At 41.6% G+C, this 72,089-nt stretch overlaps 1 long non-coding RNA gene across 1 annotated transcript; it reads left to right on the top strand.

Annotated features, from left to right (window-relative positions):
• The first annotated feature begins 14,139 nt into the window (after positions 1-14,139).
• On the top strand, positions 14,140-41,687 carry LOC145393782 (uncharacterized). Its single transcript, XR_013896257.1, has 3 exons — positions 14,140-14,217; positions 40,332-40,469; positions 41,518-41,687. It is a non-coding gene; the product is annotated as an uncharacterized LOC145393782 (long non-coding RNA).
• The last annotated feature ends 30,402 nt before the right edge of the window (positions 41,688-72,089 follow it).

The following is a 72,089-nucleotide window of genomic DNA, read 5'->3' as shown; positions in this document are numbered from 1 at the left end:
TTCTCCACTAGTAATCTACCATTTTTATCTTTCACTCCCCTAACATCACTGCCACCCTGTCTTGCTTTCTTCACCTCTTTCCACAACATTTTCTTTCAGTCCCTCCAATTTACACTAAGATTCCTTCCAAATTCCTCATCCACTCTCTTCTTACTCTCTCTTACTAATCTTTTCACCTTTCTCTTCCTTTCTACATATAACTTTCTCTCCCGCCTCTCAACTTCTTCGACGCCCCTATTCCTCAACCATTCATTGTATGCTTTCTTCTTTTGTGCCACAGCCTGTCTCACCTCTTCATTCCACCATGCTGTTCCTTGCACCCCCTTTTGTCTTCTCTTCCTCCCACACACCACATTACATGCTGCACATACTTATTCTGTGAGTATCTTGCACACACCTTCCACGTCCCCCGTCTGCTCCAATTCATATTTACCCACTTGTTCCTCTACTTCTCTTTTATATTCTGCCCTTTTCTCATCCTCTTGTAACCTTTCCACTCTCCTTGCAACTACTCCTTCCTCTCGTCCTTCTCTTCTTCTATTTCTCCATCTTACTTGGATCTTGATTCTGGCCACCACCAAGTAGTGGTCAGAAAGTCCACTCCCCCAACCTCTATAAGCTCTTGCATCAATTACACATCTTTGCATCCTTTCATCCAAACACACATAATCAATCATTGCCTTCCTTTCATTCAATTCACCACCCACCCTTCTCATCACTCGCCATGTATACCTGTGGATCATTCTGTGCCTGAAGAAGGTAATGGCTATCACGAACCCCCTCTCGGCACAAATGTCCACTAATGCACTGCCATTCTCATCTATTTCAGCAGGCACACCCCACTCACCAATTATTCCATCCACCTTCACATTCTCTACTTTACCATTCATATCACCAATCAAAAACACTCTTTCATTCCTTCCAAACTTTTCCATGCACACTTCCACATTTGTCCAGAACTCTTCTCTCACTCTGCTTGCACGATATTGCGTTGGCTCATACACACACACAATCGTCCACGTTTGTATTCCAACTTTCAATCTTACCCACACAATCCTTGAGCCAACTGATCCATACTGTCTTATGCTCTTCTTCCATCTTTTACTCACAACAATACACACTCCTTCTTTTGCCCTCTCATACTCATACTCACCTATTCCTACACACACACACACACACACACACACACACACACACACACACACACACACACACACATATATATATATATATATATATATATATATATATATATATATATATATGGTGGTGAATTGTAAGAATTATGGTAAACAGACAGGTTGAGAAAAACCTAATTGGAGAGTGTGGAACAGCAGTAGGTAGATAAAGGCCAAAGTACAGAGATGTGTTGATCGTATGGCTGACACTTCTCCATATGACTGTTACCAGGTATTTTGTATTTATAAAATTTAATGATAGGGAAAAGGTTCCTTTAGGCAACAGTACTCTAATGCATATGTATATATTTATCGACGATATGTATAACAAATATATTTTTATACTGTATCAATAAACAATTTTAATATGGGGCCACTGACCATCCACACACTTGATGTAGTGCTGCTTTCGAGTGTCTGCCCTTTCCTCTCCTCCATCCTTCTTTCCTCCCATCCTCTTCTGTCTTTCTTTCCTTCAGTCTTTCCTCGTTTTTCTGCTTATGGGTGACTTTACACTCCCTCTTCTGTCTTTCGTTCATTCATGTCTTTCCACTCACTTGTTGCTGCCTGTGGGTGACTCTACACTGAGTGACAAGCCAAATGGTTTCCTATACACCAGGACACCATTTACTACGCTGGGTGGTAACCATATAACTAAATTTTTGCGCTGGTTTAGTGGGTAATTATGGCGCTCCAATCGGATTGAGCAGGTGAAGGTTTATATCCGATGATGGTTGGGGTTTATTGCTCATGTAATGCCACTCAGGGATGAATGAGGCTGGTCACTCTCATCTTAAATGTCAGGACCAACTGCCTACCCCCGGGCTCCTACACTCCTCATGGGGCAATGTAAGATTGGATGATGGATTGACTAAAAAAAAAAAAAATAGGGATCAATAGATAAGCACAGTACAGTAATAATACGTCTAGATGAACGCATATTACCAAACTTGCACCACTGTCTATTAAGCCTTATCCCCATAAAATGTACCAAACAAATAGTGGATAATGAACCATAACATGAAGAGCGGTGGCTTTTCCCGAAGCGTCAAAGGTATGAGAAATGAAACTATATGTGCGATGTGTAAATATTTTATTCACGTGCAGTTACGACCGTAGGAACATCTACGAGGAAACCAGAACTGGACACGTCACCGTCAATGTCTGGGGGTGGGTGTGCATCCACAGTTTGGGTGACGTCACGAGGATTGAAGGGAGTTTCATTGCTAAAAAATACATTGAAATTTTGCAGACTTTTTCCTCCCCTCAGTTCAGGAGCGGAACTATCCGTTTCCTACCGGCCTTATAATTTTTGTTCAGGACCGCTGTCCCATCCACACGGCGAGATGAGTCTCGGAATGGTTTGGAGGTCGAGAGGACGTGCAGCTGCTTGACTGGTCCAGTAAGGAAGCAGACATGAACCCATCGAATATGTATGGGGGAATATGGTTAACTGTTGGGAGCCTGAGAGTGAACGGACACCAGATTAACTACTGGCCCACATCCCTGCCTAGTGGGAACAGTTCAGAAGCCAGCAACAGCTCATACGGAACCATGTCGCCTCTAAGCAAACAGACTGCGAGACGTGATCGAGAAAGAGGGTGGGTTACTTCCTGATAATGATACAAATCTTATGTTTTTTGTTTTTTTGTTTTTTTTGTTATCGTCTGTTTATAATGATATTATTCCATGCAGTATAACAATCTAGCAGTAACTTTAATAACTTACTATAACTTACCTGACAATATAACTGGTACGACACTGTCTTATATACTTTGCTCACTGACATGATTTTTACTACGGTGCGCTTATACAGGAATTAGTGACGTTTATGAGCATTCTTAACGTAATTTTCCTGTTACAATAACAGTATTTTTTTTCATCCATCCATCCATCCATCATCCAATCCTACATTGCCCCATGAGGAGCGTAGGAGCCCGGGGCTAGGCAGTTGGTCCCGACATTTAAGATGAGAGTGACCAACCTCACTCATCCCTGAGTGGCATTACATGAGCAATAAACCCCAAACACCCCTTGGATATAAACCTTCACCGGCTCAATCCGACTGGAGCACAATAATTACCCATTAAACCACCAGGTGCCAAAATTTGGTTATATGGTTACCACCCAGCGTAGTAAATAGTTTCCTGGTGTACAGGAAACCATTTGGTTTGTCGCTCAGTGTAGAGTCACCCACAGGCAGAAGGAAGACGAAAGAATGAAGGAAAGAAAGACAGAGGAGGGAGTGTAAAGTTACCCGTAGGCAGAAGGACAAGGAAAGAATGAAGGAAAGGAAGACAGAAGAGGATGGAAGGAAAGAAGGATGGAGGAGAGGAAAGGGCAGACACCTGACAGCAGCACTACATCGAGTGAGTGGATGGTGAGCGCCCCCACCTACCACGAGTGGAACAGTGGTAGTGTGCGTTTCGTACACGGGTGAGCCAGGGTTCGCGCTCCGTCAGGGTAATAAACTTTAGGAGTGTTCACCCGGCCACGTATTGCAATGGCGGACACAAGGGGTGCTGTGGTTGAACCAGTGCCGCGTACTATAAAGTATGCTTTCACCCAGTCGGCTTGCGCGGGCCTATTACACTTGGTTCACAGACTACACACACATCCAAAGCCACTCCAACACTACAATTACACTTACAAGCACTTCTCACCCTACATACAATCTCTACCAGACAGCCTAAGCCACTTGGTAGAGATACATTGGCTGTATCGTCCCGACTTCGGTCGGGATAGGCCGGTCCCTGCAGTTTTGTTTTGTTTTGTTTTGTTTTCATTAAAATATGATCTTTCTTGATTGGCACAATCCCAATTCTCTAGATATTTTGCCAACTACTAGATATCTTACCACCTGTTGACATGCCTAAGATGCTGTTTTCCAGTCGTGATAAAGATTTAAAAAAAATACTCAGGAACAAGTTGGTCATTGTGTAATCAATAACAAATACCGGTAAACTACTAACAACTGTACTTGCTTTCTGTTCGATGTAGTTTTAAGTGAACATCCACCATGACATCACTTATAATACAATATATAACATATTACTTAACTCAAAGCTACAGTATAACGTAACATACTGATCAAAGGAAATCCGATGGTCTAAGTTTAAGAAACGCTGCACCTACAACGTATTTAAATAGATGTTATAATACTGTAACATTTCTTCCTGATATATTGTTATTCAAGTATTTTGCCATGCACTGATTTGTTTTTAATATTTCAGTGTTTGTCTTTATATAGTGTTTCAGGTTTCACCTCCAAAACATAATCATAATAATATAATAATGTAACATGCTACAAACTTATAAATAGAACCTAAATAAATACTGAGGTGTGTGTCATCAAGTGTTAAAGGCAAACATTATATATCAGTCTTTGACGTCCTTAGCCACGTATGCACACACCCATATTACCATTATGACACACATTTCATACTCACTATACTCCCCCCACCCCCACCACGCGTGTTGTCCCACACCCACACGCACACGCATATACTGTATTTGGCATTCTGTGTACTGAATGAAATCTTCCTTTGAATTCTGTTGTTTCAAATGTAAATAAGTATATAGAGCTAACATTAATAGCATGTTCATTAACACTACACACTGTCAGGCTGGCAATACTGAAACAAAGGACCAAGACTGTGACTGGTGTGTGAGAGCTGGAAAGCTCCCACAATATGCTTCATAAATGTATTTGAGAGTTCCATATAGGCTGTTTGTATTTTTCATAAGAAATGTCTGTTCATCAGTATGTTTACTTGAATTATTGACATAAATGGATGGAAAGGAACCTCTGCAGTGACACTACAACTCACCACCGTAACTATGAGCATTGGAGGTGTCAGCAGCTACTTCCCGTCTAACTGGTATCCGCCACTGAACACACGATTACCTTTAGCATTAACGAAAAAATCACTGTGGGTATGGCTACCCCATGAATATTACTGAAACATAAACTGCGCAAATAAGTATTGGTTAACGTAATCCGTAATGTGAGGTGGTTATGTACTGCACTTGTATTTTGACACAGTATTAAATTTTAGGTAAACAGACTAATGCAATGTCATTACTCATTACCACACACTGATAACATGTGTGTGTGTGTGTGTGTGTGTGTGTGTGTGTGTGTGTGTCTAATGATAGCCAGCTGAGGAGTTTTAGAGAGAGAGAGAGAGAAAGAGAGAGAGAGAGAGAGAGGGAGAGAGAGAGAGAGAGAGAGAGAGTCGAGGTGATGGAACAGGCTGCATGTTTTCCGTTAACGAGGGAGGGGTATCCTAGTGTGTAACTGAGTCTATATAAATGTAATAAAAATATATAGGTTTTTTATTGTTTAGGATACAGGATATCATTAACATCTTATTAACTATACTGTAATGACTAAGAATATATAACTGTTGGCCGCTCACTCCCATACTCCCCCATTCCCACTACATCGCGCCATTTCCGGGTGAACTTGCCCTCTGTTTCTGAACCACAACTCGACCTGTATCGTGGTTCACGCTACAAGGCAAGAGAATTATTTTATATAACTCAGACAATAAATAGTATAGTGCACAGCCCAAAATCCCATAATGATTATTAGCCTATATCATAGCATAATACAATGGCCTCATAATATAATTCGGAGGATGAAGCTTAGCCATTCGAAAAATTGTCGGGCACACACACACACACACACACACACACACACACACAAGGGCGCATGCTGTTGCCACGTTAGGTAAATCCCACAGCCAGGTGGTCCAGTCGGAAATCTTGCTGAGTGTACACATGAAAGCACTAATCTCTCCCCCCTAGTAGCCAGAGTCCCTGCCAGTGAGCGACCAGGCGATCGAACACCCCACATCCACCGCCTCTCCCCCAACCTGTGTAAAAGTTGCAGGATAAATGTGGATCAGCCAGAGCTGATGTTACAGTGTGTCATGATCGTTTTATATACAATCAGAACCAGTAGGGGTAAGTATATAAAGGCATTTAATGTGTAATACTGTGCTGTTATCCACAACATACAAGAAAGGCACGAAAATGAAAGAAGACCTACCATGTATTGTGTTATTGTCTATATACCTACGTACTATATTATAATGTTACAAATAAGTATAGCTTAGCATCTGATGAAATATGTGATATCGTTTCTCATACATTCTCGCTCCCACCTCCACCACCCTTCTCTCTGGGTTGCTGTTTCCACCAAATGCCTCTCGTACCCTCTCATCCTCCACTCCCACCCATTTTTAACCCGCCGCATGCCGGCTATTTTTAGCCCTATGAGTCACCCCAGTGCCGGTCATTTTTCAACCTTTTTTTTTTTTGGCTAAAATGATAGATTTTGATATGGAAACATGAATTTTGCCATTAAAATGCTCACTGAGGCTCTGAAACGGGTTTTATTGAGTCCTGCATACTCGTGTACAGGTATAGCCGCTCTCTTATGCTCACCATGTACGTGAGAGAAAGCCGTTTTCTATGTATGGTATACTCTGGTATTTATGCTGGGAAGGTATAGAATTGTTCAGTACACTTTTCTGATTACTTATTACTTCAGCATCTATCACAATTTGTGTGTCTTTCTCACTGTGTATGCATTATCTTACACTTACTTGAAGATATGTACAACCTGACTTCCTTACTACAGTCCTGGCACTTACAAGAAGTTTACAACTTGACTTCACTATATAGTCCTTACACTTACAAGACAATATTTACAACTTACAACTTATACTTACATGAAAATATTTACAAAATGCCTTCACTATGTACAGCACTGTGTGAGGCACACAGGCAGATTGAGGCAAAGCTAGCGTGTGGGGGAGAGCGAGTTAGTGTATGGCCTTGACAGCCTGGGAGATGGTAGAGGAACAGTTACCTTACATTCCTGCCAATTTCTACCCGCGAATCTTGAAAATTGCGGTCACAGTGAAGTTTTTTATTTTAAACCATTTTAAAATGGCACTGGCACTGGCCGCGGAATGATATCAGACCGTTTAAAAACGGCACTGGCATGCGGCAGGTTAACCAACATAAACAAAGATATTGATGACTGATCCGTCAGGTATTAATTATATTATGTTATCATACACTTCTGCATTAATCACCAACAAATAACATACAATGCTTCGTATACCTGCCAACCATTTCATCCTGTTGTAAGGTGTTACATTACATACACACTGCAAATTGGACCTTGTGTTACAAGGACATATGGTTGTTTATCGTTATAACAGGTTGTATGGTTTTGGACGTCCATTAATTCATATGAGCGTGGTAATTTAAACCTTACATTATATGGTAAACATGTAAGGTTTATGCTCCTGTCATTATTGGATGAACGAAACGAATCAGGGATTGGATCTGACGAACCACAAACTCTGCTTTAACGAAAATATACCGACCTCTTGACACAACAGTGACACAATGTTATTATGTATACGATTGACCCACATTCAACCGCATACATAATGACACTGTGCCACTGTTGTGTCAAAAGGTCGGATTTTTTTTTCATTAAAGCAGAGTTTGTGGTTCGTCAGAGCCGATCCCTGATTCGTTTCGTTCATCCAATAATGACAGGAACATAAACCTTACGTGTTTATAATGTAAGGTTTAAATTGCCATGTTCATATGAATTAACGGACGTCCAAAACCACACAACCTGTTTTAACGATAAACAACTGTATGTCCTTGTAACACAAGGCCCAATTTGCAGTGTGTATGTCATGTAACACCTTACAACAGGATGAAATGGTTGGCAGGTATATGGAGCATTGTATATTATTTGTTGGTGATTAATACAGTAGTGAATGATAATATAATATGATTAATACCTGACCAAGTAGTAAGGGATGCCTTCTATAGCGAATTGAGGAGAGTGGTGGCTGAACAGGGAGCCGTAGACAGAGGTGTTAATGAACAGTAGAGAGCCCTCAAGAACAATTTCTTGAGAGTTACTGATGTAACATGCAGTTGGACAAGAGGACCACCGAGACATAAAGTAACTTGGTGGTGGGATGAGGGTGTAGAAGCTGCAGTTAAGGAGAAAAGAAGGCTTTTCTGGGAATGGAAGAAGGGTGGTAGCAAAGAGGGATATTTGGCTGCCAAGCGTAGGGCTAGAAGAGAAGTATACAGGGCAAAGTCTGAGTCACAGAGACTATTACTTGATAACCTAAATCATGGGGAAAGGAAAAATATGGTATTTAGGGTGGCAGGTTACGTGAAGAGGGATAATTGGGATATTATAGGTGAGCAGTGTGTGAAGAATGATGAAGGAAGGGTAGTGGTGAACAGTGAGGATATTAAAGATGTATGGAGAGAGCATTATAACCGGTTGTTGAATGAGGAGTTTGACTGGGACAGGGAAGGTTTGGATCCAGCAGATCCAGTGTCTGGCCCTTGGCCTTTGACTGATACTGCTTCTGTGAGTGAGGCAATAGGCAGGATGAGGGTGGGGAAGGCAGCAGGTGTGTCTGGGTTGACTGCCGAAATGTTGAAGGCCTCAGACGATATAGGGGTGAGTTTAGTCACTGACCTGATAAATAGGATTATGAGTGTGTTGTCGCAGATGATTGGCTGAAGAGTGTAATTGTAAATGTGTATAAAGGGAAGGGTGATGCCTTGGAAAGAGGAAATCATAGAGGTATAAATCTTTTGGATCAGGTAATGAAGGTAATGGAGAGAGTTTTAGAAGGTATGATTAGAGAAAGAGAGAATTTTGATGAGATGCAGTTTGGGTTTATGCCAGGTAGGGGGACCACTGATGCTATATTCATTGTCCGACAGCTTCAGGAAAAATATATTGGTAGAAGGGATCTTTATTTTGTTTTTGTTGATTTGGAAAAGGCCTTTGACAGAGTCCCTAGAGAGGTGGTGATGTGGGCAATGAGAAAACTTGGCTAGGAGGAGTGGCTGGTTAGGGTGGTTATGGCTATGCATGTGGGTGCTCACACCCAGGTAAGAGTGAATGGAGATTTGAGTGATGAGTTTTCCGTGAATGTTGGTGTGCATCAGGGGTCAGTCTTGAGTCCCATGTTGTTTATCATGGTACTTGAAGCCCTTTCACGTGACTTTAGAAAAGGACTCCCGTGGGAGTTGTTGTATGCTGATGATTTGGTGTTGATTGCAGAGAACAAAAGGGAGGTGGAGGAAAGGTTTAGGAAGTGGAGAGATGGTATGGGGCACAAGGGTTTCAGGGTAAATGCAGATAAAACAAAAGTGATGATATCTACGGTTGGTGGCGGTACTGTCAAAGACGAGGGAGAGTGGCCATGTGCAGTTTGCCACAAGGGCGTGGGAAGTAATTCCATCTTGTGCGGTGTGTGTGATAAATGGGTGCATAAGAGATGTAGTGGTATCAGAGGTAGACTGCGAGATAATGCTGATTTTATGTGTACGGCGTGTCAGGGTGAACAGGTGGAGATTGTCAGACGTGAAAGGATTGAACTTGCTGGTGAATCGCTTGAGTGTGTGGAAGAGTTTTGTTATTTGGGAGACATGCTGTGTGCTGGAGGTGGGGCTGGAAGTGGCTAGGGTGAGAAGTGGTTGGAAGAAGTTCAGGGAGCTCTTGCCTCTCCCGACATTGAGAGGACTCTCCCTACGTGCTAAGGGGTCTTTGTATGCAGTATGTGTTAGGAGTGTAATGCTGTATGGTAGTGAGACCTGGGCAGTGAAGGAGGAAGGTATTCGCCAGCTCAGACATACAGAAATGACAATGATTAGGTGGATGTGCAGTGTGTCCCTGCTTCAAATGCCTGGAGGGGCTGGATTTACGATGGAGGAGTTGAGAGGTAGGATGGGAGGTCAATTTTTACACGTTGCCTTCATCCGATTTTCGACTTTTCGTTAACATTTTCTAGTAGAACTGGTCATTCTAAGAATCTTTTCTTCTATGACATTTCTCTCGCAAATTGATAATAAACGAGTTACACGCGATTTACTTCCACCAATCACAATCACAGATGAGCGCGCGCTCTGTCTGCTCACCCGCTCACATTTGAAAGTTTGTCCCGGAAGACCAAACTTTACACGTACTCCTCATTTTTACACGTTGCCCTCATCCGATTTTTTCATCCAACCTTAGTGTTTCCTGTTGTTTTTGGTGTGATTCGATCGATTTTGACCTTCGTTTCTATCACAAGTCGCTAGTTTTTGTTGAACGCCACTAGCGACTTCCGGTGGAAAGGACCGGTCCAGATTAACAAAAATCACACCCAAAACAACAGAAAACACTCAGGTTGGACGCCTATTACCACGTGAAACGTATTTTTTTGCGGTTCTTCCCCCTCCCCCCAAGAATACTGGGGGACGTGGGAAACCGGGGTATTGGGTGGGGGAAAAACGCAAAAGCGAGTGATTTCCTACTGGAACTGTTATCAAAATCAAACGAAAAACACTAAAATCCTTCGGAAGAAAATAATTTTAAGCTTCTTAGGGAGTTCGTGTTTCCTAACTGGGGGGCTTTGCCCCCCAGACCCCCCAACCCTGGCCGTGCTTCCTAACTGGGGGGCTTCCCAGACCCCCCATGACATTAACCAAACCTCATCTAACCTAACCTAACCGGGTGTAAATAAGAAATAATTCATTTACCTAGCAGTTTACAGTTCCTTGTCTGCATCTGAAGAGTCGTCTGTAGCTGTAACGGCAACTGGTGACTGGCGACAGTGCAACACGACTGATCCTCACGTAAAATGAAACTTTTGCCTTGATTTGGGTACTTTGTTCCTGTTGAAGGTAAAACACCATGTGATCGCACAAAGCCAACAGTTTTATCTTCTTGCTGGTAGAACTGTGAAATAGCAGTGAAGTAATAAATTTTGCAGGCTTCCCAGTCTATGGTTGGAGACGAACTGAATTTCAAATCTTGCGAGCCTTAGCATGGGGCACTTGAAATTCTACTTTGTGATTGGCTGATTCATGTGCTACGCATGAGCTTTATCCACCCACACACATAACAAGCACCAACAAACACACACAATTGTCCGACCACGGCGGGGAAACTCTCTCCCATAGAAAATAATCAGTGTAATAAATTGCTCATCAACTGTTGATTTAAGACGGAAGTGTCATAGAAGAAAAAATGCTTAGAATTGCGTAAAGTATAAGGTGAGTTAACCACTTTTGTTGTCAGTGAGTAGGGTGTAAGTACGAAATAGTACCACCTATCTGTGATTGTGATTGGCGAAAGTCGTGCGTAACTCGTTCATTATCAATTTGCGAGAGAAATGCCATAGAAGAAAAGATTCTTAGAATGACCAATTCTACTAGAAAATGTTAACGAAAAGTCGAAAATCGGAGGAGGGCAACGTGTAAAATTTGACCGGATGGGACTGGAGTGTATTGGTGTTGTGATGAGGAGAGGTAGATTGAGATGGTTTGGACATATGGAGAGGATGGGGGATTATAATTGGGTGGGGAAGGTGAGAAGTGTTAATAATGGGGGTGGGGTTATGAGGGGTAGACCGAGAAAGACATGGGACGAGGTCATTAAGTGTGACCTCAGGGTTAAGGGACTGAACAGGGAGGCTGCAATGGATCGTGCAGCGTGGAGAGCTGCCATTTGGTGACCAAGGCCGACACATGCAAGCATGTTGGAGCCTTTAAAAACGAAAACTAAAACGAAAACGGATCAATCATCTTTATCATTGTTTATGTTGGTTAAAAATGGGTAGGAGTGGGGGATGAGAGGGTAAGAGAGGCGTTTGGTGGAGACAGCAACAGAAGGGTGGTGGAGGTGGGAGCGAGAATGTATGAGAAACGATATCAAATCTTTCATTAGATGCTAAGCTATACTTATTTGTAACATTATAATATAGTATGTAAGTATATAGTTAATAACACATAATACATCGCTGGACTTCTTTCATTTTCGTGCCTTTCTCATATGTTGTGGATAACAGCACAGTATTACACATTAAATGCCTTTATATAATTACCCCTACTGGTTCTGACTGTATATAAAACGATCATGACACACTGTAACATCACCAGCTCTGGCCGATCCACATCTGTCCAACAACGCTTACACTGGCTGGGGGAGGGGCGGTGGATGTGGGGTGTTCCATCGCCTGGTCGCTCACTGGCAGCGACTCCGGCTACTAAGAGGGAGAGATTAGTGCTTTTGGGTGTACGTATATTTATTTATTTATATTTATATTTATATTTAGAGAGAGAGAGAGAGAGAGAGTTCATGATATGGAAATATTTGTACACACAGTCCAGAACGTAATCACAGCTAATTCTGGTCACAATTATAGCAGCTGCTGTTCGCGTTCTCTTGGACAGGAAAATAGTTCACTCTAACGGTTTCTTTCATTGTTGTGTAAACCTCACGCTTTATGTGGTTTTGATAATAACAGCTGGCATATACTGTACATGCATCAGGAGTGACTGAAGAGTTTTCAAGTCGTTCGTCACCTGTTTCAGAAAGTAAAGACGGGAGTCTTTTTTTTTTTTTTTTTTTTTTTTTTTCGTGTGTACATCAATTTCGCCATAAAACACCAAAGTCAGCGTAATCATTAGATTCGCGAAACGTCTTTCACGTTAACATGGCCTAGAACTGACACTTCTTCATCATAAATGTTGAGCTGTCAAAAACGTTACCCTAGTCAGGAAGAAATGCCATGGAAATAATGCAGAGACTAAGCATTGTTTTATTCTGTCACTGTGCTGCGTGTAATAAGGTGTAAAGGGATGAAAATCTGCGCAAAGTGTTGGTGAAAAGACTACAGTAGTCATAGGAACCAAGAGATTTGTACCTTTCATCAGCTAAGTGCATCCTGCATTCAAAAATTTGATGAGAAAAATTAAGTACCACCTCAAACTGACCTACTGCTAAAAATGATCAGTTGTTGCTGCTCCAGGGTTTCGATTGTAGGATGGTGATATGGTGTGAATGGAGTGTGACTGACTAGGAGAGTATGAAATCGAGGTCGGTAGGATAAGGAGAGTAAGATCGAGACTGAGATGGAGAGATAAGATGAGAGAGAGTGCATGGGGCCCATATTCTCGTCGGGTAAGAAGGCTCCTTGAATCCTCCAAAGCGATTTATTTTGCTTATTACACCTTATCACCCTAGGTTATTCTTATATCGCCGTACTCTGCATAAATGACGTGCAGATTTATACTGACCAGTCGTATTAAAAAATGAACTGGTAAGGAATAGGTGTTACTGAGCCTCCATATCCGATGAGAATACTGGCCTTGGAAAGAGGGGTGGTCACTGAATAAGTACAAAAATGCCAGGAGGTTCTTTTCTAGAAATCAGCCCTCATAGGATATGTTCTTACACCATAGACAATTAAGTTGACTGATAGTCTTATTTTTCAGGTATTCGGAATATATCGTAGGCCTACTCTTAGGTGACTTATAAGAGAAAAACATGGTAGTCAGATTTTCCACGTTATTAGTTCCCAAACATTCTAATTGTGTAGTTTAGATTAAGTGAGGGTAGCCAAACTGGCTATAAATTGATGGCCAGATTATTTAAGAAACCATAAACCTTCCCATGAAGCCACGGCCGGGTACTGGACATGACATTATTATGCACATGGCAGGTGGTAACAAGTTTACACAGAAAAAACTACATCCTCGTACTGGAGAGGTTAAGAACACTGATGAATCCATATAAGGCCCACTCCTGGATCAGACCTTTTCTATGAAAGGAAAATCAACGTTAAAATTAACCTTCCCAATGCTAGCGAACCACTAATCGATAAAGGAACGCGATATATGTCATATATTCTGCTGTATAATTCCTTCATTTCTAGATTACGAGAACAAAGATGTGGTGGGGAAAACACGGACGACTGAGCTCTGGGTCGGTGGTGGTGGAGATGGTGGGCAGTGTTTTGGGTCAGGGGCTGTTTGATGGCCACTCATCCAGTCGGTCTAACTACATCCTGGTGGGGTCTTGGCTCATGTTTGGTTTGGTGATGGGCACGGCATATCGTGGGAGCCTCATCGCTTCTCTCAATATTCCCAGGCTGCCACCAAGACCTGAAACTGCTGAGGAACTGATCAAAGCAGTGGAAAGGTGAGGTGTGTGTAGGACTGTGGTGTTGGGTGAGGGCATGCAGGTAGTGCTGGGGAGTGATAGAGTAAATCCCACAGAAACAGTTTGGGTTGTGTAGTGTGCTGCAAAATTATATCTTTTAATTCATCTTTGTATTAGTCTATCTATCTGTCTATATCTATATCTATATCTATCTATCTATATATATATATATATATATATATATATATATATATATATATTCCGCCCCTCTCGTCTCCCCAGTTAGGATTAATCCAGAGGTCTTGATGTAGTTTCAACAGAAGTTTATTCAGTGAAGACAAACACAGATCCAACCCTTTCAATGCCAGCCTCTCAACTACCCACTGTGAGACCAGTGCGGGGAGCCGGCTTGGAGAGCGTTATGCAGATGTTGGCATTCTTCAAACTTTGCTGATACGAGCACTAGTTGTCACGTAGGCACCCTTACTTAATACATATACTGTTAACTTTTACAAATATACACTGTTAGTTCTAGTTTGCAAGATCAAGAGATGATCAGCGTAAGGTTACAGTACAAAGATATGGTTACATAGTATGGGGTTACATAGTATGGTTACATAGTACGGTTATAACAATCCCTCGTAAAATCAAAATAGTGTCTCCTGACACAATTAGCCATTATCATACAAAGGATTTATTTAGGAAGAATATGTGAGAGGAGTGGGTTAACTAGGTGTGTAAGTACTTGGAATAATAATCATTATAAGGTATAATATTCCTATATAAGTATCTGGATTAAAACAGAAATACAGTTTTTACAATACATGGCCAGATGAGTGAAGTGGGAAATCAAATACTGTAATACATAAATAGAAGAGTAATATGTATATAGTGGACATAGTATTTCCAGTAATTTACATATTAGCATTGTTCATCACTCAATAGTCGAAGTTCATTTCTACAGATATAATATTATAATGATAAATGGAATAGTGATCTCTCAGCAGTGGAGCACACAAGGATTATCGGGATATGTTCACACTTCTTTTTGTTTTCGCTTTTCCCAGTTTTGAGTATTGTTCCTCATGTCATTTCCACGCTATTTACTGTTCATTTTGTTTTCAGTGTTATTATTTTGACAATTTTCTGTGCCCTTGTTCATTTTTTTTAATCTATCATCTTTTTTCCATATATCACTTTATTTCATTAACATTTCGGGGTCGTCATTGTACCTTTCAACTTGTCATTTTACTTTCCACATTTGTCATATGATTCTGTTGGCACTTTAAGCAGTCAAATGAGGCGATACTATGGCCAGCTTCAAGTCCTGTGGTGGTTGTAGCCTACTATACTTGTTGCGATGTGGATTTCATGTAGTCTGCGTTCCATTTTCCGAAAACAACAGTGCACTGCACAAATGGTAAGAATGAATCCAATAAAAGTGGTAGCCACTTGGGGAAGCACAAACACTGGATGTACCCATGAACGAATGATGGCCAAGGAAAACTGATCCATAAAATCACTGGTTGAGAAAGTCCAACATATGCAAGTTTGCAGAGGTGATGGATTGATTGTCAAAAGCAAGGCTGAAAGTCATGTTGATGGGTTGAAAGATTTCACAAATGTGACTGCGTATGGCCTGATGATAACGAGTGGCAATAGTAATCACAGATTCTGATTTAAGTGTACAATAGTCAGGCACCTCATAGAGACCGCTAGTAGGCATTGAACGAGCAGAAGTTCCAGGACACATGATACTAACAGAGATTGGGAAAGAGAAGAAATACTGGATGTAGTTTATAAGAGCATGATGCACTGGGAGTTGCGGAGCCGGAATAAAGGGGCAGGCAGAGTGTACAGGATGGTTGTGAACCAGGGCAGACTCGTGGGGTGCGGCACTACTAGAAAAAATAGCAAGAAGGTAGGCAGCAGAAAGACGAGAAGCAGGTTTAAGGAAAGAACACTTGTCGAGATCACTGGAGGATGTGAAAGCAATGGAGATTCGATCATGGGATGGGTGGAAATACACCGAGAAAATAGAGGCCTGCAATAAGCAATTATTGAACAAGAGAGGCAAAGGAATAATTTACAAGTGATCGAATCTGATGGTAGAACGAAGTGGAATATGAACGAGAATGTCCTTAGCAAAAAAGGTGGCCTTAAGTACTGGACAACAGAATTCTAGAAAGGAGAGTGAAAGCACTGGAGACAAGTCAAAAGTAGAGTGAACCCATTCCAATACAGAACGATGATCAGAGAAAGGTACTACGTCTGCAGTGACACGACCACCAATAGCATCAACTAGAGTACGAAATAAGGTAGTGACTTGCGAGTGATGTGAGTCTAGGGAGAGTTGCAGGTTGTCCATGTGTAGTTTGACATATAGGATTTCTGAGACAATGATACTTTTTGAAATTTGCTTCTTTTGAATTCCTGTGAAGTTGTATAAAGTGTATGTAACATCATTTAAGTGGGCTGTGATCTTTTGTAGTATAGTGTGTTGGACCTTTATTACTCGATTTTGAGACTCAAGGGCACCGGCTAACTGAGCAAGGTCAGATTTGAAAGCAGAGAGGTCATGAGTTGTTGCAACTCCAAATAAGCCACTTAAAATTTTTCCCCCAAGATCAAAGAGACCATGCTTCACACATGAACGATCTACAGGTGCCTAATAGGAGAATATGTCTTCAAGTGAGTGAACTGTGTTAGAATATACTCAAGTTTCCAACAAAATGGTAAATTAACTAAGGCACAGTCACGCAATTCGCGTTCCATGTGGATTGATCTACAGATGATCAGTCATGCAAATCGCATTCCTAAGCACACAAAAAAATCACCGAAAATTCAGTTTCTGGACGATTTGTGTCATTTTTTGAGACATTGTAGCGAGCGCAGCGCTTTCCTATGGTAAGGCATTGGCAACATTGAGCTGCCTCACGGGGCCTAGCACGTAGTGATAAACCTCAGTCTCTTCCAAGCAGTCAGGCGGTAAGGTTGCCTCGTGTGTTCTGTCCCATTAAACTCCTACTAATTCTCCCCCTCCTGCCTGAGCCAAAGCCCCTGTGGACTCAGTGTGATAATCCACTATTTATGAGCATATTTGTATGTGATATTTTTGGTGGAACATTGATATATATCACGAAAAGGAATTCTGGTTGTTATCAATCATTAGGCTCAGAGGCGATATGCGTGTTCACTGTTGCGGGGTTTCGCCTTTCGCCCTCCCCAAGGCCCTAGTGCGTGATTACAAATACGTAGATAATGTAGCCAATGCCTAAACTGTATTTTGTGTGAAAGCTGTTGTGGCTGCCTTGGTGAAATTATGGAACTAGTTAGCGTTATGGATGCCATAAACCATAGTGTGGAATGAGGCAGGCATCACGTACAGTTTTTAGAGTCGCGAAGGGAGAATTAGAGGTGTTTAGGGATTGAATTATAGTGATTCTGATAGTGAAAATGCATATGGAATTGTGTGAAATATATGTCAAACATGCTGTGGGTGTTCATGAAGGAGTGTGGTGTGTGCCAATACAATAGAGTTGCATCGTACTCTGCAGGCGAAGGATGCTGCATCACAGTCACTTTGAACCGCAGTGAGGAAGGGAATAATTGCAGAGGTTAGGGTGGAATCATTGTGGTATTCATGTATTTGTGTATAATGTTGTGTGAAGTGTCAGTCAAATATACCACGTATCCTCGTGATGGCATAAACTATGGTGCATACCGTAGGTTAGCAATACCTTAGCGGCAGGGGTCCTCAGGAATAGGGACGCCTAGGAACAACAGACGTCATTGAACAGGTGCTGTGCCTTGGTCTGACATTTAGTGATAAATTATACTTTGTGTAATATACGTGAACTGTGCCGCGAGTGTTCGTTTAGGTGCGTAGCGTAGGTGAGCGATACTTTAGTGGCAGGTGTGCTGTGAAAGGAGACGATGCCAAGGAATGAGCGACATCATTGAACAGGTACTGTACCATGAGCTGACATTTAGTGATAAATTATACTTTATGCAAATACGTGAACTGTGCCGCGAGTGTTCGTTTAGGTGCGTAGTGTAGGTGAGCGGTACTTTAGTGGCAGGTGTGCTGTGAAAGGTAACTATGACAAGGAACGAGAGACGTCATTGAACAGGTCCTGTACCATGGACTGTCATTTAGTGATAAATTATACTTTATGTAAAATATACGTGAACTGTGCTCCAAGTGTTCGTTTAGGTGCGTATCGTAGGTGAGCGGTACTTTAGAGGCAGGTGTGCTGTGAAAGGTAATGATGCCAAGGAACAAGGGACGTCAGTGGACAGGTACTGTACCTTGCAACACAGGGCAACCACTGACGTCAGTGAACAGGTACTGTACCTTTCTAAAACAATTGTTGAAATTTATGATTCTTTTCAAAAAGGTTTGTGATATGTGCCACGAGTGTTCGTACAAAATATTGTATCATGTGTTGGGAAAATGTCTGTATATATATATATATATATATATATATATATATATATATATATATAGATTAGCGATTATATAATGTGTGTAGTGATAATTTATATATATATATATATATATATATATATATATATGTGTGTGTGTGTGTGTGTGTGTGTGTGTGTGTGAGGGAGTATATCATGTGTCGTGAAACTTTGGGGAAGGAAGGCCGAAAAAAAAAAATTAAAGTTCTGTATATATATATATATATATATATATATGTGTGTGTGTGTGTGTGTGTGTGTGTGTGTGTGTGAGGGAGTATATCATATGTGTCGTGAAACTTTGGGGAAGGAAGGCCGAAAAAAAAAATAAAAGTTCTATCTATCTATATATATATATATATATATATATATATATCTATCTATCTATCTATATACCTAGGCTGCTTCCCCCAAGGAAAGGGAGGTAGCCGAGACAGGACGACTCACTCTCCATTTACTCATCCATTCAAACACATTCATTTGCATCTTAGCCCCAAAGGGGAGAACGGACAGATCATCACCGCACCACACCGCACAAGGGTCAACTGGGCAATGCAATCAGTGACATCCGCAGCAGGGCCCGACAGCAGAACTGGTTATATATATATATATATATATAATGCTAGGTGAAATTAGGCGCAACTTCTCGTTCCTATTTCACCTAACGTGGAGCGGGGTCCTCTTTCGAGACCGGAGCTTACTGCAATAAAGAGAGGCAGGACACAAAAACTCTAGGCAACAACCTTTACACATATATTACCACAATCAGACACAGGACAAATCAGCAGATATTACAGCACAATATATAGCAATATAAAAACCTTATCTAGGATATGTGTATCTCGCAGGATACTTGCTTCTCTGATAGTAATGACAACACAATCAATCGTAGTGTATCAGGAATGCAGTAATTATAGGCGCGCGCGGGGGCGCGGGAGGGAGGTTGAGGCTCACTAGGAGGAGATAGGGGAGGTGCGGGGAGTGACTTGTGACGGCTAGGGGAAAGTTATGGTAATACTGGAGGGCGGCAGATATTAGCCGTGAAGTTTATATGGTTTCCAATAGCCAAAAGACTTTGGCAATTGATTTTATTCTTGATTTACACTCACTCGGGATATTGGAGTGAGAGAGGGTGGTAAACAAGATTTATGGGTAGCGTGGGGGAGGGAGAGAATACCATTAATACTTCCTTTCACAATATTCCTTCACAGTAATGGGGGTATGCCCTTATAGGGGAATCTCTCGGCGGCACAGGCTTATTAATTGTATAACAGGGATGTCACTCTTAAGTATAGTCAATCAGATCTTGTTCCACGCTCTCGTCCTTTATCTTCTCACTGTGATCTGATTTACCCCGATATTCACTATATGATATCACTGCACAATACTTACATTAGGGGAAATCACACTTAACCTAAATCACTCGTGCTACAATATCACACGTATTCATCAGGGGGATAGGCAGGAACATGTCATCGGCGATCCTGCCGGGCTAGGGGCACCGCCAATGCGAGGCGTGCCGAGAGGGCTCGGGATAACTCGTAAGGGCGTCCTCTCGCGTCCTGGGCTTCCTGTGACTTCAGGGCTTGGCTCAGGCGTGTGGCCCTCGGGACTGGGGCCGAATAGCTCCAGGAACCTCTGTGATAAGTCCCGGCGTCGTGGGGGCATAGAGAGATCATGCCTGGGTGTCCTGGGGAGAACCGGGAGAGACTGTGGGCTGCGGTCTCCAGCGTCTAGGGGCGCCGACAGGGGAGGGCTGCAGCAGCAACTTCTGCTGGGGTCCGTCAGGTGCGTCTGCTCCAGAGCCTGGCGTAGGGAACAGAGACCAGGGGAGGCTGTGAGGCCTGTCTGGGTCACTCTGGGACAGGAAGCCTTGGCTCTAGTCTCCTGCTGTAGGGACGTCTCTCTCTTTACCTCTCATTGCACACCCTCGGAGCGACAATAGATCGTCACACGAGGAAAGGAGTGACCATAGGTCGTCTCTACCAAGACACTCTCGGAGTGACCATAGATCGTCTCATGAGGATTGGAGCAACCATGGATCGACTCTACCGGAGCACTTTTGGAGCGACCATAGATCGTCTCACGAGGATGGGAGCGACCATAGATCATCTCTACCGGAGCACTTTTGGAGCAACCATAGATCGTCTCACACGGATGGGTGTGACCATAGATCGTCTCTACCGGAGCACTTTCGGAGCGACCATAGATCGTCTCACGAGGATGGGAGCGACCATAGATCGTCTCTACCGGAGCACTTTCGGAGCGACCATAGATCATCTCACGAGGATGGGAGCGACCATAGATCGTCTCTACCGGAGCACATTCGGAGCAACCATAGATCGTCTCATGAGGATGGGAGCGACCATAGGTCGTCTCATGAGGATGGGAGTGACCATAGGTCGTCTCACGAGGATGGGAGCGACCATAGATCATCTCTACCGGAGCACTTTCGGAGTGACCATAGATTGTCTCACGAGGATGGGAGTGACCATAGATCGTCTCTACCAGAGGGGCGCCGTCTGGAGTGTCTTTTCTAACTCCACCCCCAGATAGCTCAACAATTCCACTCAACGAAGGTAGTGTCCTCCTACGGTGGCGACGGCGTGGTGGCTGCATGACACAGGGGCGCATGGCCCTGGCTGACATATGTCGCTGTTGCCGGAAGTGGTGGTGACTGGTGGCGGCTACCCCGTTGGGTCCGTGTGGGGGTGTCGGTGCATTTTCGGGCATACTAAGCTGTGTTTGGCTTGCCCTGTCGTTGGGGGTACTATGGTATTTCTCGGGGGCACTGTTCTTTAAGCCACGCATTTTAATATATATATATATATATATATATATATATATATATATATTTATATATATATATATATATATATATATATATATATATTTATATATATATATATATATATATATATATATATATATATATACGGTTTATAAATATTATATATATATATATATATATATACCGGTTTTTATAAATATTATATATATATATATATATATATATATACCGGTTTATAAATATTATATATATATATATATATATATATATATATATATATGTATATTATATATATATATATATATATATATATATATATATATATATATATATATATATATATATATATATATATATATATATATATATATATATATATATATATATATATATATATATATATATATATATATATATATATATATATATATATATATATATATATATATATATATATATATATATATATATATATATATATATATATATATATATATATATATAAATATATATATATATATATATATATATATATATATATATATATATATATATATATATATATATATATATATATATATATATATATATATATATATATATATCGAACCAATGTCGCTTACTATAAAGTATGCTTGCACCCAATCGGCTTGCGCGGGCCGATTACATGTGGTTCACAGACTACACACACGTCCAAAGCCACTCCAACACAACAATTACACTTACAAGCACTTCCCACCCTACATACACTCTCTGCCAGACAGCCTAATCCACTTGGTAGAGATACATTGGCTGTATCGTCGTGACTTCGGTCGGGATAGGCCGGTCCTGGAGTGGATACTCAAACGGCTGATGATGATGATGATGATGATATCAATCAATCAATCAGTCATTTCCTGTGGCACCCTCGGGGATGCATAGGGCCTCGATGAACTCACACCACCACATCCTATCTTGTGCTAACTCCTCAAGATCTCCCCAACACTCATCTCCAGCTTCCCGTCTCATTGTCCTCACCCACGTCTCTTTTGGCCTTCCTCTACCTCTCCTACCAAGTGCCACCGACCCTGGTGTACCTCGTACTATTCCCTGTCTCCTATACACATGTCCTAGCCACTTCCATCGTGAGAATCTAACATATTCATCGATCGGCTGCACTCCCGTTATTTCTCTAATTCTACTATTTGGTATCCTTTCCCACCACTTAACTCCTAATATTCTTCTAAGTGCTTTATTTTCAAACACCAAGAATTTATTTTCCATAGTCACTGTGCTGTACCAAGACTCGTGTCCATAAATTAAGATACTCCTAACCATTACCTTATAAAGTTTGATTTTTGTATGCACAGAGAAATTGTTATTATTCCAAATATTTTTAAGCATTCCCATTGCCTGATTAGCCTTCTTTAACCTTTCCTCGAATTCAAAGTTCAAAGAACCATCCTTGGCTAAATAAGTACCTAAATATTTAAACCTATCAACTTGCTTTACAACCATACCTCCAATTACACATTCCTGCTCATTTTCCATATTCATATTGATTATTTCAGTTTTTCCACAATTAATAACCAAACCCACCTTGCGACCTTCACTCACCAAACAGTCCGACACTCTCTGCATCTCTTCTGGCCCATCACAAATCAAAACTATATCATCTGCATAATCTAAATCCAAAAGTTTCCTGTTCTCTCCCCAAAGTATACCTGCACCTGTTTCTGTTCCAACGCGTTTCATAATGTAATCAATGACCAATATAAATAGTAAAGGCGATAGAACACCACCTTGAATTACTCCGGACTTGACTTCAAACGAATCACTCAGACAACCATCAACCATCACTTTACAAAATGTGTCCTCATGCATGTTCATAATGACCCTCACAAACTCCTCTGGTATTCCATAATGTCTCATGATCTTCCCCATAGTCTCTCTCGAAACACTATCAAAAGCCTTTTCAAAATCAACAAAACAAAGACTTAAAGGCACTCTCATTTCATTAACTTGCTGCATCAAATGCCTGACTATAAAGATCTGATCATTGCAACCACGTCCCTTTCTAAAACCAGCCTGTTCATCCCTCAGAATACCCTCAACCACTGGCTCCAACCTATTTAACAACACTCTACTGAAAACTTTCAAAGCTATCGGTGACAAAGAGATTCCCCTCCAATTACCACGTTCACTCAGGTCTCCCTTCTTCGGAACTTTAACAATTACACCATTCTTCCAAACGGATGGTAGTAACCCCGTCACCCATATCTTATTGAATATCTTGGTCAAGATCATTATTAATCTATCCCCCTCCACTTTAAACATTTCCGGAAATAAACCATCCTCCCCTGGTGCCTTATTATTCTTTAACTGTTTTACTGCTTTCTCCACTTCTGCAAGCCTCAACTCTCCTGTTTCTATATTTAAATCTTCCTGAGCAGACGGTATATCCTCTTCTGGTGGTATTGGTCTATTAAGAACTGTCTCAAAATGCTCTTTCCACCTATTTCTAATATCTCCATCTTTGGTCAATAAATTTCCTTCCCTGTCTCTAACTCGTATTTCCTTGCGTTTACCTGCATTACCACTCAGTTCTCTAATCGATTCATATGCTATTCTTTGACTCTGTCCATCATTTTTGTTTATTAAGATTTCAGTCTCTGCAACCTTTTCATCCACACATCTTCTTTTATCTCTCCTAGCTAACCTTCTTACTTCTGAATTCAAACTCCAGTACGCAGCTCTTGCTAATTCAATCTCTTGTTCATCAACGCATTGCATCCCACTCCTCAATTTAGCCTCACCTCTCTTTTTCATCATATCCCACGTTTCCTCTGATATCCATTTCTTTCTCCTGAAGCTATGTCTCCTTCCAATCGTACATTCAGCAGTCTCATGCAAAACTTTGTTCACATCCTCCCACATCTCATCTACACTTCTCTCCCCCTCTTCCAACGTTTCCAACACCAAAAACCTATTTCTGCATTCCAATCTGAATTCCTCCTTTTCTTCTCCTTCCCTTCTAAGCTTAACAATATCGTATCTACCAACACCAGATTTTTCCTTCTTCTGATTTTTAAGTTTAAACCTTATTTTTGCAATGCTGAGTTGATGGTCACTACCAATATCCGCTCCCCGTTTAACATGAACATCTAGCAGAGAACTTCTATGCCTCCTACTGATAGCGATGTGATCAATCTGATTTTTATATTTTCCACACGGCGACACCCAAGTTGTCTTGTGTATATTGCAATGCTGAAAGAGTGTGCCCCCGATGACTAAGTCATTTGCTAGACAGAAGCTTCCAAACCTCACTCCGTTTTCACTCATCCTACTACCAACTTCCATCTTACCCATATATGCCTCAAATCCCTCATTTGAACAGCCCATTACTGCATTAAAGTCTCCAACGCAGATCAAAACATCATGTCTAGGTACCCTTCCTACTCCTTCTTGCAACTTTTCATAAAATGTGTCTTTCCTTTCATCGAGTGCATCATTAGTAGGTGCATAACACACAAACAGACTGATGTTGCCATGATTTGATTTAAACCGTGCGTATAACAATCGCTCATCTATAGGATCCCACTCACATAAAGCCTTATTTGCCTTACAACCCAGCAACAATCCTACTCCCTGATAATGCATTCCGTCCTGTCGACCAGATATCAATAAACGTATACCATCCTCCAAATCCAACTTATCGACTCCAGTTAATCTAGTTTCTGTCAGAGCACAAATATCAAGTCCGTAATTTTGAAAAACCTTCACTAACTCATCGATTTTACCGTCATGATTTAGCGTTCTCACATTCCAGTTACCAATTTTAATTGTATTTTTTGCATTGACAAAGGAATTAGATTGTAATTGAGGCAACCGTGAGATTCTTAGCACCCCCTGCCCATTTAAGGGCTGCACGGGACTGGGGGCCATTATTGTTCTTTCAGAGTCCATCAAGGTTTCTTTGGCTAACTTCCTGAACACCTCGCCATTGTGTTGCAGTCGCAGTAGGCAGCTAACTTGCCTGATTGCCCACACCCGAAAGACCCAGCTATGCTGTAGCCAGTCACATGCCGGCATGCTTCCCAGCTATTTCACTCTCAAGGAGTTCCTCTGCCTGAGAAAGCAACCACCCCCCTGCTCCCGAGGGCTTTTGATCTGTGTAGGTAGAGGGCGATCACTCCCTCACTAGCCATATACAGTGTATATATATATATATATATATATATATATATATAATACACACACCCCTGGGAGTAGTTTTTTTTTTCAAGAATACTGCCCCAGTATCCCTGCTTGTCGTAAAAGGCGACTAAAAGGGTTGGCGGAGGGTTAGTGCCCCTCCCCGGAAAACAACTAACTAAAAAAACAAACAATAAGCCTCGGACAAGGACTGACCAAACGATGACGACCAAGGAACGGACAAAGAACATGGTTATCGGAACGTGGAATGTAAGGGGAGCGAATGATGAGGTGAAAGAGAGAGAGATTGTCTAGGTGGTTGATGGTGCGAAAGTGGATGTATGTGGAATAACTGAAAGAAAATGGGGAGGAGAATGTGTGAGAGAATGGGAGTATGGATTGGGTATATGTGCAGGAGTAGGTGAGAATGAGAGGGCAAAGGATGGAGTATGTATAGTTGTGAGTAAAAGATGGAAGAGGAGCATAAGACAGTATGGATCAGTTGGGTCAAGGATTGTGTGGGTAAAGTTGAAAGTTGGAATACAAATGTGGGCGATTGTGTGTGTGTATGCGCCAACGCAAGATCGTGCTAGAAGAGTGAGAGAAGAGTTCTGGACAAATGTAGAGGTGTGCATGGAAAAGTTTGCAAGGAATGAGAGAGTGTTTTTGATTGGTGATATGAATGGTAAAGTTGGGAATGTGAAGGTGGATGGAATAGTTGGTGAGTGGGGTGTGCCTGCTGAGATAGATGAGAATGGGAGTGCGTTAGTGGACATTTGTGCAGGGAGGGGGTTGGTGATAGCCAATACCCTCTTCAGTCATAAAATGATCCACAGGTATACAAGGCGAGTGATGAGAAGGGTGGGTGGTGAACTGAATGAAAGGAAGGCAATGATTGATTATGTATATGTGGATGAAAGGATGCGAAGATGTGTAATGGATGCAAGAGTTTATAGAGGTTGGGGGAGTGGACTTTCTGTTTTCCTTTTTTTTGGTGGTGCTTATCAGCTAGAACAAACATCGACGAATAAGATGATATAGGTTTCATGGCAGTATATTGATGTTTGGGTGGTGAAAATAAGGAGAAAATACGTGTTATTTGCCGCGCGCTGGAAGCCGGGCCGGGCGGCTTCGAAGAAAAAATCGTGCTACGGAAAACTTACCGAAACTTATCGTGCGCAAGAGGGTTAAGAGGGCACCAGAACATATCCGGGTTGTGATTCCCCACAATGGTCGATAGGAGGGTCCGTATGTCATCCAGTTGGTGTGCGTAGTGAGGCATGGCGATGGCTACGTCGGCTAGGGGCTCAAGATCGTATTGCAGGAAGACTGCATCTTCTATTACAATTACCTCGCATCCTGAGCCGGCCAAGACCCCTGGACGTACTCCATCATTGTCCTCACCCAACCCAGACCGTGTTAGGGTCAGCAATGTCAACAGGCAGACCTCAAACATCTTACCTATAAAATAAGTTCGAATTAATGGCAGTATGAGGAAGTGAATAGGCAAGTAATAGGTTTGTGTGCGGAACACAACTTGGATCGATATTCACTGGCTAAAGGGGGGGGGGGGAGGTGTGTGTGAAGAAGATTCAGATGTCAGATGGAGGAAGAGAAGTAGATGTAGATGTTGCCTATCAGTGCACACATAAGATTGTGTGCATGCACCCACTTGGTGTCTCTAGTTGACAATTCCTGTATTTCAAACTTGTTACCCTGTTGAGTTATCATGCAGTGGGGGCCTATAAATTTGTCATCCAATTTAGAGGTGCGGGTAAATGAATGAGAAAATACCAGATCTCCAATATTGATACTGATAGGCGAGGTAGATTTATGCTGGCATTGCAACATGCCCTCCTGAGATGGAGCCATATGTGTGAAGTATTGTTATGTCCCCGCCTACACTGCCACAGGCTCCAACAGCAGTAGTTCAGTACAGGAAGGACTTCGGCCAGTGAGTTGTTCTTTCTATGGTCAGCTTTCAAGTGTACAGTACACAAGATCAGCTGAGGTGAAAACAAACACTGCCTTCTTAAAGTTCACTGTCTTTATGTTCCAAATGGTAACACCTAATGCTTTCCAACTTCACTTCACTACTCACAAGCACTGGAGCTATACACACTTTATTAATTGCAACTCCACTTAATGCTTGACAACACTTCACTGTTTTCTCAAAAACCAATGATATCCAAACTTCAATAACACGTCACTGTTTCCCACTGTTTTCACAAGTACCAAAAATATATAAGCTTCACTGACACTTCACTGGCACTGCAGTACACTCAAACTGAAACAAAACCGACTGAACTTGTTCTAGTCTCTTATCCATCCTTATAAAAGCTTGCATTGTACCAGAATGATCTACTTCTCCAGCATTCTAGGACGTGCTGGTCTTGCACATCAGCCCCTAGCAACAGCAGTTTCCAACTACGAGACATCAAAACCTGCCAGAGTTTTCCTACATTACATAACACTGTAAATTATTTTGCATACAAATTTGAATTACATAATTTAACAACCAAGCACATAAATCAAACATTATAGAGAAAAGGAGCACAAAAATTAATGCATTACTTATGAAATATCTACGCTCATAAACAGCAGGCAAACTGGCAACTGTGACTCGTACCAGAACCGGAACTAGCTACCGTAAAGATTGGGAAACATTGAGAAGCTTCTTGAGAACCTAACTGACAAATCTCGCTTCTTAACTCTACCCCCTCCCTAGTTCTTTGTCATTCCGACAAAACTACACAGTATGTACAAACACAAACGTTAATCTTAATAGAGCATCAAACTATACACAAAATAATCCTTCAACTTATCAAGTCTTCTGTGCTGCTTCCGATGACGTCCTTGCTCCTCCACACAGTCCACTCCTCCAGGAAGGTCTTAGTCCTCTTCTTGATTCGTTTCCTCTCTTTGGAAATTGTCACCATCCTCTTGCACTTCAGCTCCTTGGCCCTCCTGAACGTCCTCGGCTGCGGGTGAGTATAATTCCTCGGAGACGTCCCAGCTGTACTGTCCTGGTCCATGATACTGCCACAGATGGTTCACGTGTGCCACCATTAGGCGACTCTTCCTGCCTCCCCGAATCCAATACATTATGTCTGATAGGCGGTCCAACACAGTGTAAGGCCCACCCCATGGGCTTTGCAGCTTCAGTGACTGTCCCTTCTTTCGCTAAGGATTGTATAACCAAACTTGGTCACCATCCTTCAAGCTCACCTCACTTACCTTAGCGTCATATTTGCACTTCATCACCTGTCCTGAAAACTTGAGGGCTCCTTGCACTTGATGTTGTACCTCAGCCAGCCTTTCCTGAAGGTGCTTCACGTACCTGGAAGTGTCTGTAGGCAGCTCTTCACCAGGTCGTCTTCCCATTAACAATTCAACAGGCAACCATAACTCGTGGCCCAACATCATTTTTGCAGGAATGTAACTGGTAGACTCATGGGATGCAGAGCAATAAGCCATCAGCAATGCAGGTAACTTTTGGTCCCAATCTGTTTGTCCCTCTATGCAGTACTTGGCCAGTTCTTATCCCAGGGTCCAATTGAATTTCTCCACAATCCCATCTGACTGTGGCCTTAGTGGGGTCATCCTGGTCTTCTTGATCCCCATTAACTTGCAGCACTCACGGAACACAGCAGACTCGAAGTTTCTACCCTAGTCTGAATGTAGTTCTTGTGGCATCCCAAAATGACAGAAAAACCCATCAACCAACACCTGAGCAAGTCTCAGCCTCTTGATCGGGGATGTCATAAGCTTCTGGCCACTTTGTGAAGTGGTCCATGGCGACACATATATACCGGTTTCCTCTCTCAGTGAGTGGCAAAGGTCCAGCAATGTCCACCGCGACTTTTTCCATCGGTGCACCCACTTGGTACAGTTGAAGAGGGGCGCAAACATGTTTGTTGGGTTCCTTCTTTGGAAAAGCATACATCACAGGCCCGACACCACTCTTCAATATCCTGACACATGCCAATCCTGTTGAACCTTCATCACAGCTGACTTTGAGTTTTCTCCACTCCCAGGTGCCCACTAGTGATCTGGTTATGAGACTTATCCAAGATCCCAGACATTACCTTCCTTGGAACCACCAGTTGTCCATACTTGCTGAGGCCACCGGACATCTCCCACAGATGCCCCAGCAGTCTGTTCCTCAAATGAAGAGGGTTCCACTTTTCCAGCAGCTCCCTGTCGCAGGGCTGAATCTAGAAACCCCTTCCCAAGATGGTTGCACTGCACTCCACTGCAGCCACTCTAGCACTGGTTGTAAATCTGCATCCTCTCCTCTACTGACACCTGGCCCAGAATTTCCATTGCAGCACCCTTGAGGCTAGTAGCAAGCTGCACTGCCCTCTGCCTATCATCCCAACCAGTCTGATCCGCAAGTAACTCAAACTGTGCACGGCAAGCTTCCAAAGATAGTGTATCATCAAATTCCTGAGCTTTCTTTTTAACTGTACCCCCATTATAGCCATGCACTTCACTGGTTTGGGGCCTAAAAACTGGTGCATATAATTCAGGCCAGGACTTAAAACTTCTGCTTTCTGATTATTCAACCCTGTACTGTTACTGTACCTTTAGATGCTTGGGATCCATCAAGATTCACCATATGCTGTCCATTCCTTTCATATGCTCCCTGTACACTAACATGAAGCTCAGCAGTGCAATATTTCTCTACAGCCTCTATTCTCTCACTAATTATCTTAACATGGTCAACTGCATACTTCAGATGGTTATCTACATGCTCTCTGCACTCCATCACTATTCCCTCACTACTCTTCAGCTTATTGTCCACATGCTGTTTGCACTCCATCACTGTTTCCTCACCAGTTTTCTTAAACTGGTCATCTACATGCTGTTTACACTTCATCACATTATTGCTTGCCTCATACTTCTGCTGCTCTAGCTTCCCATCTACTTCCTCCTGAAGCTGTTGCTGTTCCTTGATTTCCCCCATGAATGCATCCAACTGTCCTTGCACTCTCAGTTGCACTTCCCTCTGTTGCTCCTATTATGCCTCTTGAAGTTGTTCATATCGTTCTTTTTCTTCTTCACGTTGTGCCTCTATTTGTTCACTCTGTGCTTGCAACTGTTTTTTAATTTCGTTCCTGAGCTCTTTCTGGTCTTCACTTTGGGCATGTAGTCCTTCATTCTGTGCTTGTAATTGTTGTTTGAGTTCTTTCTTCTCTGCCTGTACTTGTTCTTTGAGTTCTTTCCTCTCTGCCTGTAATTGTTCTTTGAGTTCATTTCTGAGCTCTTTCTGTTCTTCACTCTGTGCTTGTAGTCGGGCCTTTTGTGCTTGTATTAGCTTCACAATTGTCGCCAGGGAAATTTCCTCCTCCTGCCCAGCTCCAGACCTTGTCTGCACACCTCCTGCGTCCATGTCGAAGGTTTGACTCACTGCAGCACTTAATCCACACTCCTGACACCAGTGTTGCATCCCCACCCCACACTGCCACATGCACCAACAGCAGTAGTTCAGTACAGGAAGGACGCTGCCCAGTGAGTTGTTCTTCCTATGGTCAGCCTTCACACAAGATCTGCTGAGGGGAAAATAAACACTGCCTTCTTAAAGTTCACTGTCTTTATTTTCCTAATCGTAACACCTAATGCTTTCCAATTTCACTTCACTATTCACACAAGCACTGGAGCTATACACACATTACTAATTGCAATTACACATAATGCTTGACAACACTTCACAGTTATTACACTTAATGCTTGACAACAGTTTACTATTTTCTCAAGAACCAACGATATACAAACATCAATAACATGTCACTGTTTGCCACTGTTTTCACAAGTACCAAAAATATACAGTCTTCACTGACACTTCACTGACACTGCACTACACTCTAACTGAACCAAAACCGACTGAACTTGTTCCTGTTTGTTATCTATCCTTATATAAGCTTGCATTGTGCTAGAATGATCTACTTCTCCAACATTTTGGGACGTGCTGGTCTTGCATATCAGCACCTAACATCAACAGTTACCAATTATGAGACATCAAAACATGCCAGAGTTTTCCTACATTACGTACTACTGCAAATTATTTTGCATACAAACTTGAATTACATAATTTAACAAGCAAGCACATAAACAAAACATTATAGAGAAAAAGAACACAAAAATTAATACATTACTTTCGAAATATCTACGCTCACAAACAGCAGGCAAACTGGCAACTGTGACTCGTACAAGAACCGGGACTAACTACCGTAAACATCGGGAAATGTCGAGATGCTTCTCGAGCACCTAACTGACAAATCTTGCTTCTTAACAGAATTGATGTTTTTTTTTTTTTCTGGAAATTTGACATTTTCACTTTTACACCGTCATCCAAATTATAGAGGGAACCTGGCCTTGATGATAACATGGAATAGGGGAGGTCTTTGTGGAACTCATATAAGACAAGGGAGATTCGCCAATAGAGGCATTGATGGAACTATTTATAGAGGCAGCAACCTGAGGTATCCATTCATCCCAGGAGGCATTTTGTGATCCTAGATATTTAAACAGTCTAAAACCTTCCGATTATGGCGCTCTACAAGGCCGTTAGAAACTGGATGGTTAGGAACTACATTACATTTGTTGGTGTTGTACTGCTTACAAATTTCTACCAGGAGACTGTTGTTCAACCCTGTACCATTATCTGTAACAATAGTAGATGGTATAGTAAATGGGCAAATGACATGGTATAAAAGGATGTGCAACACTCCTTGCGGTCTTATCTGGGAGAGCCACGAGGACACAGCAGCATGAGAAGTGACCAACTTAACAAATAAATACTCTGCACCAGTTTCTGTAAGAGGTAATTCAAGGAGGTCGATAGAGATAGTTTCCCATGGGCGTGATGGAACTGGATATTGCAAGAGTGGTGCCGGTGATCCAGTTGATCCTTTGTGACGATTACAGGAAATACAAAAGCCACAGTGCACTTTAATGTCTCATCTCATAGTGGGCCAATAGTATCCGAGACGTGTTTGTCTCAAACATAGATCTTTACCGGGATGAGATGCATGAGGAGTGTACTGAACGATATGAAATACCAAGGGTATTAGGTTGTTAGGGACAAAGAGCTGGTGTACCTCCCTATCCATTCCTGTATGTAATGTTTTCCTGTGCAAGATACCATTGATTAACATCAACTCATCTATTGGCACCAGCAGAGTAGGTAAGCTTGAATTGTCTCCCGATTCTAGAAAATAAATTACCTTTTACCATAGAGGGTGACAATTTTGAATGATCTCGGAGGTTAAGGTGGTGCTAGAAGTTTCATTTGGTTGATATGATGAGCCTGCAGCCGCTAATTGCATGAAAGTGCGTCTGCAACTCTATCTGATTTCCCTGGCCAGTACTGAAAGGTTGGATTAAAGTCTTGGATGATGACTGGCCATCGAATCAGCCGACCTGTAATGTTTCTTCTCTTGAACAAATGACAAAGAGGGAGGTGGTCTGTCTGGATACGCACTGGGTAATGATATACTATAGCTCTGAAATGTTTCAGGGACCAGACCACTGCTAGGGTTTCCAAATCCGTAACACTGTAATTACGTTCTGCGGAGCTGATGGTGCGACTAGCATACGCTGTCACACGCTTCCTGGATGCCTGATCTAGTTGCATCAATACTGCACGAATTCCTGTCCAAGACGCATCTGTGCACAAAAGGAAGAGTTTGGTATAATCAGTGAAGGGCAAGACCGGGGCAGTTACAAGGGCTATTTTCCGTACTTCTAAGGCATGTGACTGATTTTTAGTCCACAAGAAAGGTGCATTTTTCTTTAGTAATTGAGACAGAGGAGCAGTGATCTGCGAATACCCGTACCATCCCAGGCATTTTTGTAATTTTATACCCACCCAATCCCGGACCAATAACGGAAAAAATTTTTATTGCATAAAACAATCCAAAAGGACATATAAATGAAGGAAAAGCAAAAAAAAAAAAAAAAAGTATTCCTTATAGGAGAAATAAGTGCAGGATGGCCGTCCATCGTAGAGTCGTCCAGGTCTTCCTCTTCTATAGAATCACTAAATGAAGAGACAGAGGGTCCATGTGACAGTGTCAACCACCTCCTCCAGCCCAATGAGGCAAAAACTGGCGTGACCTCTGCAACATTCTAATGCTGTGACGGACAATGGCACACTGATGTTACGCAGCCATGCAGAACCAAACCCAGTGCTACAAGTGCCTGGGCACAATGTTGCCAATATATTAAGTTACTCCTTAGCAAAAAATTAGCTAGATTGAAGCAGTCAGAGATGCGCTACAGCTCTCGAATTATGCTGTCGGCACCATCACATTGCTGGGATTACTCGAGACGTTTTGTACTGTCAGCACCATGCCGACGGCGGGATTGTACGGGTTAATAAATCGCCGGTAGTAACCACTCAGTCCAAGAAAACTCCTTACATCATCTGTGCTGGTAGGTTATGGGTAGTTGATGACTGCTGTAGTCTTATCTTCAGTAATATGAATACTCGCAGCATCGGCTACATGGCCAAGGAATTTAGTTTTCTTTCTTAGGAAACCATATTTAATCAGGTTAATATTTTGAGCTTGTGGAGTCACGTGGAGAGACAGGCTGACGAATGAGGATATAAAGGAGCGTTGTGGTGTGGATGTGGATGTGATAGGAAGCGTTATGAGGAACACACTGAGGTGGTTTGGCCATGTGGAGAGGATGGAGGGTGAAAGACTGACGAAGAGAGTGTATGTGAGTGAGGTGGAGGGGGGAAGAGGGAGGGGGAGGCCGAGGATGAGATGGAGGGATGGGGTGGAGAGGTATATGAGAGAGGGGGGTGTGAGTTGGGAGCAGGGGAGTGAAATGGCGGGGGACAGGGCGACTTGGAGGCGATTTGTTTGTGGCCACCCCAAACGGGATTGAGGCGTCTGGCAATAGATAGATAGATAGAATATTTTGACCAGCCATCTGAATGTGATCAAATACTTGTTGAAGCTTAGCAAAATGTTCAGGAATAGACTTGCTCACTACAGTTATATCATCCAAGTAGACAAAACGAGAGTGGCAAATCATGTGACTGAAGCCGGAGTGAATGGGTCTAATGAATACTGAAAGGGCATTCCTTGATCCAAAAGGAAGCCTCTTAAACTGAAAATGTCCAGAACGGGTGATAAATCTGTTACAGGGGGAGATGAGTTCCATTTGTACTTGCCAGTAGCCAATGAGTAGGTCAAGGGATGTAAAGGCCACGTTGTTCTCACCTAGTGACTTTAATAAATCACTTAAAACTGGGAATGGAAAATGATCGGGCACAGTGACAGAATTTACTTGATGATAGTCCACTACTGGAGTAAATTGTCCACCCTTCTTTGGAACTATGAAAAGTGAAATATTCCATGGACCGACCGAGTGCTCAATAATGTCCTGATTTAATATGTAATGTACTATCTTGTCTGTTTCTTTTCTCAAACTGTAGAGTAATCAATATGCCCGTAAGTAAATTGGCTGAGTTCCTGGCACAATTTCTATGTGATATTGCGCTAGATCTGTCCTACTCATAGGTTCCCCGGGTAAGGCTACTACATCTCGAGAAGTCTGCAAAAGATTTACTAATTGCTCCTTATGCTGTGGGAAGTCACTGGAAGACACTTGTGAAACTAGGTCAGGTGAGAGAGTTGTAAGAGATCCCTTAGAGTTGGTGGTATACACAGCAGATGGTTCACTATCATCATCATCCGTAGTAGGTATGAAGAATGGTACATCCTGGCACACCTTTATGGTCGATGGGTAAACCAGGAATTCCCAATTTTTATGCCACTTTTAAGCTTCAGTGGAGCATTTGTGACATTTAACAATTAGAGATAACACAAATTATCCTTCAGCACAGTACACAATGCCGACTTGCATGTTAAGCCATTCACAGAACAGGTCTCTGGTAATGTTATAACATCAGCTTCTTCTTTCGCACCTACAGCACATACAGAGCCTTTGGTAAACTCGTGCGGCAACAAAATTGTGCATTGTTTTGTTACCGCTCGCCTCGTCTCTGGGCGTTATTGAACTTCATTCAAATATCTGAGGTGGTAGTTAAATGAGACGTGTTTGAGTCGGCGGTTGTATCATTGTCAGAGGGGTTGTCTTTAGCCTCTACTGAATGCTCATATATAATCGTATTTATCAGGTCAGTGACAAAGCTCACTCCTATATCCTCTCATGCTTTCAACATTTCAGCAGTCAACCCAGTCACACCTGCTGCCTTCCCCACCTGCATCCTGCTTATTGCCCCACTCACAGTAGCAGTGTCAATCAAAGGCCAAGGGCCTAACACTGGATCTGCAGGCTCCAAACCTTCCCTGCACAAGTCAAACTCCTCATTCTACAACCGACTGTAATGCCCTCTCCATGCGTCTTTAATATCCACAATGTTCACCACAATCTATCCTTCATCATTCTTCACACACTGCTCACCTATGATATCCCTATTCTTCCTCATCATCTGATTTACCCTCTTAAATATCATATTTTTCTTTTCTACACGATTTAAGTTATCAAGTAAAAGTATCTGTGACTCAGACTTTGCCCTGTAAACTCTTTTCTAGCCCAACGCTTGGTAGCCAAGTATTACTCTCTGTTACTGTCCATCATCTATTACAGGAAAAGCTTTCTTTTCTTCTTAAATGCAGGTTCTACACTCTCATTCCACCCCCAGGTTACTTTACCACTTGGTGGGCCTCTTGTCCATCCACATATTGAATCAGTAAGTCACTTGAGGGATGTGTACTGTTCATTAACACTCCTCTCAACGTCTTCCTGTTCAACCACCACTCTCATCTCCCTATAGAAAGTTTATATATATATATATATATATATATATATATATATATATATATATATATATATATATATATATATATATATATATATTAACCTCTCATATAACGCTAGGGTTAGCTTCCTGGAGACGTCGCGTTAGTTAAAAACGCGTTATTTAAAAAATTTTCCCATAAGAAACAGTGGTAATATTGGGGGTTACGTTCATGGACTCTGGGAAAGTCTACCCATTTGGGGAGTTATACTACTCTATACTTAAAAGCAACAATATTAATTTGAAAGAAAATCCACACAAAACACAAAAACAGTATATTTTGGGAGAAATAAACAACATTTGAGCCCTAGCTGGGCCAAAACGTTGTTTACTTCTCCCCAAGTACATACTGTTTTCGTTTTTTACGTGGATTTTCTTTCAATTCTGCTTCATTCACGGCATTGTGAAAGTTCCTCAACATTATTAATGCATTAGTAGGTCATAAAAACACTACAGCAAAAGCAACATTTTCATTACAGTAAGTAGGTCACAAACAATAACAACACACAGCCTCACTTCATCTATGCATCACTCGTCGTCTGCTGCTGTCCCTCCTCATCTCGCTCCCCCACCTCCCGCCGCTCCCCACCCTAAATTTGTTGTCCCTCCTCGCTCTGCTGTCCTTCCTCTTCCTCTTCTTCTGACTCCCGTGCTACTGGTGATGATAACTCCCTTAAGTTTTCTGTCTTCTTCACAAAGAACTGCTCTATCTTGGTCTGAGTGGTTTTCTTCTTTCTGTTCTGTAGCATCAAGTTGTAACAATTTAGATCTGCCATCACTTTCCTGGCCAAATTTTGTCTGAAAATGAGCCTTATTTCTCAGAATGGAGCCAAACTTCATTTTCGAATATTATAGTTTGAATAAAACCAGTTTAAGCAACAGGCAAATAAAAAATTGTATTTATACATAAACTGCCACACACGGTCTACCAGCTCTGGACTGTCCAAGACGCTTGTGGCAAGTCTGAAACCATCACGTATGTGTAAACTCGCGTTAAATCGAGAAACCCTTGTTAGTTAAACATATCTCCTTAATTATTTGCTGTTGTTAAAACAAAAACGCGTTTTTAAAACTCGCGTTAGTCGAGAGGTTACTGTATATATACAGACCATGCAAATGAAACTGGCGCGACGCAGCGATAAATTTATGACACGGAGATGATTCATCATCTCTCGCTATATTTCAAATCACACTCCTCACTGGGTCCAACCGTTACTTGTCATATGTTTCTCGTGCATCTGGCAACCAGTATGCACCCTTTTTAACTGCTGACTTTGACGACAGTGTGTATCAGCATTTCATATGAGGAGACTAGTGTACTGGAAAACGATCGATTTTCGTATGTTATTTTTTTTCACTTGCCTATCTTTACATACCTCCTGCAACAAAAATGTCTCTGCAATTTTTGTATAAATTATGTAAATACATTATATTATCTTGCTTAAGTTATTCTAATTAGGGACGACAGCTGACGTATATGGAAATGTTCCTGACTCGTCTGGTTCCCTTTCATATATTGATGTCCCCTATATTAGGTTGTGCCTCGACTGACAGTCATCAGGTGATGAGTGCAGGTATGTAATGTAGAAAAGCATTACATATCTGCAGTCGATGGTGTTCTCTTGGTCGAGGCTTTTTGAATATTAGTGTAGGTCTAGTTATTTGTCTCTTAGGATTTAGTATAGGTTAGCGATTTGTCTGTTAGGTGGTTAGTTTTAGGGTCTTTAGATTAGGTATTTTGTTTATAAGTAATATAAGGTTAAAAATATAAAAAATAAATAAAAATAATAAAAATAAAACTACAAAAAAATAATAAAATAAAAATTATTATATATATATGTACGTGTGCATGAAAGTGTGTATGTTCATATGCATGGATGTGTGTATGTATGTATGTATGTATATATATATGTTTGTATATATATGTATATATGTCAATATATATACATATATATATATTTGCCTTAATGATCAGAGGCTTCGGCCTCAATGGTCGATAGGCAAAAAAAAAAAAAAAAAAAAAAAAAAAAAAAAAGTCTCTGCGACCGCAAATTGAAAGTGATAAAATCGCAGTAATAGTGGCTCTGTACAAGGACAGGAAGCCACTAAAGGAAATTTCAAATAGTACAGAAGTTAAACTGAGAACTGTGCAGCGTTGGATAAAGAGATTTCTGGATGGTGTCGGCATCTAATTACCACGACACAAAGAACATCCTGGCAAAGCAAAAAAAATTAACCAACGGACTTTAAATGTTATCAGATGTCAACTTGAGATTAATCCACGGCTTACAGCAAAACAAATAAAAGAAAACAATTCCAACTTACTTGGTAGTTAGTTTATGTACAGTGCAACATTATATCCATGACAATCTGAAGTACCTGTTGTACCGGCCAGTGCCAAAACCAGAGCTGACAGAACGTCAAGGGAAGAACAGAGTGACATTTGCAAAGAAATACAAACAATGGGATGATGTTTGTGGTGTAGTATGCTCTGGAGTGATAAGGCAGTGTTCTGTGCGTCTGGCAACACGTCTGGCAGGGTGTACCGGCCTGGAGGCATCGACCCCATTAACCTCAAGTACACCAGGGGTGTCGTGAAATTCCCAGACAAAGTGATGGTATTGGGATGTTTTTAATTTCATGGTGTTGGTGACTTAGTATTCCTTCCTGATAATGAGATTATGAACAAAAACAATTACCTGGAGCTCCTGTATGAGCACCTGCCAGATTCCTTTGATAAGTGCAAGGCAAAGTTTTTCATGCAGGATGGTGCACGCTGCCGCACTCCCAAGGATGTGACTCAGTGCCTTACAGACCGTGACATTCCATTCTTCAGTGATTGGCCAGGTAACTCACCTGATTTAAATCCCATAGAAAACCTCTGGGCCATTCTAAAACGAAAGCTATGAGAAGTAGATACTTCATCGGTAACCCGGCACAAGAGGGCAATAATGAAGGAATGGGAGGAAATTGACTCTGCCACACTGCAAAACCTCGCCAGTTCTCTTCCTAACCGCCTCGATGAATGCATTAAGCGTAGGCGGATGCCTACATGCTACTAAAATGTGGTAAGTGGTCAGTTTCTGTATTTTCTTCCTACTTGTATTTGTTTGTTTGTTTTTTACATCCACGGCAAGTAGCGCCACTTTCATTTGCGCAGATTGAATATATATATATATATATATATATATATATATATTGTGTTGGTTTTTATTAGCATTATTTACAGCTAATTTCCAAGGGAACTGATATAATAATAATATTTTTCAGAAAAACAAACACATTTTGAACTTCTTTAAAACCATATATTAAAGTAATCACTGTTTGGCCATTACAACATTCATTTCCCATAGGACCCAAAATTTGACAACAACAACTAAATTCAAAACATCCTTGTTATAGATTTCCTGACAAGGAGTCTTCCTTGTCATCAACCATTTCATCCTCATTTTCCCTTCCCCTGTTCCATATACGTATTTCATCTTCCTGCTCAGGCCTGTGTCATTCGAGGCTTTTCTTATGGCATCCTCCACCACCCAATTTTTCATGCTATTCCTATTTGCAGACTGTAAATAACTTTTATTAATCTCTCTCTCTCTCTCTCTCTCTCTCTCTCTCTCTCTCTCATGGCTACACCACCTACCAATACACGATCAGCATTGTCTTCCTTACCTCACTAATTTTGTCCTTGCTCTGAAGCCATTTTCTCTTTCTTGTTCACGAATATTTATCAAAAATGGAATAAAATTATTACAGGATTTCTACGTTGCACTTTCTCAAATTCTTACCATCACAAGAAAAAAAACAACAACAAACGGGCCACCACCATAAATGATGGGTATACTGTATATAATTCTCATTAAATGTCTTCCTTTCCAGAATCACGTTTGAATCATACGGGATAGTCTACAAAGAACCTTTTTTGCATTCAACATCAGAAATCCTTCAAGAACTTGGTCGCCTGATATATTTGGGAGTGTCTACAGCAGAAGGCCTCAGAGACTCCTTTGTTATGAGGTGAGTTTTATTTATTTATATATTTATTAAATTATTTGGTTTCCTATGCATGCACTATGACAAATCACTGATATTGAGCCTTTATTTAATGATTCTGTAACGTCAACTGGTAACTGGCGGACCGATAGCTTTGCATACAGAAGAATGTACTGGCACAGGATTGATATATACTTTGATTAAATTATCCTTTTGTACCTTACCCTCGTACATTTAAAACGTGTGGCACTATATTATTTTTTTTAACAAAGTATGACGGTTAATTTCGAGTGGTGGGTTTAATGTCCACATTCGATTTTGCTAAAATGAAAGGGGGAGGAATCATACAGACATCTATGTTGCCACCACAAAAAATGACAATATTTTTCAAGTACGTTAATTCTAGATCAAATGAATGTTGAGGATGGCCTGATGAATGTCCAGTTTTTACTGAATGCTACGCGAATGACAAATCACAAATTCATATGTACTGTATGTGTTACACTACGCCACTGTACTTTTTTTTACGTTAACTTTGCCTAAAACTGACATTTCTCCATCGTCAGTGCTTAGCTCCAGAAATAAACTGATCCTACCTGGATATGGTCCTAGTCACAAAGAAGTGCTGTGGAAGGCGTGTAGAACAGTAGTATTGTCCCTCTGCCCCTGAGCTACGAAAAATAATCTGCAGAAGGACGAAAAACTGCCCCGAATTAGTGTAAAAAGAGTGTAATTTGTATTACTGTGACATCCTCTGTAACATAGAGCATTAGTTAGGTATATTTTCCGTGTCTTTGTACGAGTCAAACTTCATTACATCTCGTTTTCTGCCAGTCCTTAATCTTCAGGGGGAAACTGATCTATTTTTTCTGGCTGTAATATTTTTTGAGGAGCTTACAATGACCAGTGTTAGGTGGCAACTCATACATCTCCACTACATCACAACCATTCGATATAACAATTGTCCCCAGAGATGGCTAAAACAATGTATATGAAGAAACGATATAATGACAGGTTGCAATAATGCAGATCTCTCTCTCTCTCTCTCTCTCTCTCTCTCTCTCTCTCTTAGGCAGGCTCACGTCAACAGCCTGACGTACTTCAAGTTCATCATTGCCCAGAACTTCACCAGTGCGGACGGATCTCGGTCAGTGTACATAGGCAGAGAGAGGATCCTGCCTGTTCCTTATGCCTGGCCACTGCCCCACGATGCTCCATACAAGCATCTTTTTGACAAGTACATTTTGGCTATAAGGGAGGTAAGATGAGTTTACACCATTATCGTATTTTTATCCATAATATATTATCTATTTGAATATACATCCATCCATCATTCATCCATCTATCCATCAACACCAAATTTAGTCACAGTAATGGTGCGTCAACACTGGCGACATTTGGTCTTCAGACAAGTTGAAAACACTGCCCTATACACCGCAGTCGACATTTGGATACATATCTACGACAATGTATGTAACAGTGCATGTAAAACTTTTGGCAAAATGTTGGCAACAAGAGGCGACCTGGTGAGGCCGTCCACACTTGTCTCTGTAGACATGAAGGTCATGTCGGCATGCAAGAACGCCTTAGCAGCAGCTGCTGCAGTAGTTATTTTGTGTGGGCATCGGAGGAGACCCCGACGTAGAGTCTCGGTGAGACTGTCCTTATTACATAACGGGAACAATGTGGGACAGCCGGGTCTCGTGCACAGTTTAACAGAGGATGATGCCCGTCTTTTGCCACCTACAGTACAAGAAAAAGGAGTATTTCATAATTTCTTTCAGATACCCAGATCTGAGTTCGAGCATTTGTTGCATATGATTGGCACACATAGAAGTAAACATGACACAAACTTTAGGCAGCCAATATCGGCCAAGACCGCCTTGCTGTGACATTGCTGTATGCCAGTATTTCCAACTGTGTGTTGTTTTATGTAACCAAAGTAGTGTACTGTATATGGGACAAAATAAAATAACTGTAGTACAATGATATACATATTTTCTTACCTCGATTCCAGTGTCTTATGTCCTGTGTGGCTTGTGTTTGTCTGCCAGAAACCACATGCTGTTGAATGCAAACCACTGGCTCCTGTATGTCTCCTTAGCTCCATTACCAGATATTCTCTCTTTTTTCTTTAGTTCTCTTCTGAACTGACAAGGACTGACCAAATGATGACGACCAAGGACCGGACAAAGAACATGGTTTTTGGAACGTGGAATGTAAGGGGAGCGAATGATGAGGTGAAAGAGAGAGAGATTGTCCAGGTGCTTGAGGGTGCGAAAGTGGATGTATGTGGAATAACTGAAACAAAATGGAGAGGAGAATGTGTGAGAGAATGGGAGTATTGATGGGGTATATGTGCAGGAGTAGGTGAGAGAGAAGTATGTATAGTTGTGAGTAAAAGATGGAAGAAGAGCATAAGACAGTATATATCAGTTGGGTCAAGGATTGTGTGGGTAAAGTTGAAAGTTGGAATACAAATGTGGGCGATTGTGTGTGTATGCGCCAACGCAAGATCGTGCTAGAAGAGTAAGAGAAGAGTTCTGGACAAATGTAGAAGTGTGCATGGAAAAGTTTGGAAGGAATAAGAGAGTGTTTTTGATCAGTGATATGAATGGTAAAGTTGGGAATGTGAAGGTGGATGGAACAGTTGGTGAGTGGGGTGTGCCTGCTGAGATAGATGAGAATGGGAGTGTGTTAGTGGAAATTTGTGCTGGGAGGGGGTTGGTGATGGCCAATACCCTCTTCAGGCATAAAATGATCCACAGGTATACATGGCAAGTGACGAGAAGGGTGGGCGGTGTACTGAATGAAAGGAAGGCAATGATTGATTATGTGTGTGTGGATGAAAGGATGCGAAGATGTGAAATAGATGCAAGAGTTTATAGAGGTTGGGGGAGTGGAATTTCTGACCACTATTTGGTGGTGGCCAGAATTAGAATTCAAGTAAGATGGAGGAATCGAAGAAGGTAAAGACGAGAGGAAGGAGTAGCTGCAAGGAGAGTGGAAAGGTAACAAGAGGAAGAGAAAAAGGCAGAGTATAAGAGAGAAGTGGAGGAACGATTGGGCAAATATGAATTGGAGCAGATGGGAGACGTGGAAGGTGTGTGTAGGATATTTATGGAAGAAATATGCGCAGCATGTGATGTGGTGTGTGGAAGGAAGAGAAGACGGAGCGGGGTGCAAGGAACAGCGTGGTGGACTGAAGAGGTGAGACAGGCTGTGGCACAAAAGAAGAAAGCATACAATGAATGGATGAGAAATAGGGGCGTGGAAGAAGTTGAGAGGCGGAAGAGAGAGTTATATGGAGAAAGAAAGAGAGAGATGAGATGATTAGTAAGAGAGAGTAAGAAGAGAGTGGATGAGGAATTTGGAAGCAATTTGAGTGTAAAGTGGAGGGACTGTAAGAAAATGTTTTGGAAAGAGGTGAAAAGAGTAAGACAGGGCGGAAGTGATGTTAGCAGGGGAATGAAAGATAAAAATGGTAGATTACTAGTGGAGAAGGGAGAAAAAGTGAGCAGATGGAGAGAACACTTTAAGGAATTGTTGAACATAGAGGATGGAAGTAATGCGAGTATAAGTGGCTGGGGAATGGCTGGGAGAAGGAGGGAGGTGAGAAGACAGGAAGAAATCAGTAGGATAGAAGTTGTGGAAGCAATGAAGAAAGTTAAATCTGGGAAAGCCCCAGGAATTGATGGAGTGTGTGGTGAAATGCTGAAGAATGGGGGAGAGATAGTAGTAGAATGGATGTGGAAGATGTGCAGATTGGCCTGGGAGGAAGGTAGAGTCCCGGAGGATTGGAAGTCAGGTATAATTATTCCCTTGTACAAAAGAAAAGGGGAAAAAGAAGTGTGTGGTAATCATAGGGGGAATTGTCTTCTTAGTATAATAGGAAAAGTGTTTGGTAGGATACTTATTGACAGAGTCAGAGAAGGAACAGAGAAATTAGTTGGAGAAGAACAGGGAGGCTTTAGGAAGGGAAGAGGTTGTGTAGATCAGATATTCATTCTTAGATCTTTAGTGGAAAAGTTTCTAGAGAAGGGAAAGAAGTTGTATGCGGCTTTCATGGATTTGGAGAAAGCATATGACAGGGTGGATAGACAAAGATTGTGGAAAGTGTTCAGAATATATGGAGTAGATGGGAAGTTGTTGAATGCTGAGAAGAGTATGTACGATGGTGCGAAGGCTGCAGTGCATGTGGACAGTGAACTAAGTGAATTTTTCTCTTTGAAAGTTGGGTTGAAACAGGGATGTCATGTCTCCATGGTTGTTCAATCTGTAAATGGATGGGGTAATAAAAGAGGTACAAGGTAGGGTAGTGGATGTTGGAGTGGCCCTGGTGAGAGAGGATAGTGTTTGGAAACTCCCTGTACTGTTGTTTGCAGATGATACTGTGTTGTTGAGTGAAGACGAAGGGGAGCTGCAAGGCTTGGTGGATGAGTTTGGGCGAGTGTGTAAGAAACGGAATCTAAAGGTGAATGTAGGGAAGAGTAAAGTGATGGTCTTTGAGAGAGGTGAAGTCAGTGAATGTACAGCGAGGTTGGATGGTGAGGAATTGGAAAATGTGAGTACGTTTAAGTACTTGGGTAGTGTGATGAGTAAGGATGGAGGTTTGGAGGGTGAAGTGCTTGAAAGGGTACAGCAGGGAAGAAAGGTTGCTGCTTCTTTGAAAGCAGTGATAAGACGCAGGGAATTGAGCATGGAAGTGAAAGAGTTACTACATGACAGTATTGTGATACCAACTCTAACGTACGGAAGTGAAGCTTGGACGTTGTTGGAAGGACACAAGTCAAGAGTGAGAGCAGTGGAAATGAGTTATTTAAGAGGAGCCTGTGGAGTTACATGGAGAGACAGGCTGACGAATGAGGATATGAAGGAACGTTGTGGTGTGGATGTGGTTGTGATAGGAAGTGTTATGAGGAACACACTGAGGTGGTTTGGCCATGTGGAGAGGATGGAGGGTGAAAGACTGACGAAGGGAGTGTATGTGAGTAAGGTGGAGGGGGGAAGAGGGAGGGGGAGGCCGAGGATGAGATGGAGGGATGGGGTGGAGAGGTATATGAGAGAGGGGGGTGTGAGTTGGGAGCAGGGCAGTGAAATGGCGGGGGACAGGGCGACTTGGAGGCGATTTGTTTGTGGCCACCCCAAACGGGATTGAGGCATCTGGCAATAGATAGATAGATAGATTTTTTTCGGCCTCACCTTTCTCCACCTTCAGAATTTCTGCAATCTCTCACCATGCATCTGCCCTCTAAAATTTGTACTTGCAAAGTACATGGGTGGGATCCCAGAGTGGAGTGTGTCCTTAGTAACTATCTATTTAATTGTACTGTCTGCTCTCTGGTACACTCCATAGTTTGGTCCGTAGTCCAACCTGAGTACCTGACGCCACCGCTGTTGGTGTGTGTGGGTCTCAGATATCTCCCCCAACCACGTTGACTCGTCCGCATCAGGGTTGCCAACATATCATCTACAGATCAGTACCAACATGTCTGCAACACTGTATCATTAACAACTTAACATGTTGTTGCCTGCTATGTTGTATTTTGTGTTGCCAACGTGTTTTGTTGCCAGTGTGGACGCAGACTTAGGACCCTGACATAAGTACCCGAGCAAAAGATTTATCACATCAGTAAGAAATGGCGGCAGTGGTCGGGAGGAAAACTCTGTAGTACAGTAGCGAACTTTTTTGGATATCTCAGCCAATTTTGAAGTTACAGGAAAATTAGACACCAATTTGGAAATCACATAAAAATCCCCAATTACTTTCATTCCATAGACAACCTGTAATTCCCAATAGTTTTTCCGTAAATCGAGGAAACGATTTTTTTATAAGGCAAATTAGCATAACAGCCGGCTACACAAGAAGTAACGGTCTAAGGCTGCGTGAGTAATGCAGCAGTATTCCTATGCTTACTGACAGCAACCAGGTTTTGCCTTCTCAAAACAAATAACACCTTCTGTTTGGCTTTCGGGGGAAATTTTTGACTGAATCCGAGTCTAATTCAATGCTCTGATCGATGAAAGAACTCTTATTGTCTGATTTCTTATTAGAATTGGAGAGATTTGGTGATAAGTAAATTTTTGTGAGTGAGCAAAAACCAAAGTCAGCATTTGAACACTTTTACTACAGTGTATATAGTAGCTTAACAAGTTGCTGTCTTTCTGAAGACAATAGACATGTTGCCAGTTCTGGGTAAACATGGCCAGTGCACTCTGCCATGTACTTAAAAACTTACGGTATATGTTTCTTTTAATTTAATTTATCATTTGCACTGAACAAGACATGATAACTTCAATTTTTTGCGGCTGGAGGGAAGCAGCCACCATGTTGGCGATGCCGTCAGCATTCACACTGCAGAAGACGCTCCAGTCTATCACACAATACTTTACCAGTAACAGAGTTAATAGTTGTCGTGATATTTACCGACAAGGCCACCGTAGATCCAAACTACCCCATTCAGGTATGTTGTGAAGGAATACTTTTCATGGTGTTACTGGATGGTACTTGTTAGGTAAGTAAATTGTGGTGAAATCGATTAGAAGTAGCTTACGGCTACACCATTCCTGAGCGATGCTCATCCCTCAATGAGGTGAAAAGTGTTAAATGTGTGCCATACAGAGTCAGTTGTATGAGTTTATAAAGGTATTATGCTCATGAATATTTAATATTTAACCTCTTCATTATTAGTTTTCTGGAAAAAAAAAAAAAAAACAGTTTCAGTGACCCTAAACTTGACTGTAAAGCACCTTCAGGGAAGTGTGACGAACTACCGAATTGGAGGTCATTTACCTAATCAACACTGAATTGGCACTTTTTAATTGGTAGGTGTTATAGCTCTTATCACCACTGAGGTCCACATGCATCTAAATTTCCGAAATCCGGTCAAATTTTTGTGTTTAATTTTAACTTTTAAAAAATCCGGATTCACAGCGAAAATGCGCTAAAGTTAGCGGAATTGTTTCTCCTTTAGCTCAACAGCTTGCCTTGGCAGACTTCTGCTTTGTATCAATATTAATTTATCATACAAATGCATTTATTTGCACTTTAAATCAGTATCTGTGCAAAATAGAAGTCTGGCAAGGCGTGTTGGCGATCTAAAGTAGAAATATCCGCTAACCTTAGCACGTTTTCGCTCTGACTTCTGATACTCTATTAATAGGTAAATTAAGCATATATATATATATATATATATATATATATATATATATATATATATATATATATTACCGAATTTCAGATAATTAGGTGTGTATGAACCTATATGGTGAAGATTATAACATTTTCACAACAGTAAAGACTGCATTCCAGCACTGGGAACTACTGACGAGCACTCAGCCACCATTGCTTTCACTCCTTGTTATTGGCTGGTATACAAAGGAATAATTTCCCTACTGTGCTTTTGTCAGTGCACATACGCATTGGAACGAAACATTAGCAATTATTCCTCATGTCACTGGACATTCTTAGAGGTCAGAAATATGCTCAATGTATGCTGGCTAAAGCAGACTATGCTGCGTCAGTGTGATTAGTGACGTCACGACCAATCAGACGCCGTTTCAGAGCACGTGATTTTTCGGCTACTATATCTATTATTTTTTCATGTTTCTGCACTTTTTTTTTTTTTTTTTTTTTTTTTGAATAATGGTTGACAGTTATATTCTGCGTTTTTTTTACCCATTCAAGTATCTAACTTAAAAACAATTTTGACCGAAAACTCGTCTATTGGGGTAAAATGTCTGGTAAAGAAATTAAACAATCGTCACATATGGTCAACTACTGAAATGAAATATCAGTCGCTTAAATGGTGACCGGACATGTGTAACTTGCAATACTTTGGTGATAGAAACTCCGTGTACAAACAGCTAGATAAGGAGTTTATTACAAGCTCACAGTAAAACAGTCTACCCTTCTTGGCTGCCCGATATCAACTGATGCAATAACGCCGTCTTCAGGCGTGGGAAAGCATGCTGACCTAGCAAAGTTAGTGGGGGCATGTATGCATTGGGGGGGGACATATATACATCGGGGGTAGACATATTGTGGAGGGGGTACACTACTCCCCCGGGTAGCTGAGACGGTGTCTCCTGACAACGGGAGTTAAAAGGTGTTTGATTATAGTAGTAAGGCAGGACCAGGGAGGTTTGTACAAGGGATAAGTATGATACAGGGGCAGTAGGGGAGACATGGCCATGTTGAGGGGAGGGAATTAGAACGATATATACATATAAGATATACAAGGAATATTAGGTACAAATCCAGTAAGGGTCGAAGGGATATATGAACATAATGGGAATTACACAATAATAGTTTGATACATGATAAACAAGGAGTAGATATGAGAGTTCTAGTGTTGTTCTTCCTTCATTTTTATTTATTTTTTTTTTTTTTTGGATTTTCTGTAGGATACACTGTCACTGAGTAATGCATGAAAGAAATACCATCATTTTCTAGTAGGCAGAGGTCTGTTCACAGTTTGGATAATGGTTAGATGGCAATGGTAGTCACGGAATGCGAGGGCACTAAGTACGGGGAGTTTCTACGTCGTGGGTAGGGCGCACTATGCCTGTAGCGACTCTGATTTCCTGGAGTCGACGTTCCATTGTTCTGACACAACAATGCACTGCACAGATGATGAGTAGAAAACCTATGAAAGCGATAACCACAGGGGGAAACACAACTGTTGGATGAACCCATGAATGGCTGAAGGCCAGAGAAAATTGATCCATAATGAAATCACTGTCATTGAGGAAGGTGAGCATGTGCAAGTGAGGGGAGGTGATGGTAATGTTGGCAGATGGTAGGGTTGAAGGCATGTCGATTGGTTGAAAGATGTCATAGGAGTGTTTACGAACAGCTTGGTGATAGCGAGTGGCGTAAGTGATGACGGACTCTGATTTGATGGTACAATAGTCAGGTGCTTTGTAGAGACCACTAGCTGGGACGGAGCGAACGGAAGAACCAGGACACATGATTGTGACAGAGATGGGAACAGCAAAGAAGAAATACTGGACATGGTTGAGGTGAGCATGGTGGACCGGGAGGTCAGGAGCTGGGACAAAAGAACAGGCCGAGTAGATGGAATGGTTGCGAACTAAAGCAGACTCACAGGGTGTAGCACTGCTAGGAAAGATAGCGAAAAGGTGGGCAGCACAGAGACGAGAGGTCGGAGTAAGGGAGGAACATTGCTGGAGGTCTGTGGAAGAAAGGAAGGCAACGGAAAGATGATCATGGGAGGGGAGGAAATAGTCTGAAGGAACAGATACCTGTAACAAGGAGTTGTTGAGGCAGAAAGGGAAGGGAATGATGTGGAAAAGGTTAAAGGTTATGGCAGAACGGAGATGAATATGGACGACGACGTATGTAGTGAGAAGAGTGGCTTCGAGAACAGGATAATAATACTCAAGGGAGGAGTAAGGGAGGACTGGGGAGAGACCGAAGGTGGAGTGAGCCCATTCCAGGACAGAACGGAGAGCTGAGACAGGAACTAAGTCGGCAGTGACACGTCCATTGATAGCATCGACCAGGATACGAACCAAGGCAGAGACTCGAGAAAGGAGAGAGTCAATGGCCAGTTGGAGATTATCCATATTGAGTTTGAGGTAGAACTGAGAGATAACGTTGAGATCTGAAAGGTGGCGTTGTACGATATCAGTGAAATTGTTTAGAGTGGACGGGACTTCATTGAGTTGGGTTGTGAGTTTCTGTACAATAGTGTGTTGGATTTTAATGACTCGGCATTGTGATTCTAGGGCTGAAGCTAAATGAGTGAGATCAGATTTGAAGCCTGAAATGTCACGGACTGTAGCAACGCCAAACAAGCCACTCAGAATCTCACCACCGAAGTCGAAGAGACCTCGTTTCACACAAGAACGACCCACGGGTGTCTGAATGGAAAATGTGTCATTGAGCTCAGTGAATCTGTTACTTATGTATTGCAATTGCCAGGAGAGTGGGAGGAAAAGGTTATAGAGATACTCATTCGGGTTGTGTGCCCCCATGAGGGCTGGGAGATGGTTCCTGATTCCGTGGAGCTGGTGCGCGTAGGCAGGTAGGGCAATGGCTACGTCGGCCAGGGGCGCAAGATCGTAGCGCAAAGAGGCGATGTCGTCGATAAGCATTACCTCGCCTCCCGAGCCGACCAAGGCCCCGGGACGTACTCCACCATCGTCCTGACCTGACCCAGACCCCAGGAGGGTCAGCACTGCCAGCAGGGAGATCGCTAACATCGTACTAGAAAATCAGGGTAGAGTTAATGGGGAAGGTCGTGAAGAGGTCAATGGGCAGAGCGCAGTCTGGACCGATATTGATTGGTTGATGAATGAGCAGGTGGAGGTGGAGAGGAAGGAGACTGAGGGATAGGTGGAGACAGAGTAGATTGAGGGATGGGAGGAGGGGAAGAGGGGGCAGGAGGTCGTTTAAGAGACTCTTCCAACACGAGGCCACGGGGTGCTCGCTTTAAGTCATCGACGTGGACCCATCTGGTGTCCTTAGTGGACAGGCCCTGGAGGTGAAATTTGTTGCCTTGTTGAGTGAGGACGCGGTAGGGCCCTGTAAATTTGTCATCCAACTTAGAGGAACGCGTATGGGAATGAGCAAAGACAAGATCGCCTACATTGATAATGATAGGAGAGGCGGACTTATGTTGGCGCTGCAGCATGTCCTCCTGAGAGGAAGCCTAAGTGGATTGGACATACTGGTGGATTGTCTGGAAGTTGGCCAATTTTAGTTTAACATAATCATCCATGTTGTAGATGGGTTCTGGCTTTGAGGATAAGAGAGAGTATGGGAGGTCCTGTGTCAAAGCCAAAAAGGATGAAGAAGGGAGATTCAGCAATGGATGCATTGATGGAACTATTGATGGAGGATGCCATTTGGGGAATCCAGTCATCCCAGGACGAACTATGGGAGCCGAGATGTCTGAGGCACTCTAAGATTTTACGGTTGTGGCATTCTACAAGGCCATTGGAAGCTGGATGGTTAGGCACAACATTGCACTTACTGATATGAAAGTGGCGACAGATCTCATCGAGAAGGCTATTGTTGAAATCTGTACCGTTATCAGTAAGAATGGTATGAGGGGTACTGAATGGGCAAATTACGTGATCTACAAGGGCACGTGCAACGCTCTTCGCGGTCTTGTCGGAGAGGGGAACGAGGACACAGTAGCAGGAGAAGTGGTCGACCGCTACGAACAAGTACTCAGCGCCAGATTCTGTGAGAGGTAGTTTTAAGAGATCGATTGAGACAGTTTCCCATGGTCGTGATGGGATTGGGTATTGTAAGAGAGGTGCTGGTAAGCCGGTTGATCCTTCGTGGCAGTGGCAGGAGAGGCAAGAGTCACAGTGGGCATTGATATCGTGGCGCATGGTTGGCCAATAATATTTGAGACGTGCTTGGCGCAAGCATCGGTCTTTACCTGGATGGGAAGCTTGAGGAGTATTATGAACAATATGAAGAACCTTTGGTATCAGGGCAGTAGGGACAACAAGTTGGCGTACTTCGCGATTGGGCATATCTTTCCCTGTTAGCAGTGTTTTCCTGTACAAGAGATCATCATCTAGCATGAACTCATCTAGTGATACTGGCAGAGTAGGTAAGGTCGAGGCATCGCCAGATTCTAGGAAATAAATGACTTTGGACCACATGGGGTCTTGGCGTTGAAAGTTTCGAACAACGTCTGACGTTAGTGTAGTATTTTCAGTTACGTCAGGCTGCAGTGATGTTATAGCTGCTGCTACGTGACGTGAGAGTGCGTCTGCGACTACATTCAACTTGCCTGGTACATATTGAAAAGTGGGATTAAAGTCCTGGATGATGACAGACCATCTAGCTAACCTACCTGTTGGGTTGCGATTTTTGAACAAATCACATAGTGGAAGGTGGTCTGTTTGGATATGCACTGGATAACCACAGACGATATCTCTGAAATGTTTCAAGGACCAGATTACCGCTAGTGCTTCGAGATCTGTGACACTGTAGTTACATTCAGCGGTTGTAAGGGTGCGACTAGCATACGCTATTACGTGCTTCCTTGATGCTTCATCGAGTTGCATCAAAACGGCACCAAGTCCAGTGCCTGAGGCGTCTGTGCAGAGAAGGAATGGTGTGGCATAATCAGGGAATGCTAGAATAGGGGCATTTACAAGAGCTGTCTTTAGCTTTTGGAAAGCCTGTGACTGGTCGTTAGTCCAAACAAAGGGCACATTCTGCTTGAGTAAGTGGGTCAGAGGAGCGGCGATCTTTGTGTAATCGCGGATAAAGCGACGATAATAGCCACTGAGGCCCAGGAAACTTCGTACAGCGTCGGTAGTGGTAGGTTCTGGGAAGTTAATGATCGCCTTAGTTTTATCCTCATTAGTATGAATGCCTTGTGCATCTACGACATGGCCTAGGAATTTGATTTTCTTTCGCAGGAAGTCACATTTACTGAGATTGATTTTTAGGCCTGCGAGCTGCAGGCGTTCAAAGACTTGCTGGAGTTTGGTAAAATGATCAGGGATGGATTTACTCACAACAATGATATCATCTAGGTAAGCAAAAAGAGAGTGTCCCATCATACCGCTGAAGACTGAATGGATAAGGCGCATGAACACGGAGGGAGCATTTCTCAGACCAAAAGGGAGTCTCTTAAACTGAAAATGTCCGGAAGGGGTGCTAAAGGCTGTAACTGGGCGAGAGGACTCTTCCATTTCGACCTGCCAGTACCTGCTGAGGAGGTCTAAAGATGAAAAGACTACGTTATTTTCACCAAGGGATTCTAGCAAATCAGTGAGGACAGGTAGTGGGAAACGGTCTGGAACGGTGACAGAATTGACCTTACGATAGTCGACTACTGGTCTAAGGTTGCCGTCCTTCTTTGGTACTAAGAAAAGTGGGCTATTCCATGGACTGACGGAGGGTTCAATAATGTCCTGGTCTAACATGTTCTGTACCATTTGATCTGTTTGCTTTCTCTGGCTGTGAGGCAATCGATACGCTGGTATGTAAATCGGCTGAGTTCCTGGGAGTAGTTCAATCGTACGTTTGACAAGGTCTGTTCTACCCATCGGTTCACCGGGTAAGGCAACCACGTTTCTGTACGAGGTCAGAAGGTCGAGGAGTAGAGGCGTATGTTCTGGGATATCTGTGCAAGTGAGATGTGAGAGCATATCGGGTGAATGCGTCGGCGCAGATCCCGTAGAGTTAATAGTACATACACCGATTGGCGTATCATCAGTCTGAATAGTAGGAATTGGGGAATTCTGGCACACCTTTACGGCCGCTGGGTATACTAGGAAGTCTCCAATCTTTACACCACTTTTAAGTTTTAGTGGAGCATTTGTGACATTGAGCAAGTACAGGTAGCATAAACTGTCCTCTTAGACTGTACACCACGCTGACTCATAAGTCAAGCCATTCACACAACACGTCTCAGGTAGGGTTAGTACATCCACTCCTTCTTTCGCACCGGCAACACAAACAGAGACTTTGGTGAACTCATGCGGAAACAAAATTGTGCACGTATTCGTTACTGCACGTTTCGTCTCTGCGTGTTGGAGAAGATCATTCAGACTGTGTGAGGTAGGTAACTGAGACATGTCTGAGTCAGCGATAGTGTTGTCGGGAGAGGATGTAAGAGCCATGTTCGAGGGCTGAGATGATGTATCAGGAGACATTGAGGAATTTATGTCCTTGCTCGCAGTCAGTAAAGGAATGATCTCTGTATTTTCAGATGATGAGAGTGGTGGTTTGGGCTGGGTTGGACTTTTTGGTAGTGATAGGGACAGAGGTAATTGAAGGACTGATTTGATCGTAAGAACAGGACGGGGACATTCCATAGTGTAAACCGGGAATCCAGAAATGTCTATACTACCACAAGCAGGTAATAATGCAATGGAATGTTGTGCCATGGTGGAGAAACCAGTAAGGGCATCTGCGGGATACTGCAAGTCATTAGTGACATGAAATTCAATGAGCACAGCCAAGGTATAGAGGCACGGAGGAAGGGGCGAGGCTGGCAGATGCGAGACGTCGTGTATCTTGTTGTATCACTAAAAATCCAAGGAGGCGGTCAGAATGTGATGGTTCTAAACACCGCTGCTACCAAATGTAACTTGCAATACTTTGGTGATAGAAACTCCGTGTACAAACAGCTAGATAAGGAGTTTATTACAAGCTCACAGTAAAACAGTCTACCCTTCTTGGCTGCCCGATATCAACTGATGCAATAACGCCGTCTTCAGGCGTGGGAAAGCATGCTGACCTAGCAAAGTTAGTGGGGGCATGTATGCATTGGGGGGGGACATATATACATCGGGGGTAGACATATTGTGGAGGGGGTACACATGCTCGCTTGCCTGCTCGAACACGTTCCACACTTTCAGTGTGGAGCCTATTACTTGTTATATTCAACCTCACATCATCATCATCATCATTAGCAACAACATCAACCTGTTAAGTGCACTTTGTGAGCGTGTGGTAAGCGAGCAAGTGCCATGTTATCACAATTTCTTTCTGGTTTATAATAATAGGCAGAATCTCCATATATTCAATTGCTAGAGTTGATGCTAAAAAATAGTGTTACAACTGAAAATCATTCTGTATTTGATTTCGTAATTAAGGCGTTCACTGATCAGAGTCAAACATTCCCTTGGAAAACTCGAGATTCCAAGGGGTTCCAATGCCTTAATGGGCGAGTTTTTAGATTATATAATTTATTAAATGATTGTATCTCAAGCAGAAAGACTTTTGCCTTTACTTCACATAGCAGTTAAGTTATTAGCTTCTGCTTAGTGTAACGGTTGGGTTGGGCCGGGCAACTCATTTTTATACTTATACATCACTTACTTGCCTCCCTCACTCACTGGTAATTACTAGAAATATGATCAACCTTTATACTATACATCACTATTTCATCACCATAATTAACAACATCAGTCATCAACAATATCATCAGCCATTGTACAGCACATTACCTGGTTAGTTGAATGGTGGCTGGATGCCGCAACTCCCTTACAACAGTAATAGGATTCGCATGAAGTATCTTAAAAATAAACACTATATCATAATACTATCATTTTGGGGGGAAATTTTTTAAAATGACTTTGATACTCCAAACTACCATCACTTTCTATGGAAGTTTCTTTAAATGATTTGAATGTTAATTGGTGCCAGTGGCATACCTGAGGGGGGGGCACGGGGGGACTGTTTGAAACTGCCCCCCGGGCCCCGAATTGAGAGGGGGCCCCCAAAAGCCTTAAAAATTTATAAGCTTTTTTATTAATATTTAAACATATAATTATCATCCAGACAATCCCGGCTGATATATTACACAAGTTCTGAGAATGAGATATCTGGCAACTTCCGGGGGCCCCCCTCCAAGATGTTGGAGGTGGGCCCCACAAAGAACGTAGCCACCTGGGCCCCCAAATCTCTAAGTACGCCCCTGATTGGTGCCATAATTTTTTGCTAGAATTTCTAATATTGTCATATTAATATTTGCTATAATCATCTTTTTTTACACTTGACAACTTTCTTGCTATCTACCATCATTTTTTGTTGAAAAATCTATAATTGATCAAAATGATAGTTGGTACTAACAACTTTTGCTATAATGTTAAATGTTGATCTGATAACTGGTTACCAAATTTTTTCGTAAAGTTTTTAAAATTAGTAGAACGTTAATCGATACCATCAATTTTGCGATATTTCCATTATTGTCAAATTCTTACTTTCTACAATAATTTTAAGGGAAAAAATCGATATATACCAAGCTGTTACTTTCTACAATATCGGATTTTCTTTTCTTCAAATACTGACCAAATTGCTACTTGCTGCTGTTAATAATTGTTGAAATTTTGAATATTGACCAAGTGAAGGCGTTCATGTGTTGGAACGCTGAATTGTGCCTGAAGGTGAAACGGAAAGCACTATAATATTAAAAATCTGAAGTTTTTGCTTTGGTCTCTGGGTGTGATGCAGCATTCCTCATCATGGATGCCTTAAGTTGATTCATCATATATATATATATATATATATATATATATATATATATATATATATATATATATATATAAGTAATCCCTCAAAGATCCGACACAATAGAGCCAAAATCATGTCCGGGACTCGGTCATTTCTGGGACTTGGGAAAAATGCCCTTGGACTGGTGCTTATGAACCCCAACACAACCTAACTTTGAAAGCCACCTAAATAACTTCCTAACGAACATGTAGGGGAGGGCGGTGATGGTTCGGACGTTTTTTTTTTTTAATATTTATAAAAATTCAGGTTATGCAGGAGTGTAATCTGGTTTATGTTATAATGTTGCCACATCATTTGGCTCTTTAAGTTGATAATATGAAGTTCTTAGCTCTTTTCAGTTTCAAGGTATGGTTAACGAAACACAAGTGACTAAATCGTCCCAACCATCCTTACCAGTGATGATGGTTCGGACAGTAGGGTGGGATGGTTCGGCCATATACATTGCTCAGCATATTTTTAAAATTATGTGAGTTATATTGGATAAAAACAAATATTAATTAATTCAAAGATATTTCATTTTCCTGGAATACAATGTTAAACTTCAGAATCCAAATGAACTACTTGATATCGCTTAAATATATATATATATATAAATATATATATATATATATATATTTATATATATATATATATATATGTATATATATATATATATATATATATATATATATATATATATAGATAGATAACAGAAATAACCTTCACTAGATTTAATAATGAATTACCTAATCTCTTACTTTCTGCTACAAAATTATGCATAATTAGCCTTCTCTCTCTCTCTCTCTCTCTCTGGAATATTGACCTCACTTTTCACTTTCTAGGCCATATTTCAGACTGACTAACTTATGACCTTTAACGCATACTGTAGCCTTCAAAACTTAAATAGAAGTTGTATTATCCCTTCCTTCTTTCAACACTTTGAGGAATATGTTAAATAACCAAAACTATTAATGTATTCCCTGATAACTATTAACCACTTAACCGCGGGGCGTCACTTTCGTGACGCTTGGGAGCAAGGGATCATACCGCGGGGCGTCGCTTTTGTGATTCTGTGTTATTTTGAATTCACCCGGGCTTCCAAGTGGGGGCTTGTATTATCTATCAGTACTGCCAATTTCCAAAACCAGTCAGCACTCCTAATCTCATCTGTACTCCCATCCATTGTTAACAATTTAGCCATTTCTCCCCGTTCTTGACTCCCCTCCCTACCCCCCCTCCATTACACTATCCTCTCGTCTGCCCAGCCGTGCTACGCTAAGTAAATCTTCCCTGGAATTTTTCACTGATTTCATCCATTGAAATAAGCCCTATGCCCTATTCTTATACCAAATAATATATACAAGAAAGAAATAAGGTAAGTGAGAGTGCCATACACCTGGAATTGGCTAATTATCACCTGACAACACCTCACGTGCACTCGTTCGCTAATTTTCGCTGTTTTTTTTCCCCTTGAAATATGCCATATAATCTATTTTCGTAATAAATATACATATAAGGGGGGACGGGAGAAGCTTAAGTGATATTTACATTCACCTGGAACTACCTAATTTATAATGTATTGTCTAGATTTCCTGCCAATCATTTCAGTGAAATACATAGCTGTTTCAAGAGCTACGTTGGTAGTACTGAATAACCCCTAAGTACGCCTCAACCCGGGCCGGCCCTCTTTTATCAGTTCTCTCTCATCTTCCGAAGAGGAGGTACAGCTCATCCTCTTGCTGACTTCAGGGCCTTTTTTCACCCCCATGCAAAGGGCCCTGTGACCTTTACCCCCTACTAAACCTCGTGTGGAAAGAGGTAAAGGGCTGACAATTGATAAAAGAGTGACTACGATCTTTCTATTGAGTAAAACAGTGCAAGTGGAATTGTAAATAATGTGTAAATAATGTGTAAACAGCAAGTGAAAGTAATAAATGTAAATATACGTGAAGAATGGAAAATAGTTTTATAAGTTACTTCAAGTGACAGTGCATAACACAGTGTAAATAAAATAGAAATGTAAATAACGTAAATAAAATTGAGAACGTAAATAGAAATGTAAATGAACAGTATTATAAGAATACGAGTATATACCCTAGGAGTAATGAAAGTGAAAGTTTCACTATAGCATGTCTGAATACTATGAGTTATGAGAGTGAAGATGAAAGTCACATTCACTCTCAATGCTAGTATACAGGACGAGAAAGTGAATGCTACGTATTTTACTGAAAGAAATTGAATCCCTACAGTGACAATAAACTAATACTACTGAAGGAAACTTATGGATAAAGACTGTAGATATATATAAGTGTTATATAGTAATAGAAATATAAATTGTGAGGGGTTTTATGAATAATAAATGACAGAGTACCAAGAGCGAACTAGCGCAAGTGCGGCGGTCAGACGCGCTCATAATTTTCATTGCTTTCACAGTGTTTTTTTTTTTTTGGAGTATGGATCCCAAACTACTTGAAAATCATAGATTAGTGTTTATAGTGTTAATATCTGGCTGTGGTAATCATATTACGGGTTGTCGGGAAGTGTAAAGTGGAGACTTCGTTACCCAACTTCAGAGATCTCCACAAGTCCTACGGTAACTGACGAAGGCTCAACAAACATTCCAGGAGAAAGCTGAAGGCATGTGCCATAAGCATATATAATTTTAATATTCTAGGACTAATAACTGATTTTGGGCAAATATTTTTTGAGAGTCTGTCGGAGCCCGAATAACCCCACGGCACACGCAAAACATCAGTAAACATGCCCGCGGTGTAGGGGTTAAGAATGTTGTTTCACTATGTGTTCAGATATAAATGATCAAAACAGCGATATCATTCGATAAGGTCATGACTTGGTAGTAGTGGAGGGATAGTTAGGACTGTCCGAACCATCCCCTTCCTCAACTGTCCGAATCATCCCGAACCTATGTAATTAATTGACGGGTACTCTCAAGTTTCACTTGAGAGAGTTTAACATTCGTTTTTCATAGTAATATGTTCTATATGCAACACAGACTCACCCTGATAATGCACAGTTCGATGCCTGGCGTACTCATAAAGGTAGAGCTTACGATATGCACTCAAATTATTACATAGGAGATGTGAAAAAACAAAATCTGACCTGCACCAATAAGTGAGAGGTTTCTGGCTTGGAGGTTCCGTGTGGTCGAAGTAAACAAAGTTTCCCACTTTCACGCAAGATCACACAGCCCTAGGTCCCATATGTTTCTCAGGGAATGCACTGTCCGAACCATCCCACTGTCCGAACCATCACCGCCCTCCCCTACAGCACCTATTAAGACCCTATGCACACAAATAAGAGACAGAAACCATGAAATAAATGAGAAGGAACGAGAGAATGAGAAATCAGAAGTGAGTACGGAAAATATTTAGCAGTGTACAGGGTACTTACGACACGTCCATGGCCGTCATGAAGATTAACCCGTTTTCTCTCAGGGTCTGACAGTGGTGAAGGTGCACTTGAAGCACGTACAGTAATCCATTGTTGCACTGCACACTTTGAATTCTAATTTCTTAACACTGCACATTCTGTTCTTACTTGCGACATGCCAGTGTTGCACTCTGCACTTAATCCTTTGCACTCTGAATTCTAATTTCTTAACACCACATTCTTTTCTTACTTGCATTGCACTTGAAACACACCAGTGTTGCTCTCTGCACTTAATCCTTTCACTCTGAATTCTAATTTCTTAACACTGCACATTCTTTTCTTACTTGTGCCACCCCAGTTTCAACACGCTAGTGTTTCACTCTGCACTGAATCCATAGCATTCTGAATTCTAATTTCTTAACCCGAGGAGCAGAGGTCATGGGCCTGAAGAAGGTGTCAGTGATTGATTGAAGTAAGGAATGATGATTCTGGAGATTGATGATGCACTGCCTAAAAGCGCACACTTCCTCCACAAGTCCCAGGGGCTCCATCTCATGGTTGCAGTCCTGGTGTTCAAAGTAGTCCAGAACGAACTCGACATGCTCCAGAGTGAGCTCAGCTTGGGGATGGCTGGAGTAGTGGCATGCTGAGAGGAGTCCACATCATCCTCTCTGTCCTCATCAGACTCTTCCAGCTGGGTATTTGTACCTGTGACTGAAATGTAATCTCAATATTAGACATGATCTGATGCCCGGGATCGCCCTTTTTGTCATCCAACCACTCACGCACTTTGTCCACATCCACCTCATCACCAGCCGCACAAAGAAGCGCATGGAAGTCATCCACTTCAAAACCTAGAAACTCGTGCACCACATCAGCTCTGAGAAGCAGAAGAGACCATCCACTTCCAGTCTTGACAGGGACTTCCCTCCATGCACTTGCTCAGTTGTAGATGGCTGACTTGAGTTTGTTTTGGCAAAGATTTTCCTCAGTGCACTGGCCTTGCATGTCCCGTCCCTCTCTGCACTCGTCGTCGTCCTAGAGAACAACCATCACCTCGTCTAGGAACTTCCAATGGTACAGCCTCTTCATAGCCACGATCTCTCCTTGGTCCATTGGTTGGATGAGAGCAGTAGTATTAGGTGGCAAAAACAAGCACCTAATGCAGTCATTCTCAGCCGCCAATTCTTTGTTGGACGGATGTGCAGGTACATTGTCCAGAAGAAGGAGAGCCTTTACCAGGATGCGTGAGATTCCCAGTTCGTCTGATAATAGATGACCTCCTTGACGAAATGCTGGTGAAACCAGACTTTGAAGTTCTTGGCTGTGAACCAAGCCTTCACAGAATGGTACCAAATGACAGGAAGGACATCCATCAACTCAAGAAGGCACCGAGGCTTCTTTGCATGCTACACAATAACTGGCTTCACCCAGTGCATGCCATTAGTACTGGCACAACACAAAGGATATCCTTTGCTTGGAGAGCTTGCTTCCAGGTACACGCATCTCCGTCTCCTGTGCTAGGGTGTTCATGGGCAGTGAGCAATACAGTAGACCAGATTCATCAATGCTGTAGGCTTCACCAAGAGTGAGGCCCTCCCTGTCGATCAAGCCCTTCACCTGCCAAAACTCTTCAACTCCATCCTTGCTGACGTCCAAAGTTTCACCATGGGCCATATGGTTGGTAGGTCCATGTCGTTGCTTGAAAGCAAAGGGCCACCCTTTGGAAGTCTGGGGTGTTGTATAACCTCGCAAACTTCTCAGCAGCAACCTTCAGCTCTGCACCACACACCATCACACCAGCAGCACGTTGTTGACAATACCATATTGGCATGGAGTAGTCGACTTTTGCAAACCTGGGACGTTAATAATCTTCCTCTGCACGATGTGTTTGGTCTTTGATGTGAAGTCTGCTGTGTACTGGGTGAGTTTCTCCTGGGACATCATGATATCGAACAAGGTAAAGTGGGGCAAGCTGAATTCTCGGAGGATGCATGAAGTCGACCATCCCATGTCGACCTCCTCTATTATCTCCAGAGTCACAACCATTCCTTTCCTGTTCTTGGGTGGTGGGGCTATTGTCACACACACAAGTAAGAGCCAGCAGAGGAACAGCAGGGCCAGCAACACATAGGGCACCACCACAAAAGTGAGCAAGTGGGCAGCCATAGCAATGAGCATGCAGTCATGATGGTAGGCAGGCAGGAAGTGGGGAGGATGCAGAGGTGCTCTAGTAGACGTCAGAGGAAGTACGCACCAAAACACAGCTGTTCGTCACTGCATGGCAAAATCAAAGTAGAGTTGAAAACATTTTTTTTTTTTTTTTTTACCTTTTTACGTTTTTTGGTCATTTCTGATGTCCGAGGACCCAAGCCCAAAATGTCCGGGACTTGGGGTGTCCGGGACTTCGGCATCCAGGTCTTACAGGGATTAACCCCTACACCAGGGGGATATTTTTGCACTCCTTGCGCGTCCCGCCAGGATATTCGCATTCCTACTGACTTTTTAAAAATATTTCCCAAAAATCAGTTACTTGTCCTAGAGTATTAAAATTATATATGCTTATGGCACATGCCATCAACTTTCCCCTGGGATGTTTGTTGAGCCTTCGTCGTCTACCGTAGGACTTGTGGAGACTTCTTAAATTGGGTAACGAAGTCTCCACTTTACACTTCCCGATACCCTGTAATATGGTTACCACTGCCTGATATTATAACTACAACCACTATTCTGTGAACTTCAAGTAATTTGGAATCCATATTCCAAAAAAAAAAATGTGAAGGCAATGTAAATTACGAGTGCATACGAGCTTTCCTCCTGTTCTGGTTCCCCGATGGTATTCTGAGGCGGAGCTGTCATTTATTATTTATAAACACACTCACACTTTATATTCTTAGTACTTTAATACACTTATTTATATATACAATATTTATTTATAAGTTTCTTTCAGTACTAGTAGTTTATTTTGACTCCAAGCATTCATTTTCTCGTTCTGTATACAAGCATAGAGAGCATAGCTGTCACTTTCACTTCATTACTCCCAGTATTGATACATGCTAGAGCAAAACTTTCACTTTTACTTTCTTTACTCCTGGTATATATACTCGTATTCTTATATTACTACTTATTTACATTTCAATTTACATTCTCTATTTTATTTACATTATTTACATTTCTGTTTTATTTACACCATGTTATGAACTGATACTTGCAGTAACTTTTAAAACTATTTTCCGCTGTTCAGTTATATTTACATCCATTGCTTTTACTTGCTGTTTACAAATTATTTACACATTTACATTTCCACTTGCACTGTTTTAGAGTCACTAGAAAGACCGTAGTCACTGTCCATCATTACCGTTGATAAATTAGCCAGTACACATTCCACAGCAGAGTCACTTAGCCCTTTACCCCTTTCTACACGAGGTTTAGTAGGGGTAGAGGTCACAGGACCCTTTGCATGGGACTAAAAAGCGGCGGAATTCGACAGGCGCGAATCCGACGTGGCTTCACCTTGAAAGACAACAATAAACTGAATGTTGTGGCCTAGCGGCAGTGAAGGGTTGCCAATGTCAGCATGGTGACTGCTACTAATATATACTCTAAGAAATGATTGGCAGGAAATCTACACAATACATTATAAATTTGGTAGTTCCAGGTGAATGTAAATATCCTGTAGGCTTCTTCCTTCCTTTCTTATATATAATTTTATTATGAGAACAGGTCATACGGCATATTTCAAGGGGACATAAACAGGGAAAATTAGCAAACGAGTGCAGTGACTATTTGTTAATGTGCAGATATATTACAAGTCCCTACAGTTTGTCAGATATTACAAATGTCATAGTGACTGGGAATTACCCTTGTAGCCTAGTCGTAGTATCACCATGGATAACGACTGACATCGCAGAGTAGGGATAGGCCTACGTAGATTTTTCCTTTATCACCAATAATATGACCATTCTGACAATAATGATGGTCCCTATGGTTCTCTTTAATATCTTTATGGCACCAATGTAAAATGAAGGTGGATTCACTTAACCCAGGAATATGTTACCGTTTTCTGTATGCCGAGTTTGGTTGTTGATTTTACAGATTGCCAGTGGTTTTAGTAAGATTTAGGTTCATATTGAGCAACTGTCACATGCCCTAATCATTCCTTCACAAACCCTCGAGCCAACAATGATGGAACAAGGTTGTAATGTCTGCAGTCATCCAGCCTGAGCACGTGCATATTACATCAACTATGCCATTGGTTACAGAAATCGCTTGTATTAAATGCAAATACACACTTCATCTGCAGTGTGTTTTGTTATGCTAAACAACCGAGTGGCGTTCACACTGCATTAAATAGACAGGATAAAGATGAATACAAGGACCATTGCCCTGTTCACGGAGAGCAATTACTGAGCCACACATCTCGGCAGTGTCCGAACATGGAGCTATTGCCCTGGCTGAGTGCATATTGCGATCCACTAAAGAAAGCAGGTGAACCGCTGTCGTCGATGTATATAAACGTGATCCGCGGTTCATGGAGTAGCAGTCATTATGGCTATCTCCCCTCCCCGTCATTACCCATATCTGAGTGCACACAGTTGTCGAGAAGAAGGAAGGGGGGATAGTAAACTGGATACTTAGGTTGTGAATAAGATTGCTTAACAGTTACACGTCCTTCATACCACTGAAGGGTTAACAGTAATCAGACATAAATATCATATAAGACAGCTGGTAAGGCATCTCTTTACTCACCTATTAGACCACCCCAGTATCACCAACTGTGTTCTGTGACCCAGTCCACCACCCCCCCTTCCAGTAAAACACGTGTTGGTTTACACCGGTGCCATTAACAAGAAACATAGGCACGAATCACTACTGTTGACCATTATTTACTGTTGCAAGAGAAAACTCCTCCCTCCCCCTCCTTTGCTATCGATATCACAGTCGTGGCTAGAATAAGGAATAACAGATGGAACAGGAGGCTGACTGACTGAACTCCAAGAGACTGCAAGCATAGCAAAAAAAAAAAAAAAAAAAAAAGGATAGACAGTAGGTGGAAAGATGAGATACAGAAGTTTGCAGGCAAAACCTGCCAGTGATCTGCTCAGTCAAGGACTTCGTAGGGACCACTGGCGGAAGCCTTTGTTCAGCAGCGAACTTGCAATGACATGATGATGATTTTATATATATATATATATATATATATATATATATATATATATATATATATATATATATATATATATATATCTGTGTGTGTGTATATGTATGTATGTATGTATAATGCTACGAAAGTTTACACATTAGTAAGTGCCTGGCTGTTTTTTTGGACCCGTTGGAGCCCAAGGTCTGGTGCTTTATGTCATCACCATTACACTACCTGTGGCACTGGTCAACGGTCAAAGTTAGCCTAGTGTACAAGGAAAGGTCAGTGTTCATCAGAGTGTGTTGCAGTGTGCTGATATTTACATAATCTTTGTTAGTATAATATCAATTGTTCTTATCTGCACTTGTATCTTTTGATAATGGTAGTGCTCTCATGACCCTGCCTTATCCCTCGAGTAAGAGCGACTGCGTCGGAATGGGGCTGTGGGACTCAGACAAACTTGGAGCCTGAGAGATACCCACCTCCATTTCCGTTTTGTTGTAACTTTTGTAATGCCATTGATTTCAATCTGTTCATCTTTTCTTGTCTCTTTAAGATAGTCCCAACACTGACCTTTCCATTGCTCTTTAATAGGAAATGGACTGTTGTTACTTATGAAGGTACATTTGTTTTCCTAGAGTTATCTGATATATATATATATATATATATATATATATATATATATATATATATATATATATATATATATATATATATATATATATATATATATATATATATATTGTTACTTTATGTGAGCAATAACATCTCAAAGTTTGAGTAAATTTGGTCAATTAGTTTTTACAGGAAAAAATAATAATATACGCATAGTATGTATAAAATACGAGATGAGAGAAATGGGAAACCAGGGGAAGTGTGTGTTCATCTGATCTCTATGATATTTGGTAGTTTTACTAATAAAACCCTCATTAATAAATTGCCCTAACAGTTTTTTTTATATTCTTCACCATTGCTGAACAAAAAAAAAATCCCAAAATGCTTATGTATTTATCCCAAATTTTACCTCCTTTTTGCCATGTTCCAAAAATCATTACAGTCATTTTAGTCAGTCTCTGAAAAAAAAATACACGCACAAAATGTTCCCCTTTCGTTCCTCTTTTTGTAGGTATTTTGCTTTTTGTCTGTTGTTCAAAACTAATGGATATCACTCCAAATGATAATAAATTTTGTTACGAGATGTCACTCGTTCTTCGTTGACTTGAAGTGTCTGTACAATTAGAAACAACTTAGGAACTTTGTTTTATGTTATGAGTTAGGATTGGGGATGGTTATGAAGAGGTAAAGGGTGTTGGAGAAGACAAAGTTGGAGAAAAAGACGTAGAAGGCTGAGGGTCATCATGCGGTGGGGCGGGCACGTGAGGAGGGAGGTGGCAATGATGGAGAAATAATTGCTGCTTCCGACACGTTTTTCTTCCCTCGAAATGGCGTCAAATTCTTCTCTGCCGCTTTCCAACATTGCGTTAGCTTCTTAGACGGTCGCCTCATCTTCAAAAAGTGTCCAAAAACGATGAGAAATGGCCAAGATTAGCGCAGACTGAGAACAGGTTGAGACCACGGCTGGTTTATCCCCCCCCTCCCCAGTGTCATAGCATCCATGGCGTTTCCCGGCTCTCTGCCACACACACACACACACACACACACACACACACATTGCCAGACGTATAACAATTTTTGCAGAAAAGAAAGGAAAACAAATCGGAAAAAAAAATGGTCATATTATACGTTGCATAGAAAGCGGAGATTTCTGCAGGGAAGTGACCTCAAAATTGGAAATCAAAATAATTCTTTTGAAGAGGAATGAAGTGTCATACGGCTGTCAAATTTATACAGAGAACGAATGATACTCGGAGCTATTTTATGGGGTAACTTTCGCAAAAGCCTCTGTCAGTCGCAAATTTGTCCCTGCTGGCGTCCTTTCCTCTAACAGATTACTTGATTTTCCATCGATTTTGTCAGTTTCCAGGTCTCACAACCATACATCATAGTTGGAATTATACATTCATTATATACTTTTTGTTTCATACATACTAGCAAGCTCCTTTTCATGATGTCCCTTTGTTTACTGTAAGCTCTCCATCCAATTGTAATGCATTTTTATAATTCACCATCATGCTTTTTCATTAGCTTAAGCATTTTCCCCGAATAGTTGTGTTCCTTCTTGAAAAATGTCTTCGCTTATTCTGAGGACACTCTTTGATGTATTTCTATCAAACATTAGTTTTCCTTGCAGTTCATCTTATCCCTAGTTTGAGACTTTATTTTGCCCATTTAACATTTCTTGAAATGTCTCTGCTGTTTCTGAGATAAGGACAATGTGATCTGCAAAATTTGGTTTCAGTGTCACCATCTATGTTTACTCCTTTGGTCTCCCAGTTTAGGTTTCTAAAAATACTTTCTAGGTATGCTGTAAACAATATTGGTGAGAATGTATCTCCCTGACGCACACCCTTCTCAATCTTTTTTTTTTTTTTTCCGAGTCCTTATGTACTTTAACTGTGGCAATTTCCTCTTTACGTTTTCGAGCAGTTTTGTAATGTTGTCATTTACTCCTTATTCCCACAATAATTACAGCGTGCTTCACTGAGCTGAAACACTCTCTGTAATCAAAAAACTTAAGCACAGTGGTTTATTATATTCTAAAGTTTTCTCAGTTCGCTGATTCATTGTGTGTAGATAATCAGTAGTTGAATACCCATTATGGAATCTTGCCTGCTCACAAGGTTAGTTTTCTTCCAAGTATGTTGTCATTCTGTTTGTAAGGGCTTCAGTGAAGAGTTTGTAAATACTGCATCTGATAATAAGAAAATAGGTCGATAGTTACTAAGGTCTTTTGAGTCGCCTTCCTCGTAAAGCAAAACAACTATTTCATTATACACTATTTTGGAATTTTTCCTCTTCTTTATACACCGAGTAAATACGTAAGCATGTCTGTTTTGTAGGCTACTTCTACTTCTGCATTCGAAAATAAATCTGCTTCTATTCCATCTTCTGGAGCCATCCCTCCGTTTATATTTTTAAGAGAAGTGTTTCTTTTGTCTCGTGTTACCTCTGGTATTTTACTTGTGACAACTGAAACGTTACCTATTGGTGTTGTGTCTGATTCTTACAGTTCATTGTAAAATTCTTCAAATCCCTTCACATTCATATTTCTGCATTTAATGCCTTCATCGTTTTTTGTCTTTCAGGGATAAATTTTGTTGCTCTCCTGGTGCCATTTTACGTAGACCTGTTTCCTTTTTTTATGGTTTCTTTAATCTGATCCGTTAGTTTTTCTTTTTTATCCTCTCTGTCTCTTGTTGATAAGCTGATTTAAATCCGCTCATTGTATTGCACCTTTCTTTGTACTTACTTTCATCTCTTTTCTTTTTCTTCATGAGCTCGAGGGTCATTTTTAATACTTGTTTGCTGTAGTTTAATTTAGCTTTCCCTACTATCTCTGTTGATTATCTTAGCATTTTTGTTAGTCCATAGTCTGTCATTAAACTCATCAGTGTCACATTCAGCATGACTTAGGGCCTGAAATCTGCTCGTTATTTCTAACTGAAAGACTGCTTTGTTTTTGCTCACTTTACTGAGTATATCTTTTTACTGTTAGCGTCTTTTGCTTCTGAAACTGAATCTGGCTGTGCAACCCACCATTATTTGGTCAGTTTCTTTACTTACTTTGCTGATAACTGTGACGTCTATGATCGTGTTATTCTTATCTGCTATAACGATGTTGATTTCATTCCGTATCTTCATTCGGACTACACGTTCATTTTTTCCCTGTTCTGTTGTGAAAGAAAGTGTTCATTATTCTAATGGTATAAATTTCACTAAAATTTGGCACCATTTCACCTTTGTCATTTCTTTATCCATCTCCGAATTTTACCATTTTTTCTCCATATTCTGATTTGTGAACACAGCATTGAAGTCTCTCATGAGTATCGTATAATCGGTCTTTTCTTCTTCCATAATCTGGATGATGTCGTCACAGAATGTTTCTATTTCTTCATCTGAGCTTTGAGAAGCCTGTGCATATACTTCTATTACTTTCAAGGTGTATCTTTTTCCTAGTCTAATTACAATTCATGTTACTCTGTCAGATACACAGCAGAATTTAACAAAGTTCTCAGCAAAATTTCCATTAATTCGAAATCCCACACCACTAACTCTTTAATTTTGCCTTCCCCTGTAGTAAAATAGGTGATTGCTGTCTTCGAGCTGAATTACTTTTTCTTCTTTTCTGTGGATCTCACTCAAACTTACAATATCCCAGCCAATGTTTTCTATTTCAGTCATTAAGGTATGAAATTTGTAATCTTCTGTGAGGCTTCTTACATTGTACTGCACACACACACACACACACACACACACACACACACACACACACACACACATATTTATAGATAGATTTATTGATTGATTGATAGACTAGCAGAGGAACAGGCATTGCCGGGACAAAAAGGCACGCACTCTAATCCTGTGTGTTCTAGTTCAATTTTTCTACCCCAGAAAGACCATGTACGAGGGATTATAGGAGGTCCACACACTTTCTATTTCAGCTTTCGTAGACTAACGCACAGTATTTGTGTGCATTTTTTTCCTATTACCTGTGACCTCAAATGACCTCCAACTAGTGACTTCAAATGACCTGGAAGGCAAAAATCACGCAGCCTATGTTCGAACTGGAGGTCATGTAAGTCTCCATGCCAGATATTGGGCTGCTGGGTCCAGTCATTCTAGCGTGTTTTATGGGTGACCTCAGAGTACCTCCAACCGGTGACCTCAAATCACCTCGGAGGTCAACCTCATATAGTCTATATCCGAACTGGAGGTCATATGAGTCTCCAAGTCAAAAATTGGGCTGCAGGGTTGCCCGGCGTTGTCAGGGGTAAAATGGCAAACACTCTACCAGTGACCTCAACTAACCAAAATCTGAAATTTGACCCACCCAAAACCATCCTTAGGTCGCCCTGTTTCAGAATATATATGAGGCTGGGGGTCTCTGGCCCTTGGTTTGGGCGTGATTAAAGGACAAACATACAAACAAACAAACAAATAAACAACATGACACTTTCATATATAGATTAAAAGATAGATAGAGAGATAGTCAGATAGATAGCTAGGCAGATAGACAGATATAGATATACTTTAGGTATATATATATATATATATATATATATATATATATATATATATATATATATATTTTATCTGAAGGCGTACATTATGGAATTGGACTACTGGGCTTTGGGAGCAGAATGTTAAGCCTATGTTCAGAGTCAGACAACATAAATGTATATACAATGATCTCTCATTTATCCGGAAGCTCAGTATCCAGATGTGTTCAGTATCTGGACACTGGACCTGGGCTCTGTTAAACCATTATCCAAATTTGCCAGCTATTATCTTGAAGTAAAAGTGCCCGAGAACTTCGGCCTGCCAGCCGACATGTCCAAACATTCGGTATTGTTGCCGCTGGGTTCGAGCCATGAGCAGAAAGTAGTCTGTAACCCACAACTAGAGCTAAAATGTCCATCCGCCCTGGGACTGAATGGCCAAAGTCACGTGCTCATCTGAACACTCCCAGTGTGCCTCCAGCACCTGAGCAATATGACTAACCTGCAGGCTGTGTCAAAACATCAATACACATCCCCACCCAATGTCTAGTATTTTGTGGTCACCTGCCTAGCTCTTTCCTCACTGCCACTGTGCATGTAACACAGACCACAAGCCACGAGTATGTGTTCAGTGACAGTGCCTGTCCGCCTCTCTACTGAACATCGAAAGTCGCACGGCCACTGGGCTAAGTCTTGCCCAGCTGCCACCACCATCAAATAGAGACCTTAAGTCACGAGTATATGTTCGATGACAGCACCCTTCCGCTGACCATGCAGCCGCCGGGAGGCACTCACCCCACACACAAGAAGGGAGAGGGAGAGAGATTCCTTCCCACACTGAGTATAATATCAGTACAGTACTTTCTGTACTAGTGCATATGATAGAACAGTACTGTACTGTACACAGTACAATACTGTATGTGTGTGTGTATGTACAGTGCAATATTGTACAATACACTTCCATTCAGTATGGGTATTCCTTTCATTGTCACAGTCAGCCACTTTTGCCAAGCAGCCCTATTGAGATACGTTAGGTTTGGTATGGTCAGGTAAAGCTATCCTATGAAATTTTGACAGGGAAACACATTGAGCATATACCCGAGAAAATCCTATGGTTATTGTTGAAAGGACAAGGCAAATGTGGTCCCTGGCTGAGGGGTGCGGGTGGCCATTGCGTGTGTAACACAGACCACAAGCCACATGTACATGTTTGGTGATTGCGCCCGTCTGCCTCTCTGTCAAATGTCAAAAATTTCGTAGCCACCGGGAGACACACACACACCACACACACAAAGAGAGAGATTCCTTCACATGCTATGATTAGAGAGATTATCAGTACAGTAATTTCTATACCAGTGGATATGATAGAACAGTACTCTATGTGTGTATGTACAGTACAATACTGTACTGTACAATACACCTCCATTCGGTATGGGTATTCGTTTCAGTACCATAATCAGCCACCTTCGCCAAGCATCCCCACTGGGATAGGTTAGGTTTTGTAAAGTTAGGTTATAAGTAATTTTGCTTGGGAAACACATTGGGCATATCTTCGAGAAAATTCTATGGTTATTTTTGAACGGAGGAGGCGAGTGTTGTTCCTGGTTGAGGGGTACTGGTGGCCAGCACACGTGTAACACAGACCACAAGGCACGAGTAAATGTACGGTAAAACTGCACATCCACCTCCACACTGAATGGCGGGAGTCCCCCTGCCTCCAGGATTAGTGTGGAAACCGCCCATCAGGCACACCTGTCCACTTCACTACTGAATGGTCAGAGTCGCCTGGCAGGCCACATTAGTCATAGACTGCCTGAGGAGGTAATCTACTTGTCATTCGCTGTTGTCATCATGTACTAACCCTTGCGTGGGCAAATGGAAGTGAACCTTATAAACAGATGTCAGTTTGCTGCTTGTTTCTTTCTCTGTGCTCGAAAGCAACAGCTGGGTGCGATATGGCAGTGGTATACTATACCGCTTGCTGG

This window comes from Coenobita brevimanus, chromosome 25 (assembly GCF_032717465.1).
Source record: "Coenobita brevimanus isolate Jiangsu-jjx chromosome 25, ASM3271746v2, whole genome shotgun sequence".
NCBI lineage: Eukaryota > Metazoa > Arthropoda > Malacostraca > Decapoda > Coenobitidae > Coenobita > Coenobita brevimanus.
The sequence above is the reverse complement of the archived record's forward strand: the minus strand, read 5'-3'. Positions and strand labels throughout refer to the sequence as shown.